Source organism: Mustela nivalis (assembly GCF_964662115.1).
Source record: "Mustela nivalis genome assembly, chromosome: 10".
NCBI lineage: Eukaryota > Metazoa > Chordata > Mammalia > Carnivora > Mustelidae > Mustela > Mustela nivalis.
Genome location: NC_139029.1, coordinates 63,601,430 through 63,662,377, shown reverse-complemented (window position 1 = coordinate 63,662,377; position 60,948 = coordinate 63,601,430). Strand labels below are relative to the sequence as shown.

At 38.4% G+C, this 60,948-nt stretch overlaps 1 protein-coding gene across 1 annotated transcript; it reads right to left on the bottom strand.

The window, feature by feature from the left end:
• Positions 1–1,098: 1,098 nt before the first annotated feature.
• PTGFR (prostaglandin F receptor) lies at positions 1,099–46,657 on the bottom strand. Its single transcript, XM_082688819.1, has 3 exons — positions 46,415–46,657; positions 44,087–44,977; positions 1,099–4,960 (listed from the first exon to the last, which is right to left on the bottom strand). Exons 2-3 carry the CDS (start codon positions 44,882–44,884, stop codon positions 4,658–4,660), a joined length of 1,101 nt encoding a protein of 366 aa, XP_082544945.1. The 5' UTR covers positions 44,885–44,977; positions 46,415–46,657; the 3' UTR covers positions 1,099–4,657.
• Between the last annotated feature and the right edge of the window lie 14,291 nt (positions 46,658–60,948).

The following is a 60,948-nucleotide window of genomic DNA, read 5'->3' as shown; positions in this document are numbered from 1 at the left end:
GCCATTCTGCCTCTACTTTGTTATGAATAAGGATATATATAAAATGGTATTTTCGGGACACCTGGGTGGCATAGTTTAAGCATCCAACTCTTAGCTTCAACTCAAGTCGTGATTTCAGGGTTGTGAGATTGAGCCCCATGTCGGGCTCGGTATGGGAGCAGAGGTGGCTTGGGATCCTCCCCCTCTGCCCCTTCCCCTGCTCATGTGTGCACGTGCTCTCTTCCCCTCAAATTAAAAAGAAAAAAAAAGAAAAAAGAGAACAAGTTTTTTCACTTCTTATTCTATATTGACTTTTTAATCTTCCAAAATTCCTATTAATTGCAAACAGCGTATGTGGCATTTATTCTGTCTTATAATCTTACTGATTATAGGCTAGTTAGAAGAATGAATTCTAAATGCTTTCATTCCATGATTTTCTTAAATAAATAAAAACTTTAAAAGAAAGAGCTCTAGTTTGAATTATGTTAGAAAGGCAAGCACAAAAATATTTGACCTAATAGGGAAATCTTTCATGCTGTCCAATTATTTTCAGTTCTCCTCAAAGGCATATCATAGTATTATACTAGCCTGCTTCCTTGAAGGTAGTAGGCCATTCGATTGCTTTGGCCAGAGATGTGTGAGCAAAAAGAATATGTCTTAACTCCAGGTGGAAGCTCTAAGAGCCAGTTCATGATTTACCATGCTTTTTTCCCTGTAGCAAGGCAAAAAGCAACATAGAAGACGGTGGGGGCTTTGTCACCTAAAGTCTGAGTGATTACAAGGGGCAGAGCTCCCCTTCTGAGTGGACATGAGCCATGGGTGAGATGTAAGCCCTTTGAGGGTTCACGACATGAAGACTTGGGCGGCCATTTGTTATCACAGACATGTCTCTGCTATCCTGACACATCTAGGCCAGTGTGTTTTGGAAATTATCAGATTCCCATTAAAATTTATGACTTGCCTAGGTGACCCACAACAACAAGAAAAAGAATCAGGAAACAGATACCAAAGGTAATAAAAGAAAACAAGTGGAAATTTTTCCCACCGAAGATATAAAAATGGAAGTTTAGGTTCAAGTTCCAAGCTTTATACGACCTTCCTAAAAACAGCCACTCTTGGTTAACACTAGTCCAAGTTTATTGTAAATCATTTGTTGGAAGTTTTAAACTAGTCAAAACACTAAAATTCCATGAGTTGCACATTGATACAAGCCACAAAATATACATATCACTGTTTAATTTCATACAGTCCAGCAAGTATGAAGAACACAAAATATATTTATTCACATAACACATTGTATCTACCATTAAAATACCTCAGTAATAAGCTGAAGTCCAACATTATTTACCACATGGTAAAATATTTGACACCCAGATGAAGAAGTGAGAAAATGTGTATACCCATCCCATGTTTCATATTCTGACCTTTGTTTATTAATTTGTAGCAATGGTGGTGATACAGGCAAAGCTAGCAGCAAGTTTCAAAAAAGTTCACCTATGTGTTTAGCAAGTGCTCTTACCTGGGGTCTAAATTCAGATTAGACACAAAACTAAAGCAGGTTTTTCTTTTAAAGACTAAAAATGAGCAAACAAGACTATTTATTTCATAAGACAGATGTGTATGTGTGTGTGTGCATGTGTGTGTATGTGTGAGTTAACTTTTAGGTATTTTGCACTTCAGCAATGCAAATAATTACACGGAACTTTCAGCCTTTAGGAAAAAATTTAGAATATTTGTGTCACTTAGTTAAATCCTCAGGAAAAAGTGTGAAACAGTAGGAAGTACCTACAACTAATTATGAGTCAGCATTTCCTGTCTTTGTTTATAATTCGTAAAAACCCATTTGCTGTTAGCTTTTGTCTGTTTTTAAATTCACCAACAAAAGAAAAAAACCTGCATTTACAAGTCATTTGCTTAGAATAATCAATTTCCCCAGAAGTAATATGATCAGATAGTATGTGAAGTTGCTCAGATACTACTTTACCCAATGAGAAGGATAATTCAGTTGCTCTGATGGTCTAATTATAAATTTTAAAACAGACCTTAAAATTCCAAAATTGGTTAACCTGGTGAACACTATTTGTGCTACTCATTTCTAATAATCGGAACAAAGTAATTTTCACTTTAAACATTTCTGTGAAATATGTTGCTGGCAGCTACACTCTATTATTCAACATACGAGATGCCAAACTACACTGAGATATATATAATAACAGAAATAAAATTCTGAAGTCAGATGTATGTATATTGTGTTCACTTTATTTTCCTTGGACAAAAGGTCTAACACAATGTAAACACATATTCTTCTATTACATTTTTTTTTTCAATTTTTGGTGTCTACTTCTTGGGTTTAACCTCATTATAAAACCACCTTAGTTGCCCTAAACCTGTGCTCAGATAATGAAGTGAATCCCTCCAGGACATGCAGAGACTGACTGTCCTGTCGTTCCCTAATACCTCACATGCCCATGCATTCCCACATACGGTAAGGTCACAGTATCTCCTCGATATAGATGCTCATGGCCAGAGTGACGTCTTAAAAACCATGACATCAGAAAAACCATGATGCTATTTACCTAAAAGCCTCAAGGAGAAGAGGTCTGGAGCCCTGAATGAGAGTTTCTCTGCACACCTCTCCCAGGTCACAGTACATGGAAATTTTGCTGCAATATCCTATCCAGTATAAGGAGAAAGGTTGAAGCTATGGTTCCTTGTGCCTCAGCTCCCAGGACACCAACACTCCCTTAAGTAGCTGTGGGAAATAAATGTCTCCTCTAAGCCAACTAAATGTTCTGGGTTTTAAGTGCCCTTGAAACACATGAGAGCATTCATGTAATGTAACAGCAATCAGAAATTGCAATGGCTTTTTTTAAAAGTATATACATTGGATATTTAAATATACATATACACACATATACATATCAAAATAACCAATATGTAATTGCCATTTTAAATAAAAATGCAAAAGACTTTGCAATTCCATGCTCATTTTGCACCAAAAAAAAAAAAAAAATCTTGTCTGTAACTCAATTTGGCAAGTATATCATGAGCATCTACTATGTGTTCTATATATGAGAATAGCCTAACTTTGTGTGACTCATCATTTACTGTTCTTAAATTAAGAATATCATGTGTCCCTGTGTGTGTCTGCTCTTTAAATTCACTGGGAAAAGTGTTTCCTTTAAAATCTTCAATGAGGTTATTTGCTTAACTTCTTTTTATTTGTTCATAAGAATTTACCAAAATTCACAAAAGTGGACAACTTCCAATGTGTATTACCAGTCAAAAGCAAAAATTTGTGAATGTAATAATTTAAGTCTAGCTGAAACACAGAGATTTCCTGAAGAATGTGAAATCAGTCTCCCAAAGAAGGTTAATTTTTTAAAATGGACCACAGGTAATGAAAGCAAAAATTCTTTGACAGAACTACTTACCCTATGTTCTGATGGCCCCAGAACATTTTCAATGATCATGAAAATTGGGGGGTTGGATTATACAAAGAAGCAAAGAAGTCTAAAGTATTACTGGAAATTTGGGGAGAGATCATTATCCCCTGATCTCTTGTACCCATAATAATGATCACCAAGTGCCTGACTAATTGCCAATTTTCCCCTTGACACAGGTAGCATAGGCTCTAGAAGATGATATCATACAGATTTAATGAACTAGCTTTCAATAGAAATTTTTGATATGTGTATGTGTCTATGCATGTGTGTGTATGCATGTGTGAAGAAAGCACAAACACACTAGCTACTGATAGTCTTGGAATATTATATATAGACTGTGTTTCTTTTGTTCTCTAATACAGCAATGGCAGTTCAGAGTAGAGCTCCTTTGCCAACATGCTTTGTACCTATCACGGGGATTTAAGCTCTGTCAGTTCGCATTATCCTTGGCATGCTTCACAGGAACTGCTACCAGGCAAATTCCCCTATGTAGAGTCTTGGTTTCTCTAAAAATCGTTTACTGAATTTTCAGAGGAAGATATTATGTGAGAACGGTAAATCTATGACTCACACAAGGAAACCTTCAAACAATCTGCCATCACAATAATACAAGCAAGAAGTCATATTTGTCAAAATGACAAGAATAGGCTCATTCTAAGGAGGCTCGTGAGGTCAGGCAACCTGATGTCCACATCTGGTGTCATGGAGGTCATTGTAACAAGCCACAGTGAACCCCATGAGACAGGACCATTCATGCATTGATTGAAGGCACATACTGAGCGGTGTAATAGACCAGACCCAACAGTGAGGCCGCTCCCCTTCACTGAGCCTCGTTTATCAGGAACAGTTGCAGAGCAATGACCCCCAAACAGCTATTTCATGTGCAGGTTAAGTATTAAGATGCTGTTGGACAAATAAGACACACAAAGGCTTTAGGCCTCAACAGTCACTCATTGCAAAAGCGTGAATAACACAAAGAAGCCCAAAACACTTTTTCAGTGTGACTCCCATAGCATTATCATACTATGTTTACCTCCAGTTGAAATAATAATAATAATAAGGGAAAATAGAATTGCACAGCGAATTTCACAAATATCAACAGCTGAATCCGACAAAAGTGCCTCCAAACTAACTGCTGAGGTCTGAATTTTCCAGTTAGGCTTTCTGTCTCCATCCAATTAACTGAAATATTGACAAAACTTTCCTAAATGTTGCCCTAGACCTACACTGCCTTACTGTCCTATTAAACCAGGTGCTGGCTGATTTATTTTCTCTGCAACTGGGGACTCAGAAATAGCAGCAACCTTTAAGGAATTTTTAATGGAGCTAAGCTCCCACATGTGCAAGCTAATGACATGGACCCCACAGCAGCGCCGGGAGAGTTTGTAGAGATTCTTCAGGACCGCCTTCCGCAGCAGAATATACACCCAAGGATCTAAGATTTGATTCCACGTTGCCATTCGGAGAGCGAAAATTGTTGTTTCACAGGTCTCCCGAGAATGATCTCCGTTTATTCCAATGTTGGCCATTGTCACCTGCAGAACAAGCAAAATAACAAAATCCATTAACACAGATAATTTCTCAGTGCCAGAGTTGTTTAACTTAACTAGCTAGGCTACAAGGTATCCATTTCACTTTCCACAAAGTGATGTTATTTTGCAAAACACTGACATAAAGAAATGAACAGTAGCAGCAACAATGACGTAGATATCTGATTCCTTTGAGTTTATATTGACATTAAAACTACAAAAATTATAACTTACATGGCAAGTCAAATGTGCACAAATAGAATGACCCAAGAGAGGACAAACACTGATATAAGTAACTGACTTTTTCTTACTTTTGGGAATGGTAAATTCAAAGCCAACACATGTGTGTGTTTCCATGAAAAAAACACTTAAGTTTATTTGTAAATAAAAGTACAGATAAACTATAGATAAGAGGTTTTTAGAATGAATTCAGAGCATCTGATACAATTTGCACATAGAAATGGTATTGTTCCAGAATGTCACTTTTAGAGTTTTCTGCTTGGTAACTACAATACCAATTTCTTCTTATTTCATAGTCCCTTCTCAGCATCCCTCACCCTTGCCTCAACTTGCCTAGAATATTCCAAAAATGCAATGGAATTTTCTAAGGGTTTTGAGGAAATGATTCCCCTTTACAGTACCCTGGAGTTAACGATAACAATGCATATTTTGGTCCCATGTATCCATTTCCTGATCACTCATGATGTTAAAAAGGAATAATTTTGTGGAATAAGTTCTGTAAGAGGTCCCAGCTACAACTTAAAACTGGCCTAACACTGAGCCTAGCTTTGTGAAAACAAACAGTTGCAGAACAGACATACAAGAAGGCTTTGAAAACACCTTGGCTATAAATAAATAAATAAATAAATAGATAAAAAGTAAGAATAAATGAGCAAAAGGTGAAACTGAAAAATTAAGGGAGGTTTGGACCATTACACCACCAGCCTTAAGAGAGGATATAACGAAGCCTAAAATCCAAATGAAAAGAAAATCAAGTCTTTCTTGTCTTCTTAATGGACCATTATGAGAAGGAAATGTCTTAATTTGGCCTGTTGATATTAGAGGATGAAGGATGAAGGTCCCTTATCAAAACCTTCATTATCTACACAACAAAGTATCAGCTCCTTAGCTGGTTCCTGGATGACACATCTGAGGTCTGCCACAATCTCATCTCCCCTGCACATACCCGATGCTCCAGCCTGCCCTGAAGGCCCTCACCTGTCCCAGATGCACTGTGCCCTTCTCAGCTTCGGCTTTATTTTGAATGCCTATTCCCCCTTCCTCTGCCTGGTAAATGCCTGTCCACACCTCAAGCCCCATGTAAAAATGGGCTCATGAAATAATAATAAATAAAAATAATAAATAAAAAAAGAATACTCCATCCAGCAAGACAATCATTCAGAATAAAAGAATAGATAATATATATTGGATGAGTAAATTTGATGAGTAAAGAAAAATATAAAATGAAAATATCTCATTGGGTCTTGGCTCTGCTTGAAAGTTTCCCCAGCTTTACCAACAGGGATTAGCAAGTTGCTCTCTCCTCTGTGTCACCACAGCCCCCTGTCCACAGCCAGTTACATCACATCCCACACTGTATGATAATTATGCATTTGTCTCTATATCTATACGCATCTCTTTTTTTTTTTAACATCCAGTACAAAAGTTGACACCTAAGATGTACTCAATAAGTGTTGGAATGAATAAAACTATATTATTTTCTATTCATTGAGACCATTTCTAGAAGCATAGGAACTAGTCATCAGAGGAACATCTGATCATCCACCATAACTGTCTAATATTTTGAGGCTTAAAATGTTTCTGAAAGCTTTAATACAATGCCACCCACTAGTAAAGGATTCCAAAGTTGTTTATTATCACTCAAAAAAACAAAACAAAACAAAACAAAACAAAGGATCTTGCAATCCATGCAAGAAATGGTTGGGAAATGGTTCTTTGCTTCAGGGTTAATCATTTCCTAGGGAAATAATGTATCAAACTGCAAGTCTAAACATTCTGAGCTCAGTAAAACCAACCAAGTTTCAACACAGAAAAAAACAAACAAACAAACAAACAAAAAACGCTGTCCTCACCCAATAGTACCTGGGTCAGGTACAGACACTATGTCCCTGTTCCCCAAGTTAACCATTAGGATAGAATAAATAAACCTATATAGCCCAGTTTCTCTTAGAAGAAAGCAGAGCCAAGACCCAATGAGATATTTTCATTTTATATTTTTCTTTACTCATCAAATTTACTCATCAAATATATATTATCTATTCTTTTATTCTGAATGATTGTCTTGCTGGATGGAGTATTCTTTTTTTATTTATTTATTTTCAGCATAACAGTATCATTATTTTTTCACCACACCCAGTGCTCCATGCAATTGATGCCCTCTAATACCTACCACCTGGTTCCCCGATCTCCCACCCCCCACCCCCGCCACTTCAAACCCCTCAGATTGTTTTTCAGAGTCCATAGTCTCTCATGATTCACCTCCCCTTCCAATTTCCCCCAATTCCCTTCTCCTCTCTAACTCCCCTTGTCCTCCATGCTATTTGTTATGCTCCACAAATAAGTGAAACCATATGATAATTGACTCTCTCTGGTTGACTTATTTCACTCAGCATAATCTCTTCCAGTCCCGTCCATGTTGCTACAAAAGTTGGGTATTCATCCTTTCTGATGGAGGCATAATACTCCATAGTGTATATGGACCACATCTTCCTTATCCATTCGTCCGTTGAAGGGCATCTTGGTTCTTTCCACAGTTTGGCAACCGTGGCCATTGCTGCTATAAACATTGGGGTACAGATAGCCCTTCTTTTCACTACATCTGTATCTTTGGGGTAAATACCCAGGAGTGCAATGGCAGGGTCATAGGGAAGTTCTATTTTTAATTTCTTGAGGAATCTCCACACTGTTCTCCAAAGAGGCTGCACCAACTTGCATTCCCACCAACAGTGTAAGAGGGTTCCCCTTTCTCCACATCCCCTCCAACACATGTTGTTTCTTGTCTTGCTAATTTTGGCCATTCTAACTGGTGTAAGGTGATATCTCAATGTAGTCATTTTGTTTTTTTAAGGAACTTATGTATTCATTTGAGAGAGAGAGAGCACATGAGCAAGGAGGTGGGGGCAGAAGAGGCAGAAGGAGAGGCAGACTCCCCGCTGAGCAGGGAGCATAATCTGGGACTCAGTCCCAGGACCCTGAGATGATGACCTGAGCCAAAGGCAGATGCTTAACCAACTGAGCCACCCAGGAGCCCTGAGAAATTCCATTTTAATTGAATTGCAATGGCAGTTTTAGAAAAGGAATCTTATGTAAGTTACTGAATCCATCCCCAATAAACAGGTGACTTTTAGAGTCAAATATATTTGTGGTGATTGAACCATACAGCATTTGTGAAATAGAATATTTTATCTCTGCAATAGTGACTGCAAAAAAACTTCAGGAGGAAAAAATTACTCTTATGCAAATCCAAAAATATAGGTTTAAAAAAAATGTAAAAATTGAAATATAGAGGCTCTAAGAGGATACTTCTTTATAACTATTTTTCCATATTTAAATTATATAAATGTCTAATCCATTAAATATAAGCGGTAACAATATTTCAGTCATTTTCCACTTGCTGACTACTCATTAAGATTTTTAAAACAGCATTTTGAGCATGGTAGATGATTTAGAGATAAGTAAGACAAAAATACTACAATGGGAGGAAGACAAGAGCGTATGGTATTTCTTTTCTTTTCCTTTTTTTTTTTTTTGTATGGTATTTCTTGTACCCCCGCTGTAGAAAAGCTGCAAAATATTGCCACAAAATACAAACATTTGTACAGAGTAACTTTTTATTTTCTACTGGCTATATTGATAGAAGACTAACCAATGACCCAGTTGACAGCACATTCCTGCCTCTGCTGGAAGACTCTCAGAGTTGCAAAGAAATGAGAAAAGTTGAAAGAAATGAGAAAATGGGACATGCTGGGTAGATTCCTTCCCCTTTGGAATGGGACAATACCAACCATATGTGCATCTTTGCTCCTTCACACCAGCTGAAGAAATGATGTGTAAAACAAGCAGTGGGGAAAATTTTAAACTAAATAGCACATAGAGAAGAAAAAATGTATTATACCTGAAAAATCAAAAAGTTCACCAGGATCCAGAAGGTTCATTCGTAGAATCCATGTATTTTCATTTGCTAATCCAGTCTCTTCCCCCCAGGCTGGCATTGTTTTTGTTTTTGGGTTTGGTTTTTTTTTTTTTTTTTTTAGTCTTTTTAGTGAGAAGATTTATGCCAGAACTCGTAGGAATAACCGTTCATATGGTTCTCAGCTACTAGACTTACCAAATAATGGCGTAACTTCCTTTTCTGACACTTTTTAAGGGATATAGTCATTTATTCTGAGATACCAAATATAACAAAATGTAAAATAAATAAAATGCATATATGTTATGTCACATGTGATCACTTCTTTAAGAAAAACTACAGAAAATGTAAAATAAATACAATCAAAAGATATACACTAGAGAGACCAAGTAGAGAAAGTACTAAGTCACAATAAAGATAAATTATTCCTAACTGAATGAGCAACTACACAATTAAGAAAACATCCTTATGACAAACCACAGACCCCTCAAAGAACTTGATCTCTATGAAAACACAGGCCAGCATGAGTCCAGAGAACTGGTCATTCCCGTAGTTATGGGATCCTGAGTCATGTAAAAGGCAGAAAGTCTCCTGTAAACCAGAACGTGCCACATGGGAGTGAGACACAGCCAATAATACTAACAACAGAAAATAGAGCTGAGTATTCCCTGTGCTAGGAAGCCCCTTCCTACCTGTAGGTCAAATAATCATCCTAGCAACTCTGGGACATTTGCCTTGTTATCTGCATCTTACAGATAAGCAAAGTCTGGTTCAGCAAGATAAGGGACCAGTCCATGGGAAACATCAGAGCCTGTCCAGGGCCCGTCCTTCTAATGACCTCTCTACTGCCTCCAGGCCCTGAGGTGCTCAAACTTCCTACCAAATGATACCCAGAAAGAGTAGAGAAAGCCTTCTGAGGAGTGGGAGATACGATGGGAAGCAGTTGCCTGAAGGAACAGAGACTTCAACAGCAACCACACCGAGGGAAGGACACCTTTAGAATCTGTTTCAGCACAAGAAAAGGGCATTTCCTGGCCCTGTGTTCTTGCCACTTCTCCTGCCAACATCCCCACCCACCCTGAGGCAATGCTGGGATGGAAAGTGAAAACAATGCAGAATGGAGGCCCTGTTCCTACCATAAAAATGCCTGAAGAAGCCTTTTTCTTTCTCCCTTTAGATTAACACAGATACACACACCTCACCCCTAAGACAGGCCAAGGATGACAAGACAGGGGCAACTAACCAGGATTTAGGACTGATGTCTCCTAGTCAGGGGGACCCAGGGAATTCTGTTCAAGTTTCTTAGCCCAAAGCTAGAGATGATATCAAGTAAACAATTATGTGTTCATGTGATCACTACTACCAAGATACAAGTTCATACCTCAGAAAGTGAAGCAGGAAAGTAACTAAACAGATTCTAAGAGCAAAGAGAGACAAAATATGATTCACTGATCATAAACACACAGAAGTCCACATCGCCTCACATGAGAAGACAGGATCACCATATATCTTAGAGAAAGCAAGGAAGTTTCCATTACCCAATCCAGTCCTCTTTATAAAACAGAATTCCTTACAGCTGTCTTTGTGTATCTGATGGAAAAGATTCAGCACGATCCATGGGACAATCTCTTCCATTTAAACTGTGTGAGTTATTGGGGCGCCTGGATGGCCCCACCAGTTAAGCATCCAACTCTTGATTTCAGCTCCAGTCATGATCTCAGGGTCATGAGATCAAGCCCTGAGTAGACTCCATGCTGATCATGGAGCCTGCTTAATATTCTCCCTCTTCCTCTTCTCTGCCCCTCCCCTCCCCATGTCTGCAAACGCACTCTCTCTCTCTAAAAATAACTTAAAAACTGTGTGAGTGGTTGAACATTCTCTTGTATCATGAGCTGAAATTTACATATTCTAGTTTGGGCCTCCAGAGCATCCTGGATTAAGTGCTGTAAGCTTTTCACATACTTTAAAAATAACACTAACTTCTATCTATTTCTCCATTTCTTCTACTGCTTGTCATAAAACATGGCTTGCAAATGCCTGGCTGTCCACTGGTTTCTTGATCTTCCTTTAAAAAATGCACTTGTCGGAAATAAAATTTACACTCTCTATATAGTCAATCAAGGACAGAGCTCAGTGTATAAATCATTGCTTAAAATCCATTGAAACCACTTCTATCTGTGCCTCCAGGATTACCTCAGGTAGTTTCTCCTTTGAATAAATCCTAACTCCTAAGACATTATAGGAAATAAGCTTCTCACTTATGAGATGTACTTCTAGTGAAGCGAGACAACCTTCACATTTCCCTGCTTTTTTCCAAAAATTTTTTTCCAAATTATTTACTTCCAAATAATTTCCAAATTATTCAGAATTATATGTATGGATATATAAATATTTAGACATAACTATGCATGGTTAAAGTCCCATATCTGTGATTCGATCTTAATGGATTTGCATTGTGGTATAAATATCCAATTCTGGGGGCGCCTGGGTGGCTTAGTGGGCTAAGCCTCTGCCTTCAGCTCAGGTCGTGATCTCAGGGTCCTGGGATCAAGCCTCACGGCGGCCTCTCTGCTCAGTGGGGAGCCTGCTTCCCCATTGCTCCCTGCCTGCCTGCCTCTCTGCCTACGGTGATCTCTCTCTCTCTCTGTCAAATAAATAAATAAAATCTCTTAAATAAATAAATAAATAAATATCCAATTCTGGAGCCTCAGATATGGAACCAAGGGCAGGACCTTGTACACTGGATCCACTCGCAGGATGTCTCTTAAACCCACACCCTGTCCACCCAAGTTTGCTGTCTTATCACTTAAAAACCAGATCATTCTATTATGGGCTCCTAATTGTCCTCCAGACACGATTCACTTATTCACTTATCTTATTTCAACTTGTTCATTGTATTTGTCAAATATTTCATAAGTGCCATAACATGTCATTTTCCCTGTCCTTTCCTCTCCAGGAAGGACCTGTCTAAATCCTCTACCCTTCCCACCCTTTCTTCCTCAGGAGGCCTTCCCTAACCTCTCTGTAGCTCATAATCTCTCATTCTACACTTCCATCACACTTGCCACCATTCCACTAGCATTGATAGACACCATATCAGTACCATGTGCAAAATACATTATAACGAAAAAATGTCAGCATAATAGTTCTTCAATTATATTATGCCTTCTGTCTTTACCTTCTTCAGATCTTTCTCCTCTACTTTTGACAGGATAATTGGGAAAAGACTCCCACAGCTGACATGAGAAAGACAAGAACTAACATTTACTTTCAAGCACAGAATTTTGGAGGGTTAAGCAGAAAGTAGGACAGACAGCCCCAGATTCAAGAAGTCAGGAATTCAAGGTGAAAAACAAGAGAAGTAAATGAAAGTTTATGTGAACTCCTGTTTCAAAGACAGCCTCTGACTCTGAGACCATTCATCTCTAGCCTTCCCAGAGAGCCTAAGTACTTAAGATTAAAGGAGCCTGCTGCAATTAAAATTAGTTTAAAATTTTTAGTTTTTTAAGGTGAGAAACATGTATTTTTACTGTTTACAGAAAAGGGTCCCTAGTCTCTGGTCAAAACTGAGAATCCTTGTGAATGATAAACAAAGGCACAGAGGCAGAGATTCTTTCTTACCTGGCCAGATCCCAGCAGGGCTTGGGGGCCTGGAAAGGGCAGGGGGCAGGGAAGAATAAGTCAAAATGCTACAACAGAGATTTCTCTGCCTTAGCGGTCCTAATCTCGGCTAAAGAGTTTCTGCCATCCCTGGACCTTTTGCGTAAGAAGTTGTTAGACTCAACAGGTAACACTGATTAGTCAATGTGTTCGATTTGACTCTAGAAGAGTTTTGGCCTAGCTACAGTTGGCCATTGACTATTCCTGTTAGTGTGTGACAGGTCCAGCCACAGAAGAGAGGCAGGAAGACCAGACCAGTCCACTGGGGTGACTTAGGCCCCGGAGGAACAATGGAATTCCTTTGCCCCAATGAGTCTTTAAGAAAGGAGAAAGGGAAGGAGAATTTTATATCCTTTAACTATTTCATCCTCACAAAACTCCCAGGGGGAGTTACTATTTTTCTGATACTGCAGATAAGAAAACACAATCACAAAGACATTAACTTGCCCAAGTTCCCACTGCTGGTAAGTGGCAAAGGTAGGATTTAAACCCATCTATCTGGCTTCAGAGCTTCTGATCTTAATGGTTTACTAAACCATTCCCAGTAATGAGACCAATAATCTTATGTTAGATTTATGAACAAGATAACAAGCAAAAAATAATAACAAGCATTTATGAGTACTTCGTATGTTCCAGAGGCTGTTTTATTTATTTTTTAAAGATTTTATTTATTTATTTGACAGACAGAAAGAGCAAGCACAAGCAGGGGGAGAGACAAAGGGAGAGGCAGAAGCAAGCTTCCCTCTGAGCAGGGAGCCCCATGCAAGACTCAACCCCAGGACCCTGGGATCATGACCTGAGCCAAAGGCAAACACTTAACAGACGGAGCCACCCAGGTGCCCCCAGACACTATTTTAATATTTTACATCTATTATCGTATTTAATTCTGTTAACAACTCTTCGAGGAAAGCAGTACTTTGCCTCTGTCAAAAAGAAGGAGCTGAAGCATGGAGAAAGAAGTTAAGTAATTTTCCCGAGGTCATGGAATAAAAAGTGGTGGGGTCAGGAGTTGAAGAGCTGGAGACGGTGAGTGAGGGTGCATGTATTGGCCTCTTTGGCATTAGTAGATCTCATTTTTAACTCACTAGGTTTTGTTTTTTGTTCTCGGTTTTTTATTGCTTGTTTGTTTGTTTTAGATTGTATTTATTTTTTTGACACAGAGAGAGAGAGAGAGATCACAAGTAGGCAGAGAGGCAGGCAGAGAGAGAGGGGGGAAGCAGACTCCCTGCGGAGCAGAGAGCCCAAAGCGGGGCTTGATCCCAGGACCCCGAGATCATGGACCTGAGCTGAAAGCAGAGGCTTATCCCACTGAGCCACCCAGGCACCCAATTCACTAGGTTTTTGTTTCTTTCTGCCTATATCTGGTGTTCTTTCTAGCTGATTCTAGCACTTTTTCACCCAGTATTTCTATTAATGCACTTTCACTAAAATCTTTTGTTAAAATCAGGAATGTATGCTATTAAATATGTCGCTCCAAATCTCTCGTGTCCATAACAACAGACTTAAGTGACAGGTCAGTCAGTTGGGTCAAGTACCACCCAGCTGAGGGGTCCTTCAGAAGCATGGCTGTCACAAAGACACAAGGGTAAAGGAAACCTACCTGTCCTGGAAGGGAAGGATTTCTTTATATTTACTAAAAGATAAAAAGTGATGCAGACAATAAGACAAAACTCAGAATCCTTTTATTTCTTTCTTCATATCTATCCCATGATGAATGGCATAATTTTCCTTTTAGTATCCACTTTTATCATTTGACTGGTTTTTAGATGTCCTATTGGATCCTGTTTAATTTTTTTAATCCCCACTTGTAATTGTTACCCTTATTCCATCCTTTCTGTTCTGATGAAAATAAGTGTTCTGCACTGATGAAAATAAAAAATCAATAGGCAGAATTGTTAGATTTTACAAGAAAACACGTGTATGAGAATATATGTGTTTGTTTATATGTCTTGCCTTGTTACAAAATAGTTTGAGGCATTTTACTTTGAACTATGCTTTTAACAGTACTATAACCTCTAGCTCTTTCTAGTTGTGATTATCTATCACAAACCCATAGTTAAGCTAACAAAACACGGGTTATGCCTTAAGCATTGGCAATGATAGATGCAAAAGACATTTTCATCCTAATCAAGAATTTTAACTAACATGTCATATCTAAAGTAATTATTTGCAACTCTAGGAGTTAGAGAGAAAAGAGTTAGTTGTAAATTAGTTATGGTATTTGGGCCACCCTGCTTCAGGAACAAAAGACTACTTTGTTGATGACACTGTTTCAACAGCAAAAGGAGACTGGGGAAGGTGTTTCAGTAAAACATCTACTCTGAAACATACTATGTTTTTCCAAAGAGAAACTTCTTTAACTGGCAAAGTTCATTTATTATTACAAAAGTTCAGAAAGAATTTCTCAAGTATTCTCTCCATTCTAGGACAATAATTCATTAGTTAATGAGAATCTTCAATGAAATGAGTGTCCCTTTCAAAATAAAAAGATAACCATGATCCATTCTTCAACAGTCTCAGCAGCTGATACCACACTCCATCAACCCCATCAAGACTTTGTCTTGTGACCTCCTTTATCCTCAGTGCCGCGCTTCATACTTGGGACATAATAGACACTCAATAAATACCAAGTGAAGAAATAAATCAGTAAGAAGGAGTTTTAGGGTCCATGGAGGCCACAAACCATGGCTATTGTTTTATACTGTGCAGGGCACATGGTGGGTGCCTAACTATTAATCGGCATACAACCTTCTCTATAATGCATAAAACTATCCCAATTTACTTCAGTGGCCAATAGTCATCATAAATGAATACCTTTCATCAAGTTCATGATACCATTATGTTCAACATCCAATAGAAGACAGATTAAGTGGGTTGTGGGATCTTAGGTGGGAGTAAGGACATCTTTTTAAATTTATTTTACTTTAATTATTTACTTCTTTATTTTCGGTAAGAGACTAAGTTATTTAAAGTGGTGAACTTGGACCTTGAAAGTTTAGCATAGGCATGCCACCAGTGTATGTTTCTGGTATGATTTTAGGGATGCAACTATGAAGGCATTTTTGCATTCCTTTAATCATCACTTCCCTCAGGCTTCAAAAAGTCAATCAGATACTCTCATATCAGCATAATAATAATAATTTTAAGGATTTTTTTATTTATTCATTTGGCAGAAAGAGATCACAAGCAGGCAGAGAGGCAGGCAGAGAGAGAGGAAGGGAAACAGGCTCCCCGCTGAGCAAAGATCCCGATGCGGGGTTCAATCCCAGGACCCTGGGATCATGACCCGAGCCGAAGGCAGAGGCTTTAACCCACTGAGTCACCCAGGTGCCCCAATAATTTTAAAATAATAATAATAATAAGTTGCACTAAATTCTTTTGTTAATTAGAGTTAAGACTGAAAGACCAGCGATCATTGCCTAAAAATCAATTTTATTAAAATATAAAAACTTACAACTTTATTCCACCCAAATTTCTAAATAAAGATCCCCATATCTTTTTATAAAATGATAAAAATCAGGGTACCTGGGTGGCTCAGTGGGTTAAAGCCTCTGCCTTCGGCTCAGGTCATGATCCCAGGGTCCTGGGATCAAGCCCCACATCAGACTCTCTGCTCAGCAGGGAGCCTGCTTCCTCCTCTCTCTCTCTCTCTGCCTGCCTCTCTGCCTACTTGTGATCTCTGTCTGTCAAATAAAATAAATAAAATCTTTAAATAAATAAATAAATAAAATGATAAAAATCCAATTTTAAAATAAAAAGAGAATTTCTATAATGCGAATATATAGTTATTAGGTAGAGCTGATGTTCTTTATGTAGAAAGTACTAATTGTCAGATTTCTTTCACCTAGGAACTGACAGTTGCTAATATGAATTATATCTGCTGTCAATGTAGCTGAAGCCTAGGCTTAGAGTAAAGCATAAGAAAACTTCTGAGAATGTTTCAAATGGTCCACTAGAAAGGATACATCAGCCATGCTATCACTTATCCTTAACAAGGGGTTCATGGTCCTGCCAGATCTGGCTTTTATGAAGCAGACTGAGTCCTCCATGTATTTTATGGATAAGTCGTGGTTATTTCTACAAAGAACACAAGTTCACTCCATCCCTTTTAATGAGTTACTGTAACCCATCTATGAAATGTCCTCTGACTCACTACTGACCCCATACTTTTGCTTCACAGAAGGCACCTCATTCCCATTCCTCTCACAGGTCATAATGTCGATCATGAGTACTTCCTTGTCATGCTCCTGACTGAGCTATTGCTCATTGCCTCACGCGAAGCTTGCTGAACAATATGTGGTGATCCCATTCTTTTTTTTTTTGTCCAATCTTGAGGAGCTCTATTACAAAAACCAGTGGCCTGGCTTCCTTCCAAGCAATCACTGGTGTTCTTGTTCTGCACCTTGATGTTCTGGAAGATCTGCAGGTGAAACTGTTTGGGACCCTGGATATCTGGGGCAAAGGGAGTGTTCGGGCTATATAAGTTATACATGTCAATTGACACCACACATGTCAATCACTCCTGCTGACAAATGACATCAAATAAAACAAAAGGCAAAAACACCAGCACATGCTTAATGAGCTTCAATCATCTCCTGCCAACCATCTTTAGAAAGATTCATACCTATAGAGGAGGTTCAGGAATGCTCCTGCCCCCTGGGACTTCAGTAAGGTGTTGAATTTGATGCTACATTATCCCTATACTTCAGTAGGCTCTCAGAAAAAAAAAGCCTTCCATTTTCTGTCACTGAATAGGATATCACTGTGAAATAAAGGTCTAGAAATAACTTTTTAGCTCCAATGAGTAACTTAAATTGTGTATAGTTCTTGCTAGTTCTTGCAGTACAGTGGAGGACCTCGGTGGTTTTTTTTTTTTTTTTTTAATTTTTGTTTTTTAAAGGCAAATTATCCATCTGGTATAAACAAGTTTTATTATCAGGGCACTTGGGTGGCTCAGTCTGTCAAGCACTGGACTCTTGATTGTGACTCAGGTCACGATCTCAGGGTTGTGAGATTGAGCCCCATATTAAGTTCTGTGCTATCCACCCACCCCTCTCTTTAAAACTACTACTAATAATAATAGTCTCAGTAACAAACCAACATCAACTACAGTTCTCTTCGTATAATAATTATGTGACAAACTATTATATAAGCATATTACCAATTCCAGAAGACTGCTTCCAATTTTTAACAATTGAATTGGAACAGTTTCTAAGATTTCAAAGCAACACACAAAATATTGTTATATGACTTTTTATATTGTGATATAATAAGGAATTTGGCTGGCCATTGTCCCTGATTCCTGGGAGGGAAATTGTAAACCCTTGGAATTTCTTAAATGATAGATATGTCTTTATTACTCATGGTGGGCCCCTGGAATCACGGGCATTTGTGCTAATAAGGTGACTTCTGGTAAACCCCTAGGTAATTTCAGGATGGGGGCAGGCCAAGGTGGAAAAACCAGTCATATAATTACAGATGGTCCCTAACTTACAATGGTTCAACTTGGGATTCTTCAACTTTATGATAATATAAAAGCTGTACATTCAGCGGAAACCATACTTCAAATTTCGAATGTTAATCTTTTCCCAGGCCAGCCATATGCAGTAGGATCCTGTCCCATGTTGCTGGGCAGCAAGTGGCAATGAGACGAAGTTCCCAGGCAACTGGTCAATCACCAAGGTAAACAAATGATACATTTATAACTACCCATACAACTGTTCTGCTTTTCACTTTCAATATGGTAGTCAATAAACTACATGAGACATTGAACACTTGATTATAAAATAGGCTATGTATTAGATGATTCTACCCAACTGTAGGCTAATGTTAGTATTCTGAGCATGTTTAAGGTAGGTTGGGCCAGTTAGGTCAGTAGGTTAGATGTATTAAAAGCATCATTGACTTGTGATAGTCTCAACTTAACAGTGGGTTTATCAGGACCTAATCCCATCATGAAGTCAGGAAGATGTGTGATGGGTTGGGGTTTTGAGTCAGGAGGTGTTGGCATGAACTCCTGGAGACTGACACGGTCAACAATTCAATCAATTGAACGTAGGTAATGAAACCCAATAAAAACTCTGGGACACTCAAAGCTACTCAAAGCTCAGGTGAGCTTTCCTGGATGCTGCTACAGACGGATGAACTGGGAGGGTGAAAACATCTTGAAGACATGGAAGCTTAGTATTGGGGACCCTGCCAGGTCTCACCCCAAGGGTCTCTTCTTTTGGCTAGCCTGATGGGTATCTTTTATAATAAAGCTGTAAACATAAGGACAGCATTTTCCTGCATCCTGAGAGTCATTCTAGAGAATTAACAAACATGAAGAAGTAGCGGGAACTCCTGATTTTGTAGCCAGTTGGTCAGAAAAGCAAGGATCCTGGGAATCCTCAGGCTTGCAGTTAGAGTCTGGAGTGAGGGCAGTCTTGAGACGGTGCCCCTAATCTGTGAAATGTGAAATAACTCCAGGCATGTAGCATCGGAATTGCATTGCAGGTGGCTTGCTACATCTTTGAACATGTCAGAGTGATAGAGGTAACGTAAGGCTGGAAGTACTGCCGTAGCCCTGGACAGCTTCAGTTTAGGCATCCTGATACTGATCTTGCATGGTGGGACTGGATGCTATTTTCATACCACTAAGAAGCAGTTGGGAGGATAGACATGAACTTTTCAATTAAGCGTGATGGTTATCCCAGGTATAATGAGCAGTAGAGAATTTTCAGCGTTTTGTTCTAAGTGTAGAGTTTTGAATGGAGTTATAACACAATCCCGCCTATTGACATTGAAAACAAATATTCTATTATAGAAAGGATTAAATGTTGGAACTGGAAATGACCTTAAAAATCATGACGCCTAATTTGTTCCTATCACAGGGAAGAAAACAACCAAGGCCAGGAAGAACAGTGATTTGCCCAATAGCTACTTAACATCTGAGCTGGGACAAGAGAAGATCTGTAATATCTAAAATCATACTGTGATTCTCATGCTCCTTGTGGTAAGAACTGCTCAGGAACTAAAGCAGATAAATTCTAGTCAGGCTGTCTTGCCACTGACAGAGACAGCAAAAAATGGCCTGCTTCCTCCTCTCTCTCTGTCTGCCTCTCTGCCTACTTGTGATCTTTCTCCATCAAATAAATAAATAAAATCTTGAAAAAAAATGGCATTCAGGATATGATCAAATGTCTTGTCTTCTATTGATCATTGCAGTAACACTTTCAATGTCTTCTTACATTTCTGCTGACAAAACATAATAAAAGAGGTAGCCAATGCAGATATTCATCATTCTAGAAGCATTTATAAAGCATCTATTATAAATCAGTACAGGGCATTGAGAGATGTCAAGATGAACTATTAGGCCCCCCTTTTCTAGTGGAAGGATCTTCATCCTTCATAAAAACATAAATGCAGCTGTTTGAGTTCTATGATCAAGGCCACCAGGGAGCACTGTGAAGAAAGCTGTGAGTATTGTGGAAGGGACTTCTCTGCCTAACTAAGGAATCTGGACCTTATTCTGCAGACATGTCAAGTCATTAAAAGTTTTTAGGTAATGAAAGGAAACCAAACTTCCCTGTTACATACATGGGACATGACCTTGCCAACTTGCTTGAAGCTCTTGAAAGGAAGGTTTATCCTGTTGCTTTTCTCTCTATGTGGCTCCATGCCAATAGTGACTTTTCCAAAGCTATGAAGAAGGTATACCCCTAACTTTGTATTCTTCAGCCTTTATGATAGAAGTCTTGTGATAAAGAATGTAGAATTGATTCTTCATCTGAACAATGAAAACTCAGTTCTGTCATTCCTGGCTCAAGTGAGGAGCATGAAGAAACTTGAACCTCAGAGAAAGAATCGGGCACCCACAGCTGAGATGTAAGCACATTCAAGGACAACGCCTCACACCTCCAGCCCCTTGAGGGGCCAAGGCACTGTCTGGAAGGAAAAGCAAGTAAGAGACCCTGGCTGCAGAAGTCCTTCCAACACGAGGCTCTCTGATTCTATAAGGAACAGCAGAGGGTGATGCTGTTGCTTGTACAAACTTCTGCTTCTCAGGATTCCAGGGACTCAAACTGATATATTCCATCAAAACATGCAAATGTAAACTAATCATACAAAAATAATATATTCATCTAGAAGATACAACAAAATCTTTGTTGAGAGGTCTGGCAGTTAAAGTATCAGTTTTATTTTCAGACAAAGCCAGACTGAGGGGCATCCTACAAAATAAAGCAAGAAGCGTCAAGGTCATGACAGACAAGGAAAGACCAAGGAGACATGACAATGACTGCTGTCATGACCATATAAAGCCGGATCTTGAACTGGACACTGGAACAGGAAAAAAGACATAAGTAGAGAAGCTGGTGATCTAAATAAAGTCTTTACCTAGGTTAATTACCTTGTTCTAACGTGATCTTTTCATTTTGATCTTCGTACTACGGTAAGACAAAATGTTAGTATGAGAGGAAAGTGAGTGAAGGATATCTGGGAACTCTCCACAGTAATTCTGCAAACTCTTTGGTACATCTAAAATTGCTTTTTAAAAAATTTAAAACATACCTTTTTTTTTTTAAAGAAATACAGATTTTAGAGTCAGAATCCTGGGTTTAAAACATGGTTCTATCAGTTTCTAGCCATATAACCTTGGCAAATTCCTTAATCTCTCTGTGCCTTACTTTCTGCCAGTAAAATGAGAATTTAAAACAATTTTATAAATGAGTAAGATAAAGGAAAATATTGTCTCTAAATCCTCAGTATTGTGTCAGATACATAATAAGTCCCTAAAAAATTATATCTAGTATTTGCTTATGAACATTACTGTAATTATTATAGTTGTCATTACTATAGCTATTATTATTATTATTAGGATTTTCTGGTTCTGCAGTCACTTCAAGAACTAATAAAAGCTCAACACTACTGTAGATAGTATGCATTTATCCTTTTCTTCGTTTCGTTAGAGACAGACGGAGTAACCCTGCTCCAGTACATTTTGGGACTAACTAAATCAACCAGTCTTGGGTGTGTACAGTTTGCTGAGGGTGGGGGGAGTGGGGTGGGAACCAAAAGGGACAAGTACAGAGATGGAGAATTTTTATTAGCCTTGAACAAGTATCCTCATCAAGTTATATCATTCTCTCTTAATGAGTAGACAATTATATACCAGCAGCAGCAAGACATCACCAACATCAAGCAACGCATACACTGCTGATTTACTGTCAGTTACAACCAGATCTCTGTGTGCCAGAGATTTGCTCTTCAGAAATCTGGTACTGATACTTTTTCTGGATTGTATGCCACTTTTAGATATCTTAGGTAAACTTAACTATACAGTTCCCAAGAGTTAGGAATGTATCAGGACAATATGTGAACTAATGAATTACCATGAATGAAATAAATGAAATGAATCAATGAAAACCCTCTAGGTCTCTTTTTTAAACAATAACAGACAGTCCCCGATATACAAACTTTTGAAATATCACTCATTTATAAGTTACCGTCTAGAGTGCAGAATAAAGCTCACCATAATGTAGCATCTACTTATGGTGTAAACTAATTTAAAATATTGTACCACTGACATAAAAAAGTTAACTGAAGTGAAATTCTGTTGCAATATTAGTAAACCTCACAAAAAAAAAAAGTTGTTTTCTAAATTGAACTTTATATCACATCTGAATGCTATGTAGAGTTCCAATTTCTGGAATACCTATTTCCTTGTTAGTTCAAAGGTACTCACACTTCTCTTTCACATTCTCCTTTACCCCAAAACCTGTTCTCCAAATCAGACTTCTAATCATGACCACTCCCCATGAGTTTTGAATCGAACTATTTCTCCTCCTTCCGCTGCTCTAACAGACTTACCCCTAGGACTCACCCTCAAATAGCATTATTGCATAATTTAAAAAGTGAAATTTCTGGGAGAGAGTTCAATCTTTTTGCAGGGCAATGTGGTAAAACATATCTCAAGCTTGCATCAGGTAGTTGCTCTTCAGAGTACCAATTCCTTGTCTATGAATCGATTCTCATCAAGTAAACAGAAATAGTGGGCAAAAATCCACAGGACATTCATCTCAGTGTTGTTTATAAAACAGGAAGTAGAAGCAACCCCTAACAATATTGGTTATAGTACACCTACACAACGGAATAGGGGACCTCAGATCCTCAGGATTCTGCCAACAACCTTAGTAAATGTTGAAAAGGATTCTTCTCCCAAACCTCTAGGTTAGGGCCCCCGCCTGCTCATACTTTGTTTTCATTTACCTGAGCAGAGAACCCAGCTGAACACACCTGGACTTCTGACCTACAAAACTATGATATTTTATTATTCTTTTAAGATTTTATTTATTTGAGAGAGAGAGAACACGAACAAGGTGAGGGACAGAGGGAGAAGCAGAGTCCCCTGCTGAGCAGGGAGCCCGACTCCCCCATCAGCCTTGATCCTGGGATTCCAGGTTTATGACCTGAGCTGAAGGCAGACACTTAACTGACTGAGCCAATCAGGTGCCCCAGAACGATGATATTTTAAAGTGGGTGCTGTTTCACCCACTTTAAAATATTAGAATTTGTTATATGTAATAAAAAGCTAACAGTATTTATGAAGGGCTTAAAATTAAGAAAAGTTCTTTATCCGATTTCAGAAGTCTACAACAGCCATTACACTTAATGGAGAAAATATAGATACATTTTAAGGTCTGGAACAAGACACGGATACCCATTAATACTACTACTGCCTAATATAACATGGCAATTCCTGGCAAATGCTTTGAGGAGAAAATGAGGCATATAAGAATCAGAAGAAAAGAGATAAACTTTTGTTATCTAGAAATGGTTAGAATCAATAAATGATTAAAACCAATCGAAGAGTTCAACAAGTTACTGAATATATGACCAACTTAGACAAATCAGACACTTCTCTAACTAACATTACCAACCATAGAACATAATAAACATACCATTCAAAGCAGCATATGGGGCGCCTTCGGCTCGGGTCATGATCTCAGGGTCCTGGGATCGAGTCCCGCATCGGGCTCTCTGCTCAGCAGGCAGCCTGCTTCCTCCTCTATCTCTCTCTCTCTACCTGCCTCTCTGCCTACTTGTGATCTTTCTCTGTCAAATAAATAAATAAAATCTTTTAAAAAAATCGCATAGAAATTACAAAGGGTCGAGGAATTTACTCAAGAAATAAACAAGACCTTCTAGAAGCTATTTTTAATTTGTCTTTTTCTGTATTTTTCCAATTTAATATAATAAACATATATTGTTTTGCTAATAAAAATATACCATATCAATGATGATATTCAAAATAGGTAGACCATTGGAACTAATAAATCAGAATGGCACTGTCAATAAATAAGCAGTTCAGCTTTGTACCTTATAATTGCTAATTAAGTGATTATTATATTTCTCTCTCTGAATTGGCTGGGAAGACAGAATACAGGCTTCTACCTTCTCCAAGGTTTTTCCTCTCAATTATTTCTCCTATAATCAGGAAAAGGGAACAGAGCACAATTAGATCAAGAAGGCAAGATAGTTTACTGAAAAGATTGCAAGCAGCAAAAAACAGCTGGCATAGAAAGGAGGGCTTGTCTCTTAGGCTGGAGGATAGAAAAGCAAAGGGAATTAGCCCATGTGATCTGCACCTGACCATTCCAGCCTGCCTGAGAACAAAAAAGTACGTGTAGCTCAGACTACATATCTCTGCATGATCTCTGTTCTTCCAAGAATGAGAATGCTGGGCACCCAGCCATCACCTGCTTTCAAATTATGAAATGAGGAGGTTAAATGTCAAGGTTATGACATGGCAAGTTTAAAAATCCCTCATGGAGTTGGATTCTCAGACACCAGGGATAATTCAAAGATAATGATTAATGCACAACATACTTAATAAGTACCTTTATAAAATCCACCAGAGCACTGTGTAAATTTAATATTTAAAAAAACAGCTCAAGAGGTTAAATTATTTCCACTTTGTAAACATAATCAAGGTAAGCAATGGAGACACCATCTGTATACTTTAACCATGATCAATCCCACATTGGAGGCAAATCATCACAAATTGCACGAATGATTCACACACATCACTAAGAAAGGTCTAAGTAAGTGAGTTGGTCTGAAAATAATCACCAAAAGCACCAAGACTATTCTCCTTCCCCTAGGAGACCATCAGCAAAAGCCCAGGAAATTTCTTCCTTGCATATGATAAAACTGTGGCTCCAATTCCACTTCCTTTTTCCAGTATAAATCATGTTATTTTTCCATCAAACCATCAAGTCCTGTGCTATTGTTTGCAATACCAGAAAGCCAAGTCTTCCTCCATGGTTGTTACAGAAGACATTGTATTCTTAAAAGGTTTCACACATAATACTACAAAAATGGCCTCACTGAAAAGAACATGATTTTTCCCAGAAATAAATAAGAAGTAACAAAATAGGTAATCAACAAGAAATTAAGTTTTGCATTCAGGTGAGTGACTTGATAAAGGAAATGGGCTTACTAGCCTTCAGATTTCCCTGGTTGGATTAACCAGTGAAAGATAGAAGAGCCAAGACCTCTCTAGCCCTGAAGGTAAAGGATCAAAATCCCCAAAGGTAAAAAAGTGTCTGGCTTTAAGTTCTTCTTAAAGAAGAACTGCCCTTATTAAACACATTCATATGAAGAGGCATATCATGAAAAGAAAGGCAGAGGTATAAACCTAAAAGGGCATTTATTACAAGTCTATGGAAAAGAAATTAGTGAGGAAAAAGATGGCGCCATTTAATCCAAGGAAGAAAAGAAAACATAAAGTTTATAAACCAACAATTAAATCAAAAGACAAGAAATGCATTCCTAGGTGAGAACTCAGTCTCATGACTTATGGTTAAGAGCCTATTTCACTAAACCCAAAGACCATCAGAGACCACAATGAACCTCAACTCAAGGGGGCTTTGGTCAAGAACTCACTGCCTTTCGTCTCCTGGTGGAGACTAAACACAGACAAAGCTTCTCAGCAAAGCTGCTCCTTGGAAGGCCATGGGCACTTGCTCGCGCTAGTTCTTTGGTAATAGAGCTGGTTCTACTCATGCCTCCCCAAATAAACTACAAATTCCTTGGAAGTTAAGATCCCATTTGAGTCATGTTTATATACCCATGTAGCACATGCACAAATGCCCATGCTAGGCACTCAATAAATGTTTTTCAAATTGCCACTGGGTTTTACTATGGTACCAAATAGAACAATGGTCATAACCGTAATTATAACCATCACAGCGTTTTTACTAGATGCTTACCAGGTATCATGCGGAAATTCATGTTACTTGATTCAATCAGTGATGTAGTCAGTATTATTATTCATATTTTACAGAAGTTGAAAGGAGGCACACAAAGACATGTGTGCTGGTCTGTCCAAACTCAGATAGTGAGAAATGCCTGCACCACACTGGGCTACAGGAGCTCCCCTAATTAGAAGTAGAGACTCAAGGAGAGACTAAGGAACTTCAGTAGAGTCATATGCTGTGGAGACAATGCTGATGAAGATACTCATTGGTACAGACAACGTAAACTGATAGATCTTTGCATGTAATGGGTACTTGCTAAATATCTGGTCGGCAGGGGTGCCTGGGTGGCTCAGTGGGTTAAGCCTCTGCCTTTGGCTTAGGTAATGATCTCAGGGTCCTGGGATCGAGCCTCGCATCAGGCTCTCTGCTCATCACGGAGCCTGCTCCCCCCACCCCTCTGCCTGCCTCTCTGCCTACTTGTGATCTCTCTCTCTGTCAAATAAATAAATAAAATCTTAAAAAAAAAAAAAAACGGATCCGTGAGTGCAGCCCTGAAGTTGGAAACTCCACAAGTTTTCCAAGTTGGGGAATCCTACTGAGATCCTAATTATGCCATTCAGCTGGAAACGAAGGCTGATTCTTCCTTCCAAGTAACAGAAGGTAGAGAATAGTAGTTAAGCACCTTGACTCAGAAAGCACAGCCTCTTCTCAAGTCAGGATTTGCTAAAGTTTGTTATTTGGGGCCAGCTGTCTTTCTCTTCCCAGCAAGATTCACTTCTGCAGGGTACTCAAGGTTTAAAATATTTTAGGACCCTACAGAAAAACTCTGTAGAATAAAATCATAGGCCTTTTTCATACTTGATACAGTTTAAATGGTGGGAACCGTCGTATTAAAATCAATAGCAAAAAAAAAAAAAAAGGCTTTTATTCCAAAATCAAACCCTAAACCCTAAATAAACCCCAAAAATGGGATATATAAACTCTTGGTACATGGTCCATGTGGTACGTAATATACACTTTCCTATAAATGTATGTGGGTGTGTCTTCGTATTATAATCACATATGCAGTGAGTCAAGAAACAGAAAACCATTTGTAACTAAAACCTGAAGCTACCTAATTTTGTGTGCATGTGTGTGTGATGCTATGCAAAACCAGAACCAAAAATTAATAATAATAAAAAGAATTAAAAGGGAGCCAAATAACTTCATCTCAAGAACAAAATGCAGATGGATAACTACATATTCTCAGCCAAATTAATGCCCATCAAAGTGCTCTTTGCTAAACCAGCAGAGAAGATATATTGAAGTTATTAATCAAGCATAATAGATATGGTATAATTAAATGTTTCCTTTATACTTTAAGCCTTAAGGAGAATTACTTTGAAAGTGTTTCCTTTGTTGCTCACAAGTTAATTTTATTTAATAGTGATTTATTATTTGCTTTACTTCCCCATATAAATTCTAGAAAAGTAATTTATCTATTACTTATGTGTCAAATGAAATTTCAAGCCAACAACTTTCTGCTATAGTTCTTCTCTATTGCGATCTATTTTTCATCTGGCAGCCGAAGTCGTCTTTTTAAACCATGTGTCAGATCATACCTTTCCCTTGTTAAAAAACTCTCCAAAGGAGGCATCCGGGTGGCTTAGTCGTAAGCATCTGCCTTCGGCTCAGGTCATGATCTCAGGTCTTGGAATCCAGCCACACATTGGGCTCCCTGCTCAGCAGGGAGTCTGCTTCTTCCTGTCCCTCTGCTGCCCGCCCCCACCCTTGTATTCCTCCCTCACTGTCTCTGTCAAATAAATAAATAAAATCTTAAGGAAAAAAAAAAAAACTCTCCAAAGGTTTCCCACTGAATTTCAATCTAAAGCCAATGTGGTCCATAAGACAATCTGACCCCTGCCTTCCTCTCCATCCTCAAATCCTACCACCTTCACCAGCGCTCCCTTGGTCCAGGGAATGACCTTTGTTTTGTCCCTCATTACCACAGCTCAGCCCCACCACTGGGTTTTTGTGCTGACTGTTCCCTCTGCCTGACCACCGTGCTCACATAGCTCCCCATTCCTGGCTCCTTTTTTTCACTCAGGGCTAACCTCAGAGCAAGGCCTTCCTTAACCATCCAACCTAAGAGTCCTAGCCTCCACGTCAGTGACAGGACTTACCACTATTTGAAATCATCGCATTAATTTATATACTTATTATCTCTCCCTCTTTCTCTCTCTCTCCAAACAGCCCCTAACCTTTGGCAACCACCACTGCAAAAGAATATAACCTTCATGAGAGAGGGAATATCGCTTGTCATGTCCAACACCACAGTCTACTATCCAGAGCAGTATGTGACACTTGAAAGGCACTAAGAAAAATATTTATTGAATAAATGAATGAGCATTTCTAAACATATTATATTTATAGATGTGTTTTGATTGCTCTTTTATAGCAAATTCTCACGAAGGCTGTATCTTTGGCTCTCTTCAAAAATCAAGGACTATGGCATTCTCTGGCTACAAACATGCCTGGGTATGATTGCAAACAGTAGTGTCCTGATACCAAAACCATCAGATTTTGCAAGACATTTGGAATAAACAGGCTGTTCAGTGAAAGACGAACATATTTTCAACATAAAAGTTTGTTTTGTTGTAATCCTCATGTCACCCTCTGGTTTTAATCAAAGCCTCACTGGTCCCTCAAACATTCAGCAAAGATTTCTTTATCCTGGAAGGGGCTTTACCCTTTCAATGACAGAAGAGAAGAAAAAGAACACTTCTCAAAGGGTAAAAAAATTTCTGCCAAAATCCAGGTTATTTTTAATACTCAGTATCAACTAACAAAGCTGCCATATTTGTTTTCGTTCGGAATTTTTAATTTACACAGATTAAATTAGGATGCCTTTAGGTTAGGGACAGGAACAGGTAGGAGATTAAGGACATTGTCAATGCTCTAGAAAGGAGAAGAGAAGCAAAAAAAAAGGTTTTTTCAATTTTTTGAAGGCAGTCTTTTTAGCAAATTTGTTCAAAGATTTACTTTCAATTAGGTCTATGTCAGTACAAAAATAAGAGTACAAAAATAATCCTCCTTTTAATCATGTTTATGTTTTCTCCACAAATCAAGTAGAGACATTAAGACATTAAGGACATCACCTTAATGTCTTGGAATGGTCTTCCTATCAGAGCTCCTTCCCATGAATCTTGACTTAAATCTGAAGACATTTTGATTTTAACTAAAATTTCGGTTATAATGCACAACCAAGGCAGTTGTGTAACTGCTTTGGATCCTAAATGCAAGTAACATCAAGCCTTCTATGATTGCATCCTTTGGGTGAACCCACTGCACATGCAGAGTTATGTCTGAGAAAATATGCAAGCGAAAATTTAATAAGGTTTCAATGGGTTAAGATTGGTAGAATACTGAGAGCATTGCGTCTGGCATATGGTAGGAGTTACCGATGAAATTTTTAAATTAATTAATCCTTATACTACAAAACAAAATTTCTAAGCAAGAATGAACTTTACATTTAAAATGATCATCATGGGTGGCTCAGTTGGCTAAGTGGCTGCCTTAGGCTCAGATCATGATTCCAGGGTCCTAGGATCAAGCCCTGCATGGGCTCCCTGCTCAGCAGGGAGCCTGCTTCTCTCTCTCTCGCTCTGCCTGCCTCTCTGCTTACTTGAGTTCTCTCTCTATCTCTGTGCCAGATAAATAAATAAAATATTTTAGGGGCGCCTGGGTGGCTCAGTGGGTTAAGCCGCTGCCTTCGGCTCAGGTCATGATCTCAGGGTCCTGGGATCGAGTCCCGCATCAGGCTCTCTGCTCAGCAGGGAGCCTGCTTCCCTCTCTGCCTGCCTCTCCGACTACTTGTGATTTCTCTCTGTCAAATAAATAAATAAAATCTTTAAATAAATAAATAAATAAATAAATAAAATATTTTAAAAATAAAATGAAATAAAATAAAATGATCATCACAATTAGAGTTGTATAGTTATATTTCCAAAACTTAACTTAATGTTATTTTTAAATAACATTTAAAAAATGAAATCCTTCTGTGACATTGATATGTATTTAATAACCATAGCTATAAAGATGTTGTTTCATCACTAATTTCATTTGTGATTAAAGAATTCTAAAGATGAGCTGCATTTTCCTTGAGCCTTTCCAAGAAGTATACCAGACATCACAGGAAACAGAGCATAAACACATGACATTGACTCTGTCACTAATGAGCTCCCTATCCAGTTAAGAGATTAGATAATCACAAAACAAACAGTGGGAATTTTATGATTATATAGAATTAGATGCTGTATTTTATCCATAGAAAGAGAGACAAATGTGGACTAGAATAATCAGAATGGATCTCCTGGGGACAATTATTACAAATGTAAACAAAACCATGAATTTCAGAATTATAATTCCTCTAATAAAAAGAAAATCAGATTTGAATCAGTGTAATGTGCTACAGTAACATATTCCTACAGAGATCATTTTAGCCACCAGGCACACACACATTTGACTACACTTTATGCTAAACTATGTAACTTTGGCAGTTTTTTTATGAAACAGCCTTTTTCAAGCCAGTTTGGAAGGAAAAATACTCAGTTACTCAATTAGCCTTTATATATGAACATTCTGACTTTAATTATAAAACATTATTCAATGAACAGTGTGTACCTATTACTAAAGCCACAGCACATTCATCCCTCCCTCCCCTCCTCAGGCTGGGTGGGATAGTAGGTCTGTCACTGAGCAGGAAGGCCTAAGGCTGCATTTGTTCCTCCATCCACCACAAAGAGGGGCCTTCAGTAGACAGGAAAAATGAAGGTCGTTCCAAAGTAGAGATCTCCCTCTTCCAAGCTAAAACGTTTTTTAGTGTTTTGGCCTGACCAGGGAAGGGGGTAGGGAAGGGAGGGGAGCAGAAACTCCTCAGGACTCTTTGGGTTCTACTATTTTGCTCAGTACCTGAATACACAGGGCATCCCTCAGAATTCACTGTGAGGCATGATTTTTAATTGACTGCTTGGTTGCCCTTTTATACTCTTCTGCAGATAAATAATCCTTGTGCAAGTCAGGCGGGTTTGAACTTGAGATTTTGGCAACCATATAAAACAAACCAAGAAATTCAAAAGAAGGATAGCACCAACACTATGGCTTACATCCTAAAGTTAATTCATACACGGCAGGGGGGCGGGAAAGTGTTGGAGGCAAGGGCGCCAATATAGGTAAAAGAGTTTATCCATTCATCTTTCTGGCCAAATATAAATGGTGTGCTAAATGGACCGTGTGGAAATCCACATCAATCTGAAACTATCTAAATAAGCAGAATGGCTTTGTATTACTATCATTTAGCTTATACATATAAAGCTAAAGAATGCAATTAAGAGAAGGTCAATAGCACACAGAGGAAATTATTCCTAGAGAGACTACTGGATTTGCCAACATTCAGGAAACATTTAGCAAACTGGCTTCAGCACCTGTATCCACAAATCAGCCCGCTATAAGCTTTGAGGGATGAACTAAAATAACTAAGATATCTTCCAACTGCCATACATTTAGAACTGCTTGGTATGTTTCTTCTTTTGTCTTTTCTCAGCAATTCTTCATACTCCTTTGAAATGAGAAACAGTCTGCCTTAGCTGTCTTTGGTCTTTTCAGGAGAGAAAAGAATCATCACACACTTAGAATTATTTCAAAACCCCCTCACACTATCAAAAAAAAAAAAACCCTCACACTCTGGAACTGGGGCACCTGGGTGGCTCAGTGGGTTAAAGCCTCTGCCTTCAGCTCAGGTCATGATCTCAGGGTCCTGGAATCCAGACCCACATCAGGCTCTCTGTTCAGTGGGGAGCCTGCTTCCTCCTCTCTCTCTGCCTGCCTCTCTGCCTACTTGTGATCTCTGTCTGTCAAATAAATAGAAATAAAATCTTTAAAAAAAAAAAAAAAGACTCTGGAACTTTAAAAAATTTTTCAGTATTTCAGGTAGTTTTTCAATTCAGAAATAGTGTACAAGAGAAATACTGCAAGTGTCTGTGGCAAAAATATGTAGTTATAAAAGCACATAAAGATTAAACTATATCAGAAACTAATTCTCTATTCACCCAATGAACAAAGCATAATGATAAACATATCTGCTGCTACTTTTGTGTTACAATTTGGAAACAAACTTTTATGTTAGGAAATAAGGAGTAAGAAGGCATTCACACAGTTCTTTCTTTCTATATGCAGTTCTAATCCAGCTTTTCTCCAAAGAATGCATCTGTAGTGTCAACAGACCCAGAGAGCATGCTAGGTTGCAGGATCATTCTCCGAAGTTTCTTCCTGGTGCACGGTGTTGGCCAATTCTAAATGGAAACCTCAAGCAGAACTGGATGAAGGATAGCCCCATTACAGATGCTGGTGACCAGGGTTGTCAGGAGCAAATTCCCTGAACTAATCAGAATCAATCTGCTTTCTAAGCTGCAAATTTAACCATGTTCTTCCATTCCTTGCCTCCCTTCTGGTTTAACTTCATACTTCCTGTATCAGCAAAACTAAAGCTGCTATCAAAATACTAGTAGCCAAATATAAGAAGAAAATGTACTTCTCACATTTTTTTTTCAATATCAGAATTCTGGAGCCCAACCAAGAGGTATGGGGGTATGACAGAGAAGGGAAAAAAAGTTCTACCCATTTTGTTTGACTGTTATGATGATGCTGTATTCTAACCATAAGAATGGCACCAAAAGTTCCTTAGACTGCATCAATAATAGTAAACGCACAATGAAATCCAGAATATTCAAAAAGTCTATTGCTCTTACTGTAATAATAATTGCTTATCTTAAGAAAATAGAATTGTATAAACAATAATCTTGATTCAATGCCTATGTATTGAACTTTATCACTTAAAGAAAAAGAACATAGATTGTTTTCAAATGCCCAAGAAGCATTTAAAGAATCTTATAGTAAGAAGTTAACTAATTTGAAAACATTAAGATTTACAAGTTGGTATAAGAAATTTTTAAACTATTAAACAAGACAGCTCTTGGGGCACCTGGGTGGCTCGGTGGGTTAAACTAGACAGCCCTCTAAAAATGCTAATTTAAAAAGAAAAAATGCAAATATTATAAAAATATTGATAAAATAAACAGATATAAATGTATACTTATTTTATATGCATGATAAATATAAATAAATAAGTAATAATATCTTTAATTATAAATTCCCAGTACAAAAATGTGCTACTAAATTCATACTCTCAATGAAATTGGTTAAATTATACTAAAATATCAATGTTGGCTCAAGACAAAGTAGAAAACTCAAACCAAAAATCAGAAAATAAAACCCTGAGGCACATGTACCCCAATGTTTGTAGCAGCACAATCCACAATAGCCAAAACATGGAAAGAGCCCAAATACTCCTCAACTGATGAACGGATAAAGAAGATGTGGTGTGTATATATATAATGGAATATGTGGTGGAATATTATACAACAATCAAAAAGAATAAAATCTTGCCATTTGCAATGACATGGATGGAACTAGAGTATATCAACTAAGCAACCAGAGTATATCACTAAGCAAAATATGTCAGAGAAAGACAGACACCATATGATTTCACTCATTTGTGAAATTTAAGAAACAAAACAGAGGAACATAGCAGAAAGGAAGGAAAAATCAAATAAGATAAAGGCAGGGAAAGAGGCAAACCATAAGAGACTCTTAAATATAAGGAACAAACTGGGGGTTGCTGGAGGGGAAGTGTAAGGGGGATGGGGTAGTTGGGTGAAGGGCATTAAGGAGGGCACTAGATGGAATGAGCACTGGGTGTTAAAGGCAACTGATGAATCACTAACTTCTACTCCTGAAACTAATACTGCACAATATGTGAACTAACTTGAATATAAATAAAATCTTGAAAGAAAGAAAAAACACTGAAATGATGCCAAATCATCACAAAACAGTTCACATCCACATTATTTAAATTACTGAAGTACAGAGAGATAGAATTTCCCTGTTGTTTTTTTTTAAAGTAACACAATTCTAATATTAAAAGCAGAATACAATAAAAGAAGGAAATTATAGACCCATATAACTTTTTTAGATATAAAAATACGCACAAAAGACTTCCATGCAAAATACACAAATGCTCAATATCATTAATCAGAAAGGAAATGCAAATCAAAACTATAATGAACTACCACTGTATATACACTGAAACAGTCATAATACAAAAAAATGTTCCAGAAGAAAATAACAAGTGTTGGCAAAAATAAAGAGATATTGGAACCCTCATACATTGCTGATTAGAAGGTATAATGGTGCAGCCATTATGGAAAGCAGATTGGTGTTACCACAAAAAGCTAAACATAATATTACTATGTGACCCAGCAAACTTCACTCCTAGTTATACACCCACAAGAATTGAAAACAGTGTTAGAACAAAACTTTGTATACAAATGTTCATAGCAGCACTTTTCACAATAGCCAAAGGTGGAAACAACCCAAATATCCAACAACTAATGAGTATATAAACAAAAGGAGCTGTATCCATAGAAATGAATATTATTCAACTACAAAAAAAAAAGAATGATGTACGGATACATACCACTACATACATGAACCCTGAAAACATTATGCTAAGTGAAAGAAGCCAAACACAAAAGGCCACATATTTTAAGATTCCATTTATATGAAATATCCAACATAAGCAAATCCATAAAGAAAAGAGACTAGTGGTTGCCAGGGACCTCAGGGAGTGGGAAGCAGGGAATGGGGGATGATTGCTTAATGGGTGTGGGGTTTCCTTTTAGGATGATGAAAATGTTCTAGACAAGATAGTGGTGATGGTTACACAACATTTTGAATGTAAAAAGCGTCATGGAATTGTACCCTTTAAAATGGTTAAATCACAAATTTTATGTTGTGTGAATTTTGTCACAATAAAAATAAATTATTACTCAAAAAAATGATTTCAATTATGGGAAAACATGATAGGCATGAAAGGGAACACTCTACATTGTAACTGATAGACTGATGCACATCTAAATAAAATGTGAAGAAGATGGTAGTTGTACACAAAGTTAAAGACAGATCAGTAGGGTGAAATAAAAGGTCCAGAAAGAGAGGTGCCTGGGTGGCTCAGTGGGTTAAAGCCTCTGCCTTTGGCTCAGGTCATGATCTCAAGAGTCCTGGGATTGAGCCCTGCATCGGGCTCTCTGCCAGCGGGAGCCTGCTTCCTCGCCTCTCTGCCTACTTGTGATCTCTGTCTGTCAAATAAATAAATAAAATCTTTAAAAAAGAAAAATAAAAGGTCCAGAAGGAGCCAAACACACTTAACAATTTCATACATACAAAGTTACAGAAAGATCATTCGATAAACTATTTTGGGCCAGCTAGTTAACCATTCAAAAGAAAATTCGTATTATTAACTTGCAAACAAAATAAACTATAAATGTATTAAAAACATAAATACAAAAAATGAAAAAGCAAAAGTGCTAGGCAAAAAGAGAGGAATACCAATATCATCTCAACCTGAGAAAAGTATTTCTGTACATGAAAGCAGTAACCACAAAAAAACTTATTGATTCATTCACTACTTTTATAAATTAAAATACTAAATAAAAAGGCTAATGATGAACATGGAAAATAATTGCTTTTATAACAACTGATTTTATAGCTGTTTTTATATATTAGCATTATCTGTTCTTTGTTATCCAAAGAGTTCTTGAAAATCACTTACAAAAATCTACATATTCACAATAAAAGAAGATAATGCCTAATTATATAAGAAAAAAAACGTTTGTTCTATTAATCAAAGAAATTAAACCAATATATTTTCCCTATCAGATGAGTAAAAGTATGCACTCAGAATGCTAATAGTGGTTATCTCCAGAGAGTGGGATTTGGAAGATATTTTTCCCAATTTAAATGTGTAGTTCACTGTATCTTTTTTACAATACAATTTTCTACTTAGAGAAAACATTGCATTTTGTAAAGTAGCTCGAGAGGACAGGATACACAAAATTTAATGTTCCTTAATAAGGAAAAGATACCTGTGGAAATAAAGAGAGGCCTTCCTTTCCAGTGGAGTTCCTAGGACACAGGAGTGTCTCTCTCCTCGCGTTACTCCTACACCTGGCTTCCTGCTTTCCACTTCCACCCTTGCCTTGTTCCCGCTCCTCCCTGCTCTCCACTCCTGGGTGTCTCCCAGTCCTTCCTGGGCATTCCTGTGGGTTTTATTTTCCTTGTTTTCCCCCACTATTTACCAAAGAAATTCATACAGCAGTTAACACTTTGCCCTGCTCCCAGACAAGGCCAAAAGATGCAAACAGTTATATTTATTCCACATTAAAAGTGGAAAGAGAGGGGTGCCTGGATGGCCGAGTTGGTTAAGCATCCACTCTTAATTTCGGCTCAAGCTATGATCTCAGGGCTGTGAGATGGAGCTCACTTAAAAGTCTTTCTTTTCCTCTCCCTCTGCCCTCCTCTTGCTCTCTCCTTCTCTCAAAAATTTTTTAAAAAATTAAAATTTAAAAAATAAAAGTAGAAAGAGAAGGAAGAGTATGAATTAGAGGTCAGAGAGGAGTGCAAAGACCATGGATAAAATGAAGAAGCTAAAAACGATGATTGCTAGAAGGTGCCTCAGGAATATTTTCCCAGGTCAAGACTCTATCTCTGCTTCACTGTCCACCTAGAGAAACACCAAATGTTCTATCCAGCAGAAATCTGCCAAATAACTAAATCAATGAGTAAATTAGCAAGTACATCTAAGCATAAGTGATTTTATTTTCTTCATTTCTATTATCAATGTTCATGGTAATCTGTTTTTCTCTATTTTCAGTCCTTTCCAACACTTTCTTAAATAATTCTTGGAAAGACTTGGTGGTTCTTGTAATTCTTCATTTCACCCACATTTATTTCTCTTCTATATCCTGAGTCACTTTTCTTACCAACAGACAGACAAAATACTGATTTGAATTATTAAATTATCTTATGATTTAATTTTTCTGCTACTCATGTGTCATTATTTGAAAATTCTCCTAGCTTTTAATATTAATTTATCACGACCTGCTGTGTTCTGATATGGTAAACGTCTGTTCTAAATACTAAGTCTCTTATTCGTACATTTTTGTATCTCTAGAAATTATATACATTATTATCTCTTTACTCTTGGTTTTTATATTACTTCACTTAGGATCCCATTTATTTCCAGTAATTTTTCCTCCTAAATAAGGTACTATAGAAATTTTTCACTTTTATGTTATCAAAAGTCATCTCATCTACATATATTCACAAAAGAATACCTGTTATTCTCTTATAACATAAATGTAATCAAATATCTTCGTATTTCAATTTCCTACACATGCCTTCCCTTGTCTTCTATGAGTATCGTTTCTTACAGCATAGATATTGTGAACACTTAAATCAGTGATTGTTACTGTAGTATCTAAAACTCTGCCTTGCACAATAGTAGGATGCTCAACAAATATTCATCAAACCTATAGACAAGTAATAGTTGTGGGCCACCAAATCAGAAGGGACTGCCATCTACTAGAGCATCCATTACTCCTTTAATAACTAATTAAAAAGTGCCTTCAATTGTCTCATTGACAAAGGTATTGTCTGGCAGGAGTAATATTTAATAGTAACAGTGACAAAGATGATAATGTATAATCACTGACGCATACGATACTACATCAGGCACTATTTTAACTTACATATATGAATTTATTCAGTCCTCCCAACAACCCAATGAAGCATTACAATACTTATCTTACATAAGAAGAGACAGGCACAGAGTGGTTATGGTCACAGAGCCGGGAGGTGGAATAAATGGGATTCTTTTTAGCTCTCAGGCAGGGTATGCCTTTCACTTCCACTAAGTTACAAGCTCTTTGAGGGAAGAGCTTTATCTCACTCCCTGGGAACTTCTCACAACCCAAGCATAGCGCAGTGTATGTAACAGTCTCAATAACTGGGAGCTAATTTTAATCTGATCCTGTAATTTATAGATTAATACCTTGTGAATTATTATCATTATAAAATTTGGAGTATTTGAATTCAAATTATGCAGATCAGCAGGCAACATCTTTATTACTGGCGAGTGACAGCGAAATAAGGAAGGGTAACCCGAAACTTCGGGTGGAAACGTCCAAGAAAAGTTTTCTGAAGCTTCAAGCTCCCTCTGCTCCTTTCCACAGCAACCAAACCTTCTTAATAGAGGAGGACACATCAAACACCTGACTAAACACAGATGACTGATTTTCTAATTGAGATGGTGGGTAGTGGTAAAAGCAATAGACTTTTTGAGGATGTTGGATTTTAGATTTACTACCGGCCACCCACTGTATTATGAGATGTAGGGAGGTCAGATCATTTTTTCTGATAGTACTTTTAGGTAAGTTGTAGTATTATAATCTGTTCACAAATGTAAAAAATTGGCTTAGAGTCACTCCCTGTTACAGCCAAGAGGTGGTTGGGCTGGGACCCTATCTCCCTGCCTGTACTTGAATAATTATAGCATCTTCAAGAGAAGGCTAGATTTGGAACTGTGCCCAAAATCTAAAATAAATCCTTTTATGTTACTCATTTGACTCTGTCTCCTCATGATCACACTACAGCCATTCCATGTTGGTGTTCTACCATCAGGAGGAGTGAGAAAAAACAGCCTCCCTGTCTGTAAACCACAATTGTACCCACTCTTCTGCAGCATTACCATCCTTACACTCAGGGGAGGATGGACAGAAAGACAGGTTTACACAAGCTTTGAAAAGTAATACTTGCAAATGTGAAAAGAGCATTTTCCCTATTGGGTGAAGTCTTCTCTAAATGTAGAAAAATGGCATTGATGTACCAGGTAAAATTTGGTGTGGCTAGAAATGCCTTCCAAAGCAAGTACAATGGAAGTTAATTTATATACCTCCTTTAAGAATAAGGCTAAACAAAGTTGGAGTGCCTGGATGGCTCAGTCAGGCCATCTGTATCTGCCTTCGGCTCGCGTCATAATCCTGAGATCCTGGGATCAAACCCCGAGTTGGGCTCCCTGCTCAGTGAGAAACCTGCTTCTCCCTCTCCCTGTGCTGCTCCCCCTGCTTGTGCGCTCGCTCTCTCTCTCTCTCTCTCTCTCTCTCTGTGTGTCTGTCAAATAAGTAAGAAAAACTAAACAAAGTTAAAACTGGCAACCTTGAGAGATTCTGGGCACATTAACATCTTGAATTGTTCTTTAAATATTTTGGAGCTTAATAAAAACCTCAAGACACATTAAGCCAGAAGATTTTTATATCCAAGAGGGTATAAATCTAATCCACATGTTTCTGATTCATTTACTTTTGAATCATTCAAGCAATGTTTTTAAGTGCCCTCCCAATGTCTATGGTATCTTTGGGCATTTTTATAACTCTTTTGCCTTAAAAACAGGAAATCTTGTTTTGCCAAGAGTAAATTAACTTAAAATACCAAAAGTATTCCACACCACTATACACATCTAAAGCAACAGAATTTTACGAAAATTCTCAGCTTAGCAATGTCTCTTTTAATTGACGTTTGCTAGACCAATCTTACACCATACACTTTCATGGAGTGACATAATAAACGCAAAGGAATTCAACTCCAAAGGTCTGTATGTAGCTCAATATGTTCATCAAATCACAACTATCTGTAATATAGTTTATATTTTGATAATGTATAAATGACTGGACTTCTGAGAGACTGTTCTAAGCTGTAGGAAAGAGATTTGTATCTCCACATCTACCCATCACTGCACACAGAGTGACCAAAAGCAGGGAGCCATGGTCAAGGCAGTTTCCTTTAGGAGAGTAAATTCCCCAAGAGCAAGGCTCTCATCATTTGCCAAAGCCCTCTAAGACCTGTTCATTTTGATGCCAATACCTGTAGTAATTCAGTCAAACTTCAATCGGCTACCCAACTTTTTAAATTATCGCTGACAAACATCTTAGTGACTAAATGTTTAACTACACTGGCTAGAAACACTAGCATTAGGAGTAAATAATCTTTTTAAAAAATCAAGTTCAAATTTTATATATGCAAAGGAACACATTTCTTGGATAAACTCATCTACATAAGAAATCTACTTACTTTTCATAGGATTTACTCTTCTTTTCCCAAATCAAAATTATCCTCTGCCCCTGAAGTAAAAGCGAACAAATGTATGTCCTTCTAGTAAAAGATTGCTGAAGTTTAATAGTGTCTACAGGTGCTGACTTAGGGAACAGATTAAAAATTACCATTTGGTTTCAGCATTTGCCTAATTAACTCTTACTTACAAAACCGAGAATCCACATTCTGGTCAATCATTTGCAATCTCTGGACATTCATACTACGTAAGTTACAGTCAACCAGTCAACAACTATTTATCGCTCTGCTAAACTGATGAAATAAGCATAGCAATAATAATAAGTTTCTTTCAGGGTTATGTATTCTAGAACGGAACATTAAAAAGAATAATTACTTGTATAAAAACAAAAATAATATCAAGCAAATGTTACTTGAAAGGCTGGTAAATGGACTTTTTTCCCCTCACCCTAGAAACATCAAAAGAATGTCTTCAAGATTTATTTATTAAGGAATGGTGACTCACCTAGGATACAGAGAAGACAATTGTATAATTGCCATTTGTCTCTTAAAGATTATTGTATTAATTTATTGCTAAATGAAATTGTAAACTAGTCAGTGACCCTTGTAGTTTCCTGTATTTTTCAGTTGGGATTATAATTGGATGAATTTATATGAGTCCCCAGGTTTAAAACTATAAAATCCAGATATTGTAAAAGTTTAAATTTTATTGAGCTATAGTTTAAATTAATATTACATTTGTACTACATTTCTAAATCTTAATTCCTGAAAACACAGATTTCCTCCTTTGGAAAAGTAACACATTATATTTTTAAATTTTTTTAAAAACACCACAGGGGGTTTTTAGGGCAATGAAATTATTCTGTATGATACTCCAATGATGGACACATGTCCATATTCATTTATCCAAGCTCACACAATGTACAACATTATGGAAAAGCACTACAGACTTCAGTCAGTAATAATGGGGCATGAATTGTGATAAATGTACCACACCAAAGCAGGACTTACTAATAAGGAAGGGTAACAAAGAGGTCGGGGGAACATGAGAGAATGTAAATGTAAAATCTGTGCTTGTCACTCATTTCTCTGTAAACCTAAAACTACTCAAGAAAAAATAAAGTCTACTAAATAAAGGAGAAAACTCAAACAACATGATCATCTCACCTGTGTATTGGTTGAACTAGATCATTGAAACTAATAAAGCATTCCCTTTGTCATCGGTTACAAATTTAAATAGTTTTAGAAATTATGCCTCTATTGCCAAGTTTCAACACAATGAATCTTAAGAAGCACAACCACTGTCATCTGCATTATTTGTCTGCTCCATTTCGTGTGTTCACCTGTAACTTTGTTCCAGTTTGAGGCTTGAAACTGACAGTGAAACAGGTCAAAAATTGGGCACAAATGTTCAACCAGATTATAAATCCAACAATTTATATTCATCAGTCAAAGAAAGAGGGCACATGATGTAAAGTGGGGGAAAGCTATCAATATTATAGGACAACTATGGGAATACAGAAGCTTGATTTCAGAGATATTTTTAAAACTTCTTAGTTTTTAAAAATACAGGGTGGAGAGTGATGGCTCAGTCATTAACACCCATGCAATTTTTCCTAAGCATTTAAGGAAAAAATGGAGAAATGTTTCAAATGAGATGCTAGCACTGGGTGTTATTTGGCATTCCCAAACCTGAGTTTTTTTTTTTTTTTTTTTTAACTAGGGTTCCATTTAGAGCTGACTGGTGGCCTTACCCTAATGACAAAGGCACGTGTGTCCAGACCACAGAAGTTCTAAATCTTTTAGTCAGAATTTGCTTTAAAGACCTAAGTCTTCACAAGTGAAACCAAGAATGCAAAGAATGCTTCAAATAAAATATCAATCCACCAACAAGTGTCGGTGGCATATCCATTATGCATCTAACAGAGAAATAATTCTTACGCTAAGAGGTATTTTAGAAATATTGATCCACTGGTGTCATAGGTGTGTTGATAATTCATAAACAGAACATAGACCTGGAAAATGTTGCACAAAAATAAAACTGTGCTCCCAGTAGAAATATGTTCAAAATAGGAACTAAATTGTCATATCTATTTTCAACAGTGAAGGAAACCAAAAATTCAGGAAGAGAAATTAGAGAAAAGCATAAATTCAAAATATCCATGATGAGCATGAAATCTTGCTATCTTCCACAGTCTCACAGCAGTCAACCTATCTGTCACTCCACTCTCTCAGTCAAAAGCCATAACTAAGCAGAATTTTAAAGGTGACTGAGAACAAACAGAAACGAAAGCACCAGTGATCACCTTGGTTGCCCTGACCACCTGTCTCTCCTTGCACACCGTATCCCATTGTTTACAGGTTGTCTCCAGAGCTACGACTTCATTTAAAATGTTTCTTTAACTATTTTCAGGTACCTCTTTTCTCACCTTCCTCATATTCTCTTTCCAACCCTCAATTAATTTCAGTGCTACTCACACTCACTTCTGATTTTGGAAAAGCTGCTCTATTTCGAAGTTTAAGGGGAAAAAAGGAGTCTCCTTTGAAGGGAATCCCCTTTGTCAAGTGGCATAAATTAAACTTCAAGAATGAACGCTGAAGTGATTCCAAGTATTAACAGAACTGCTTCAGGTTCAAATAACTAGACTATGAGCACAGATCAAATCCTGGCTTGGTTTCACCTTAGGCCTACTAAAATGATAACAGGCAGGTCTCAAAAGGTTGACTTACCACTGACAGACCCAACCTAGCCTCCCTGGGCTTGGGCTCTGAGGACCAATTCAAGATAATTCAAGAAAGCTAAACTGAGACTGTGAGGACATAATATAAATAAAGAAATCTTCAAAAAGTAGAAACCCTTTGTAAAATAAAATCAGCTGTCAGGGGATCTGTCTGCAACAGCAGGTCTCACAAACTTTCTTGTGCATCAGGATCATCAAGATTGTTTATTAAAACTCCACTGGCAACAATGTTTAGACATGGGCCTGCTAGGGGTTAGGAAAACTGCATCAGTAACAAGCACCTTTATAGGACCAGGTAAGGGATGATCACGTTTGCATTCCATCTACCTTCATCTCCCCTACCTGTGGCTCCCCTGTATTACTATCTCTAGACCATTTGTTCACCAGTGCCGAAAAAGGAATGAAAATCATCTTTACGGCCATCACTAGCTGTGTACAGAGGATTTTTTTCTAATTCATGGCATGTTGTTACTCTTTCCATCATAAAGTAAAATGATGAAGAGAGTTATGGCCATACTTAAAAATCATAAGTATTTTTTTCTTCTATCTGGAAGATACTATAAATGACTGATGTTTGTTGTTAATTCCTTAACCTCAGTTTTCATTTCCAAATAAAAATCAAACATAGCTACTGGCTACATTTAAAATTTTTTTTTCTTAAAGGAATGGAATGATCCCTGGTTTTCCTACCAATCACACCTCTCCCTTAACTATGAGCATTGTTCTTGGGTGGGTGAACTAGTGATTTCTTCACCTAACCTATCCATAGAGATCACCTCAACTATCCAACTATCTCAACTCATCGCCAAGACCTAGTCCTGTGTGTTTAGAAGAACCCAGGAGCTAATATGCCTTTTAGATAAATTAAAAGTCTGTGTGACTTTCTACTAAGACTTATGTTGAGTCCATTACAATACTGTATTATAGTTGATCGGTTTTTTTCACATTTTGACACTAATCCTATTAAGTATATTAAAACTATGTTGCTCTGTTAAAATTACTTTATCTTCTTCTGCAAGCAGGTTACACTATAGTTAGAACTGTTTAGCAAGACATTTCTTTCAACTCAGGACTTGTAGGAAAATGACCATGTGTACCATAAATAGCTTAATCCTGAGCCAGAGTTGGGTGTTAAAGTAAGTTTTGAGTAGGAGTAAACTCCAGCATTTAAAAGACTGAACAGTGCTGCCTCAAGACCACAACTTTGAGAAAAACCACAAACCTCATATTCAACAGGGAAAAACAAAAGAAAGCAGAAATTGTCAAAATGTTAGGCTCTTACCAGAAATGGACTCCAGCAAATGCAGGAGACACACATAATAGCCAGGAGCTGGATGACCATTTCAAAATGATGAGACCTGCCTTGTCTGTGCTGCTGACTTTTAAATTTAACTCTTAAAAGTGTAATTCCTGTGATGGCATTGCACAAGAATGAAACGCCAAGGGCTAAGAGCCCCAGGAAAGAAAAAAGTAGAAGGTAAAACCTATCTTCCCAGTCTTTAATGTGCTCTGTTTTGTAGAAACACCAGGTCCTCGAAGCTTGAATTTTATAGTTTCGATGCCCAAGGATGGGTAGCAAAGCTATGAAAACAGCAAACAAGCACACTCCACTCAACATCATTTTCACATGTTTGGATGTGATTTTCGTTGAATGAAATATTGGCTTGGTGACTCCAATACATCGCTCAATGGCCATCACACTGCCTAGAAAAAGCGGACATAGACCAGAGAATACCATGCAGATACCAAAAATACTGCAAAGGATGTTCGACTGGTCAAAGCGGATCCAGTCTTTATCAGAAGCGTACACAAAGACTGCTATAGCTCCATTGATGAGGTGGCCAAAGAAGTCTGTGATTACCAGGGCACTGGCCAAAAGTAGAAATGATGCCTTGGACTTCTGTCTAAATCTTTGATAGGCCTTCATGAGAATAGCAATGGCAAGGCTGTTTGATAAAATTCCCACTGTCATGAAGATGATTGAAAAAAATACCGAAAACCGGTTGTCCGTCTGGCAAGTTGTATTGGAAAGGAGCCCAGCTGCAGGAGATACTGGCTGTTTGGAATTGTTCATAGACATTGTTGTGGAGATTAAAAAAAAAAAAAAAAAAAAAAATGCGGGCCACTCAAGTCATCTCTCTCTCAGCACGGTGCAGGCTTGCAGTCCGGACATCTGTAGCATAAAGACAGAGGAAGTGTGAGCACAGCATAAATAGCTCATCTGGCTTTTAAGACTGACGCGCCCCAGCACCCCGTGGTGGGACTCAGATACATCTGGCCTATCGTAAGCAAGGTTGCATCATACCACAGCAGCACACATCTGCCTGCCTTTCCACATTTCACTTCCAAGATAAAGAAGCTGCCAAAATTGAGACCCCTTCGGTTCACTCTGTGGCTCCTCTGCAAATGGGTACCCGCAAAATCTCCCCCTGACGCCTCACAGGCACCTTAAAACTTGTAAAGTTGACAAAATCCCTACTAAGATTCGATTTAAAACCCATGAAGTTTTTTTTTTTTTTTTAAAGCATACTCGTCTATTTAAATAACGAGGTGACATTTAGAGTTTCCACTTTTTTCTTGGATGGGCTTTGTCCCCAAACTGCGGATTGTTCTTTAAGTGAGCCACCTGTTTGTCAGGAAGATGAGACAATCTTCTTCAAGAGGACAAGAGTGGACCAGCAAGCTCACTGATGTTAAATGGGGCTTCTCTCAATACGTTCTAAAACCGTTCGATTTAGATCAAATTTCAGCAAACCACACGCCTGTGGGACCCACGGAAGGTGGAGGGGTGAGTCTCTAAGAAGCGTCTCCGGTCCAGCGAGCACGAGCACCGGTGCAGAAATCCCGGCTCGCGATAATAAGGAGGCAGTTCGTCGCCCTCCCCGCGACATCTGCCTATACGCTGTTGACCAAGTCACAGCTGCAGGGTAGCAACGTCTCACACGAAGTATTCACTTGTGTTCGTTTATCGTTCTCTCCGGGGTGTGTTGAGGCCTGAGTCACAGACCCTCCATACCCACGACCACTGCCACACGCCTCGAGCTAATTCGATTGAGGTTTCCCCGGAGCAGCTTTCCGGGAGGCTGGGAATTACCGAGCCAGCCTTTCCTGGGCCGGGCCGGAGTGGAGGCGTCCGGGCTGCCCGAGGACGGCTCCTGCTCCGGGTCTTAGAGCGCAGAGTTCGCCCTTACTGTCCCATGGCCCCTCTAAGCCTCTGCTTGCAACATCCTTCCCAAACCTAACTTGCTGAAACTTTCTGCTATTGCTCAAACGCCCCGGGGCCGATTTCCCCCCTTCTCTGGGGGGCGCCAAAGGCCTGCGCTGGCCCGGGTGCGGGACTCCCAGAGTCGCCGGCCGGAAACCACCGGACCGGCAGGGATCTCTCCGCGGGCCGCTTCCCTCCCCGGGGAGCCTTTCTACACGCTCCCTACGCGCGCAGCTCAGAATCCCTTCGGGTCAGCAGAACTAGCTCCCCCGCTCCGGCATCTGGTCCAAACTTGCCAAGCTCAGACTAAGGTGCCCTCCAGTGCGGCCGGGGAGATTCCACCTCGGTGGGGTGGAGCATCCCGAGACCGACCCGTGGGAAAGCAGCCGCTGGAGGGCTGGTTACCTTGGCATCCCCGGCCGCCTGCAGGGCTGTCCGGGGAGAAGGGCGCCCCGTTCCGAGTGCCATCGTGCTCCGGGCTCCGCTCCGCCGCCAACGCGGGCTCCTCCCGCGCAGCTCAGCGCCGCGCCCCCGCTCCTGCTCGGGCTCGGCTGGGCCCAGCCGCGCGTCCCTCCGCGCGCTCTCCCAGCTCGAACCTGCGGGCGCGCTGGGCTCCTCCAGTCGCCCAGCACCCCTGGGCGGGATGGAGAGCGCGGGTGACCTCCGCCCCCAACCCCCGCCCTCTCCTCTCTCTTCTCCGCCCCCTTTGCCAGGAGCCCAGAGCCGGACCGGGAGAGACCAGGCTCCGCGCTCTCGGATGCTGCGGCATCTGCATCAGCACCGGAGCGGGGGCCCCACCACCTGGGGAAAAGTTTTGTTTCAAACTCAAGTTTAGTGCGCCATCCCTAAAGCTGCAAAATAGGAATCCGCGGAGCTGAGGAAAGACAGACAGCTGTCGGGGCGACGTGCTGGACTGTCCCATTGTAGTCTGCAGACGGAATCCGCCCCAAATCCAGCTTGAGAAGGAGAAAGTAATCAGGCAGAAAGAAAGAGACCGTGTATTTGAGAAAAGGGCTTAGCGGCCAGTATCCCCAGGGCATTAAAAACAAGCATTTAAGCCGCATATTGTAAATCAGAGTCACTGCCTGGGGGTCCACTATCAGAGGACGGGACTATGTTTCTAACTTTCTGAGGAATGAGAAGGCAGAGGGACGAGAAGTATTCTTGAAGGACACCTGCAAATAAGATGTTAGTAACATTTTAATGATTTTTTAAAAGCCCAATGTTGACAGCATTCCTAATGGTGTGTTTACTCAGAGTTGTGAATCTTAAATTTGGGGGAGATCATTTCATTATCAGGTGAAGAAATACCCACTACTTCATTAGGAATTGTGATTTGGGTCATTTTATTACCGTAACTGATTTTTGCTGATATTGTTTTAATCCATACCTACTGTGTCTCATTCTTCCAGCTAAATACTTACAGGAATCTATTAGTGACCTTTGTTCTTTTTTATTTTAGTAAAGTTTTGCCACCACCTATGTGAAAAAATCAGTACCACATAGAAATAAACCCTCTTTACTTTGTTCTAAAGTCAGAAGGGGCCACTAAATTCCTGGAAATTGAAAAGGATCGTAAAATGCTAAAGTGAGATAAAATAAATTAGCCATTAACTATAGAAAAGAATGATTGCACAGTTTTCCACTGTGGTAAATATTGAGGGTTTTTTTTTTAATGATATGATCGTGACCTATAAAATAAACTGTTACTCAGGTATGGTCAGGGAATTGAACAATTTGATTAATCAAATATTCTGGTTAGTAAAGGAATATTATATCTGGAGGAGCCAGTATCCAAAGAACAACTGTATAATAAACTACACAGAAAACGTGAACGCCATAGAGCACTATCCTTTCCCTCAACAATTAAGAAGACTTAATCACATTACATTGCAATTACCTGCTTATTTATGTCTCTCACTGAAATGAATTACTGCAGAGGTCTTGTTCCTTTCTCCACCCTCACCTAGGACTGTGCCTGGTCACTTATCAAATGTTGTTTGAATTCAACAATGGTAACATCAACATTGCCAGTTTTATAGTTTGAGATCTTGAAAATTCTCCATCTCTCACTTGAGCACCTAACATCAGCTTCTATATCTACTGGGAGAAAGGAAGGAAGGAAGGAAGGAAGGAAGGAAGGAAGGAAGGAAGGAAGGAAGGAAAAAGAAAGAAACCTCATTAATGTAATGTTAAATCATAACATGCATTTGTAATACATTCAAAACAACAGTAATTTGTTTCAAAATACTACATAAATCCCATTTTTTTCTTTTTTTTTTTTTAAGAGATAGACATGGAGAGCACAAGCAGGGGGAGGGGCAGAAGGAGAGAAACAAGCAGACTCCCCGCTGAGCAGGGAGTCCAATGCAGGGCTCAGTCCCAGGACCCTGAGATCATGACCTGAGCCAAAGGAAGATGCTTAACCAACTGAGCCACCCAGGTGCCTCGTAAATCCCATTTTAAAAAATTATCTACTTTGCTTGTATTCCTCGAGTTTCTTTTTTGGAATCCACTCCTCAATCAAGAGGTATTCCACTTGAAGATCAATAAAAGATTCTAAAGCACTCTTCTCCTCAAGATAGAAAGAATATGTTACTATTAGCAGAGCAAGTTACTAATAGATATGAAAGATTAGACAACTAACTCATAAAAGAAAAAAATTACACACCCACGTGTGTGTGTTTGTGTGCATCGGTCTGGCCTTAAGGGACCCAAATCTGATCATTTTGATCAATGATCAATCTGATCATAATCTGTTTCTTCAAAGTTCCCAAAGGCAGCTTTGACTGCTTATATACAGAAGAAGAAGACCTGGTGATTCCACAGATAAGGGGAAAAAAAACTGATCAAAAAAAAAAAAAATTCCCGGAACCTGGGGCACGGCTCATAAACTCTTCTGAAATGTGGTAGTTGCTATTGGTACTTCTCCTGAGAAGTGGACACTGTCATAAAACTATTCATTGATATATTCATTCATCAAATTTTTTTGAGCACCTACATCGTGTAAGGCAATTTCTCAGTGGCAGCGACACAGCTGTGTGAACAAAGCATACAAAGCCCCTGGTCTGGTGTGACTTCTAGGGTAAGGGAAGGTACTGTGGGGGCATGTGTGCTGGAAACCTTCCAGTGATTTTAGATGTCCAGGATTCCCTTTGTGTTCAATGGAGGTAAAGCTGACGTCAGCCAGTCTACGAGAAGCAAACATACCATGACAGGTGTGTGCTTGGCAATCACCTTCGCTCAGAATTAGACAAAGTGTCCTCACTTTGCTCAGAAGATGTGCGCACTGTAATTAAAGTCAGAGAAACAGGACTCAGTGACACTGAGGTTGCAATAAAAATTCTATAAAAATTAAAGGGAGTGTTGGAAGTTGAATTTTATGGTTTTAATAAAACTGTCTAGAAAAGCTTTTCTGGAATTTGCCATTGAGATTAATAGTAGAAACATGCCCTGATTTGGTAGTGATGAAAATAATAACATCTTTTGTCTTTTTATTTTTATTCTATAACTATTGGATGCATGAAAAGTAGCAGATGTCACACATTTGAAAATTGTGAATTATTTAAAAAAAAAAAAAAAACACCCCTGCACCTACTACCTAATATAAGGACAGCATTAGTTTCCGAGGGCCCCTCTAACAAAGTACCACAAAGTGGGTGGCTTAAACAACAGAAACATCTCCGCTCAGTCTGGAGGCTAGAAGTTCCAAATCAAGGTGTTGGCAGCTTAGTTCCTTCTGAGGACTGTGAGGGAGAATCTGTTCCATGTCCCATGCCTACCTTCTGGGGATTTGCTGGTATTCTTTAATGTTTTTTGGATTGGGGATGCATTACTCCAGTCTCTGCCGTCATCATCATATGCCATCCTCCCTGTGTCTCTGATCTCACATGAGGTCTTTTAAGGATACTAATCACATTGAGTTAGGGGTCCACCCTACTCCAGTATGACTTGATCATCATCAATTACATCTGCAACAACCCTATTTCCAAATAAGATCACATTCTGAGATATTGGGGGTTAGGACATCAATATATCTTTTGGGGGGGGAGCAATTCATTCCACCAAGAACTATACTACAACATCAATAAAATTGCTACATCTATCTGTATGTTTCTGCTTCCATTCCAATCCTCTGTCTCCCTCCCAATGCCATCTTGTTTCATTTATTCTTCTCCTACCCCCCAAACTCCCAAGTTGCATCTCCATTTCCTCATATCAGGGAGATCATGTGATAGTTGTCTTTCTCTGCTTGACTTATTTCACTAAGCATGATACCCTCTAGTTCCATCCATATCATCACAAATGGTAAGATTTCATTTCTTTTGATGGCTGCATAGTATTCCGTTGTGTATATATACCACCTCTTCTTTATCCATTCATCTGCTGATGAACATCTAGGTTCTTTCCATACTTTGGGTATTTTAGACACTGCTGCTATAAACATTCAGATGCACGTGCCCCTTCGGATCACTACATTTGTATCTTTAGGGTAAATACCCAGTAGTGCAATTGCTGGGTCATAGGGTAGTTCTATTTTCAACATTTTGAGGAACCTCCATGCTGTTTTCCAGAGTGACTGCACCAGCTTGCATTCCCACCAACAGTGTAGGCGGGTTCCCCTTTCTCTGCATCCTTGCCAGCATCTGTCATTTCTTGACTTGTTAATTTTAGCCATTCTGACTGGTGTGAGGTGATATCTCATTGTGGTTTTGATTTGTATTTCCCTGATGCCGAGTGATGTTGAGCACTTTTTCATGTGTCTGTTGGCCATCTGGATGTCTTCTTTGCAGAAATGTCTGTTCATGTCTTCTGCCCATTTCTTGATTGGATTATTTGCACTTTGGGTGTTGAGTTTGCTAAGTTCTTTATAGATTTTGGACACCAGCCCTTTATCTGATATGTCGTTTGCAAATATCTTCTCCCATTCTGTCAGTTGTCTTTTGATTTTGTTAACTGTTCCTTTGCTGTGCAAAAGCTTTTGATCTTGATGAAGTCCCAATAGTTCATTTTTGCCCTTGCTTCCCTTGCCTTTGGCGATGTTCCTAGGAACATGTTGCTGTGGCTGAGGTCGAAGAGGTTGCTGCCTGTGTTCTCCTCAAGGATTTTGATGGATTCTTTTCTCATATTGAGGTCCTTCATCCGTTTTGAGTCTATTTTCGTGTGTGGTGTAAGGAAATGGTCCAATTTCATTTTTCTGCATGTGGCCGTCCAATTTTCCTAATACCATTTATTGAAGAGGCTGTCTTTTTTCCATTGGACATTCTTTCCTGCTTTGTTAAAGGTTAGTTGACCATAGAGTTGAGGGTCTATTTCTGGGCTCTCTATTCTATTCCATTGATCTATGTGTCTGTTTTTGTGCCAGTACCATGCTGTCTTGATGATGACAGCTTTGTAATAGAGCTTGAAGTCGGAATTGTGATGCCACCACCTTTGGCTTTCTTTTTCAATATTCCTTTGGCTATTCGAGGTCTTTTCTGGTTCCATATAAATTTTAGGATTATTTTTTCCATTTCTTTGAAAAAAATGGATGGTATTTTGATAGGGATTGCATTAAATGCTTTAGGTAGCATAGACATTTTCACAATATTTATTCCTCCAATCCAGGAGCATGGAACATTTTTCCATTTCTTTGTGTCTTCCTCAATTTCTTTCATGAGTACTTTATAGTTTTCTGAGTATAGATTCTTAGCCTCTTTGGTTAGGTTTATTACTAGGTATCTTATAGTTTTGGGTGCAATTGTAAATGGGATTGACTCCTTAATTTCTCTTTCTTCTGTCTTGTTGTTAATGCAACTGATTTCTGTGCATTGATTTTATATCCTGACACTTTACTAGATTCCTGTACACATTCTAGCAGTTTTTGGAGTGAAATATTTTGGGTTTTCCACATATAGTATCATATCATCATATATCACATATAGTATCACATATCACATATAGTATCATATCATCACTCTGCAAAGAGTGATAGTTTGACTTCTTCTTTGCTGATTTGGATGCCTTTAATTTCTTTTTGTTAGCTGATTGCTGAGGCTAGGACTTCTAGTACTATGTTGAATAGCAGTGGTGATAATGGACATCCCTGCCGTGATCCTGACCTTAGCAGAAAAGCTTTCAGTTTTTCTCCATTGAGAATGATATTTGCGGTGGGTTTTTCATAGATGGCTTTGATAATATTGAAGTATGTGCCCTCTATCCCTATACTTTGAAGAGTTTTGATCAGGAAGGGATGCTGTACTTTGTCAAATGCTTTTTCAGCATCTAATGAGAGTATCATAAGGTTCTTGCTCTTTCTTTTATTAATGTGTTGTATCACATTGATTGATTTGTGGATGTTAAACAAACCTTGCAACCCTGGAATAAATCCCACTTAGTCGTGGTGAATAATCCTTTTAATGTACTGTTGAATCCAAATGTACTGTTGAATCCTATTGGCTAGTATTTTGATGAGAATTTTTGCATCTGTGTTCATCAAGGATATTGGTCTGTAATTCTCTTTCTTGATGGGATCCTTGTCTGGTTTTGGGATCGAGGTGATACTGGCCTCAGAAAATGAGTTTGGAAGTTTTCCTTCCATTTCTATTTTTTTGGAACAGTTTCAGGAGAAGAGGAATTAGTCCTTCTTTAAATGTTTGGTAGAATTACCCTGGGAAGCCGTCTGGCCCTGGACTTTTGTTTGTTTGGAGATTTTTGATGACTGTTTCAATCTCTTTATTGGTTATGGGTAATTGTCTAGCGTTTTAATTATTACCAGCCAGTTGGTAGTAAAGTGATATTACATTGTGGACCTAAATTGTTTCCCTTTTCATATATGTTTATTTTTCTGTGAAATACCTATTTGTCTCTTTTGTAAGATTTTTTTTATTGGGTTGTCTTATCATTAACTCTTTTGCGTTCTAGATACTAACCTCTATCAGTTAGATGTTTTGAAAACATCTTTTTTTTCCAAATCACATCTTGCCTTTTCGTTCTCTTTATGTTATCATTTTTTATGAGCAGTTAATTCTTTGCATTTTTTAATTTTTATTATTTTGTACTTTTAATTGAAGTATAGGTAACATATAATAATATAGTATTTTCAGTCATACAATATAGAATTACCACACGATTCAGGAATTCCACCTCTGTGTGTTTACCTAAAGAAAACTAAAACACTAATTCAAAGATATATACACTCCTATGTTTATTGCAGCATTATTAAAATTGCTAATATATAGAAGCAACCTAAATATCCACCACTAGATGAATGGATAAAAAAAGATGCGGTGTATATGCACAATGGAATATTACTCCACCCTAAATAAAGAATAAAATCTAAAATACCTAGAGGGTATTATGCTAAGTCAAATTAGTCAGACAAAGAAAGACAAATATATATTATTTTACTTATAGTGAACTCTAAGAAATAAAACTAACAAAAAATAGCAACAACAAAAAAGAGAAACAGACTGATAAATACAGAGAAAAATCAAGTGGTTGCCAGAGGGGATGGGCAAAATAGGCAAAGGGGATTAAGAGCCTCAAACTTCCAGTTATAATATAAAATAAGTAAGTCGTGGGGATGAAAAGTACAGTATAGAGAATATCATCAATAATACTTTAATAATGTTATACAATGACAGATGGTAACTATACTTACCCTGTTAAGCATTTTGTAAACTATATAATTGTCAAATCTGTTTTTAATCTTAATATGACCAAATTGAAATATTTTAAATCATATCTTCTGTGTTGTATTCTAGCATTTTTGTGTCACTTTTTGTTTTATTTTAATTCCAGTATAGTTAACATACAGTGTCATATTAGTGTCAGGTATACAATATAGTGATTCAACAATTCTATACATGATTCAGTGTTCATCGAGATGAGTTTATCTTAATCCTCATCACCTCTTTCATCCATCCTCTCTCCCACCTCCCCACTATTAACCTTCTGTTTCTCTATAGTTAAGAGTCTGGTTTTTGGTTTGTCTCCTTTTTTCCCTTTGTTTTTTCTTGAATTCCACATACGAGTGAAATTGTATGGTATTTGTCTTTCTCTGACTGATTTCTCTTAGCATTATGCTCTCTACCTCCATTTATGTTGTTGCAAATCGCAAGATTTCATTATTTTATGGCTAAATAATATGCCACCTCTTCTTTATCCATTCATCTATTGATGGACACTTAGCCTGCTTCCATGGTAAATAATGCTGCAATAAACATAGGGGTTCATCAATCCTTTCAAATTAGTGTATCTGTGTTCTTTGGGGAAATACCCTGTACCATGATTACTGGATGACAGAGTATTTCTATTTTTTAATTTTTTAAGAAATTTCCCTTCTGTTTCCACAGGCTGTACGAGTTTGCATTCTTACTAAAAGTGCAAAATAGTTCCTTTTTCTCCATGTCCTCACCAACACTAATTTATTTATTAGTTCTAATAGTTTTTTGGTGGAGTCATTAAGGTTTTCTACATGTTGTATCATGTCATCTGCAAATAGTGAAAGTTTCAATTCTACCTTACCAATTTGGATGCTTTTTATTCCTTTTTCTTGTCTGATTGCCGTGGCTAGGATTTCCAGTACTATGTTGAATAACAGTGGTGAAAGTGGACATCTTTGTCTTGTTCCTGACCTCAAAGAAAAGCTCTCAGGTTTTTTTCCCAATGAGTATAATGTTAGCTGTGATTTTTCATATAAAGGCGTTTATTATGTCAAAGTATATTCCCTCTAAACCTACTTTGTTGGGGTTTTTATCATGAAAGAATATTGTACTTTGTCAAATGTTTTTTCCAGGGGCATCTGGGTGGCTCAGTGGGTTAGAGCCTCTGCCTTCAGTTCAGGTCATGATCCCAGGGTCCTGGGATCAAACCCCACATTGGGGTCTCTGCTCAGCAGGAAGCCTACTTCCCTCTCTCTCTCTCTGCCTACTTGTGATCTCTGTCTGTCAAATAAATAAATAAAATCTTTTTAAAAATTGATTTTTTCCAAATTGATTGAAATTATCATATGGTTTTTATCCTTTCTCTTATTGATATGATGTATCATGTTGATTGATGTATGAATACTGAACCACCCATGCATCCTAGGAATAAATTCCACTTGATTGTGGTAAATGATTTTTTTAAATATATTGTTGGATTCAATTTGTTACTAATGTTGGGGATTTTTACATCTATATTCATCAGAGATATGAGCCTGTAGTTTTCTTTTTTTCTGGTGTCTTTATCTGGCTTTGGTATACAAGCCTCATAGAATGACTATGGAAGTTTTTCTTCCTTTTCTATTTTTTGTAATAGTTTGAGAAGAATGGGTATTAACTCTTCTTTAAATGTTTGGTTGAGGAGGAGTCAAGATGGCGGAGAAGTAGCAGGCTGAGACTACTTCAGCTAGCAGGAGATCAGCTACATAGCTTATCTAAAGATTGCAAACATCTGCAAATCCATCAGCAGATCAAAAAGAAGAAGAACAGCAATTCTAGAAACAGAAAAACAACCACTTTCTGAAAGGTAGCACTGGCAAGAAGTGAATCCAAAGCAACGGGAAGATAGACCCCGGGGGGAGGGGCCGGCTCCCAGCAAGCGGTGGAGCAACGGAGCACAAAATCAGGACTTTTAAAAGTCTGTTCCGCTGAGGGACATCGCTCCAGAGGCTAAACCGGGGCGAAGCCCACGCGAGGGCAGCGTGGCCTTAGGTCCCGCAGGGTCACAGAAGGATCGGGGGTGTCTGAGTGTCGCAGAGCTTGCGGGAATTAGAAAGGGAAAGCCGGCTACAGAGACAGAGCTGACAGTAAGATCACAGATCGGGGTTACCTTGAACCAGCCACAGGCTCGGTGAGCTTGGAGCACAGCCAGAGGTCAGGCAGACGGGAGTTACTGGGCGCTGTTCTCTGAGAGCGCAGTGAGGAGTGGGGCCCTGGGCTCTCGGCTCCTCCGGGCCGGAGACCAGGAGGCTGCCATTTGTATTCCCGTCCTCCGGAACTCTACGGAAAGCGCTCAGGGAACAAAAGCTCCTGAAAGCAAACCCGAGCAGATTACTAAGCCCGGCCCCTGGTAAGGGCGGTGCAATTCTGCCTGGGGCAAAGACACTTGAAGAATCACTACACCAGGCCCCTCCCCCAGAAGATCAACAAGAAATCCAGACAAGACCAAGTTCACCTACCAAGGAGTGCCATTTCAATACCAAGGAGAGCAGCAGAATTCCAGAGGAGGAGAAAGCAAAGCAAGGAACTCATGGCTTACTCCATGTGATTTTTTAATCTTGCAGTTAATTTAATTTTTTTCTTTTTCATTTTTTTTCTCTTCTTCTGCTGAAATTTTTTTAACTTTTACCCTTTTCTTTTTTAACGTTTTTTAACTAGTTTATCTAAGATATATATTTTTTATTTTTATACTTTTCTTTATTCATTTTCTCTTTTAAATTCTTTTCTTTATTTTTTTCTTTCTTTTTTTCTTTCTTTATTTTTGAACCTCTTTTTATCCCCTTTGGGATCTCTTCTGATTTGGTAAAAGCATATTTTCCTGGGGTTGTTGCCACCCTTTTAGTATTTTACTTGCTCCTTCATATACTCTTATCTGGACAAAATGACAAGGTGGAATAATTCACCACAAAAAAAAAGAACAAGAGGCAGTACCAAAGGCTAGGGACCTAATCAATACAGTCATTGGTAATATGTCAGATCTAGAGTTCAGAATGACAATTCTCAAGGTTCTAGCCGGGCTCGAAAAAGGCATGGAAGATATTAGAGAAACCCTCTCAGGAGATATAAAAGCCCTTTCTGGAGAAATAAACAAACGAAAATCTAACCAAGTTGAAATAAAAAAGGCTATTAATGAGGTGCAATGAAAAATGGAGGCTCTCACTGCTAGGATAAATGAGGCTGAAGAAATAATTAGCGATATAGAAGACCAAATGACAGAGAATAAAGAAGCTAAGCAAAAGAGGGACAAACAGCTACTGGACCACGAGGGGAGAATTCGAGAGATAAGTGACACAATAAGATGAAACAACATTAGAATAATTGGGATTCCAGAAGAAGAAGAAAGAGAGAAGGGAGTAGAAGGTATACTGGAGAGAATTATTGGGGAGAATTTCCCCAATATGGCAAAGGGAACGAGCATCAAAATTGAGGAGGTTCAGACAATGCCCCTCAAAATCAATAAGAATAGGCCCACACCCCATCACCTAATAGTAAAATTTACAAGTCTTAGTGACAAAGAGAAAATCCTGAAGCAGCCCGGGAAAAGAAGTCTGTAACACACAATGGTAAAAATATTAGATTGGCAGCTGACTTATCCACAGAGACCTGGCAGGCCAGAAAGAGCTGGCATGATATTTTCAGAGCACTAAACGAGAAAAACGTGCAGCCAAGTATACTATATCAAGCTAGGCTATCATTGAAAATAGAAGGAGAAATTAAAAGCTTCCAGGACAAACAAAAACTGAAAGAATTTGCAAACACCAAAGCAGCTCTACAGGAAATATTGAAAGGGGTCCTCTAATCAAAGAGAGAGCATACAGGTGGTAGATCAGAAAGGAACAGAGACCATATACAGTAACAGTAACCTTACAGGCAATACAATGGCACTAAATTCATATCTCTCAATAGTTACCCTGAATGTTAATGGGCTAAATGCCCCAATCAAAAGACACAGGGTATCAGAATGGACAAAAAAAAAAAAAAAAAAAAAAAAAACATCTATATGTTGCCTCCAAGAAACTAATTTTAAGCCCGAAGACACCTCCAGATTTAAAGTGAGGGGGTGGAAAAGAATTTACCATGCTAATGGACATCAGAAGAAAGCAGGAGTGGCAATCCTTATATCAGATCAATTAGATTTAAGCCAAAGACTATAATAAGAGATGAGGAAGGACACTATATCATACTCAAAGGGTTGTCCAACAAGAAGATTTAACAATTTTAAATATCTATGCCCCCAACGTGGGAGCAGCCAACTATATAAACCAATTAATAACAAAATCAAAGAAACACATCAACAATAATACAATAATAGTAGGGGACTTTAACACTCCCCTCACAGAAATGGACAGATAATCCAAGCAAAAGATCAGCAAGGAAACCATCACAGATATATTCAGAACATTTCATCCCAAAGCAACAGAATACACATTCTTCTCTAGTGCACATGAAACATTCTCCAGAATAGATCACATCCTCGGTCCTAAAGCAGGACTCAATCAGTATCAAAAGATTGGGATCATTCCCTGCATATTTTCAGACCACAATGCTCTGAAGCTAGAACTCAACCACAAGAGGAAGTTTGGAAAGAACCCAAATACATGGAGACTAAACAGCATCCTTCTAAAGAATGAATGGGTCAACCGGGAAATTAAAGAAGAATTGAAAAAAATCATGGAAACAAATGATAATGAAAATACAAAGGTTCAAAATCTGTGGGACACAACAAAGGCAGTCCTGAGAGGAAAATATATAGCGGTGCAAGCCTTTCTCAAGAAACAAGAATGGTCTCAGGTACACAACCTAACCCTACACCTAAAGGAGCTGTAGAAAGAACAAGAAAGAAACCCTAAGCCCAGCAGGAGAAGAGAAATCATAAAGATCAGAGCAGAAATCAATGAAATAGAAACCAAAAAACAATATAACAAATCAATAAAACTAGGAGCTGGTTCTTTGAAAGAATTAATAAAATTGATAGACCCCTGGCCAGACTTATCAAAAAGAAAAGAGAAAGGACCCAAATAAATAAAGTCATGAATGAAAGAGGAGAGATCACAACTAACACCAAAGAAATACAAACTATTATAAGAACATACTATGAGCAACTCTACACCAACAAATTTGACAATCTGGAAGAAATGGATGCATTCCTAGAAACATATAAACTATCACAACTGAACCAGGAAGAAATAGAAAGCCTGAACAGACCCATAACCAGTAAGGAGATTGAAACAGTCATTAAAAATCCCCAAACAAACAAAAGCCCAGGGCCAGATGGCTTCCCAGGGGAATTCTACCAAACATTTAAAGAAGAACTAATTCCTCTTCTCCTGAAACTGTTCCAAAAAATAGAAATGGAAGGAAAACTTCCAAACTGATTTTATGAGGCCAGCATCACCTTGATCCCAAAACCAGACAAGGATCCCATCAAAAAAGAGAGCTATAGACCAATATCCTTGATGAACACAGATGCGAAAATTCTCACCAAAATACTAGCCAATAGGATTCAACAGTACATTAAAAGGATTATTCACCACGACCAAGTGGGATTTATTCCAGGGCTGCAAGGTTGGTTCAACATCTGCAAAACAGTCAGTGTGATACAACACATCAATAAAACAAAGAACAAGAACCATATGAGACTCTAAATAGATGCTGAAAAAGCATTTGACAAAGTACAGCATCCCTTCCTGATCAAAACTCTTCAAAGTGTAGAGATAGAGGGCACATACCTCAATATCATCAAAGCCATCTATGAAAAACCCACTGCAAATATCATTCTCAATGGAGAAAAACTGAAAGCTTTTCCGCTAAGGTCAGGAACACGGCAGGGATGTCCATTATCACCACTGCTATTCAACATAGTACTAGAAGTCCTAGCCTCAGCAATCAGACAACAAAAGGAAATTAAAGGCATCCAAATCAGCAAAGAAGAAGTCAAATTATCACTCTTTGCAGATGATATGATACTATATGTGGAAAACCCAAAAGACTCCACTCCAAAACTGCTAGAACTTGTACAGGAATTCAGTAAAGTGTCAGGATATAAAATCAATGCACAGAAATCAGTTGCATTTCTCTACACCAACAGCAAGACAGAAGAAAGAGAAATTAAGGAGTCAATCCCATTTACAATTGCACCCCAAAGCATAAGATACCTAGGAATAAACCTAACCAAAGAGGCTAAGAATCTATACTCAGAAAACTATAAAGTACTCATGAAAGAAATTGAGGAAGACACAAAGAAATGGAAAAATGTTCCATGCTCCTGGATTGGAAGAATAAATATTGTGAAAATGTCTATGCTACCTAAAGCAATCTACACATTTAATGCAATTCCTATCAAAGTACCATCCCTCTTTTTCAAAGAAATGGAACAAATAATTCTAAAATTTATATGGAACCAGAAAAGACCTCGCATAGCCAAAGGAATATTGAAAAAGAAAGCCAAAGTTGGTGGCATCAAAATTCCGGACTTCAAGCTCTATTACAAAGCTGTCATCATCAAGACAGCATGGTACTGGCACAAAAACAGACACATAGATCAATGGAACAGAATAGAGAGCCCAGAAATAGACCCTCAACTCTATGGTCAACTAACCTTTAACAAAGCAGGAAAGAATGTCCAATGGAAAAAAGACAGCCTCTTCAATAATGGTGTTGGGAAAATTGGACGGCCACATGCAGAAAAATGAAATTGGGCCATTTCCTTACACCACACACAAAAATAGACTCAAAATGGATGAAGGACCTCAATGTGAGAAAAGAATCCATCAAAATCCTTGAGGAGAACACAGGCAGCAACCTCTTCGACCTCAGCCACAGCAACATCTTCCTAGGAACATCGCCAAAGGCAAGGGAAGCAAGGGCAAAAATGAACTATTGGGACTTCATCAAGATCAAAAGCTTTTGCACAGCAAAGGAAACAGTTAACAAAATCAAAAGACAATTGACAGAATGGGAGAAGATATTTGCAAACGACATATCAGATAAAGGACTAGTGTCCAGAATCTATAAAGAACTTAGCAAACTCAACACCCAAAGTATAAATAATCCAATCAAGAAAGGGGCAGAGGATATGAACAGACATTTCTGCAAAGAAGACATCCAGATGGCCAACAGACACGTGGAAAAGTGCTCAGCAACTTGGCATCAGGGAAATACAAATCAAAACCACAATATCACCTCACACCAGTCAGAATGGCTAAAATCAACAAATCTGGAAATGACAGATGCTGGCGAGGATGTGGAGAAAGG

Excerpts from the sequence above, each read along its gene's own strand:
- PTGFR (XM_082688819.1), bottom strand. The coding sequence starts at position 44,884 with ATGTCTATGAACAATTCCAAACAGCCAGTATCTCCTGCAGCTGGGCTC. Across the intron at positions 4,961-44,086 it reads TTTGCTGGAGTCCATTTCTG|GTGACAATGGCCAACATTGG; the intron begins GTAAGAGCCTAA and ends CTTGTTCTGCAG.